The sequence below is a fragment of the Lytechinus pictus genome, chromosome 1, assembly GCF_037042905.1.
Source record: "Lytechinus pictus isolate F3 Inbred chromosome 1, Lp3.0, whole genome shotgun sequence".
NCBI classification, from domain to species: domain Eukaryota; kingdom Metazoa; phylum Echinodermata; class Echinoidea; order Temnopleuroida; family Toxopneustidae; genus Lytechinus; species Lytechinus pictus.
In genome coordinates, this window is record NC_087245.1 from 41,933,112 (window position 1) to 42,005,200 (window position 72,089).

General features: G+C 36.2%; 1 protein-coding gene and 2 long non-coding RNA genes across 3 annotated transcripts; 1 reads left to right on the plus strand and 2 right to left on the minus strand.

Moving 5' to 3' along the window:
- Positions 1 to 28,478: 28,478 nt before the first annotated feature.
- Positions 28,479 to 43,801, minus strand: LOC135154993 (uncharacterized). Its single transcript, XR_010294349.1, has 3 exons — positions 42,984 to 43,801; positions 35,210 to 35,349; positions 28,479 to 34,133 (listed from the first exon to the last, which is right to left on the minus strand). It is a non-coding gene; the product is annotated as an uncharacterized LOC135154993 (long non-coding RNA).
- Positions 37,070 to 37,212, plus strand: LOC135155720 (uncharacterized). Its single transcript, XR_010294908.1, has 2 exons — positions 37,070 to 37,106; positions 37,140 to 37,212. It is a non-coding gene; the product is annotated as an uncharacterized LOC135155720 (long non-coding RNA).
- A 6,948-nt stretch (positions 43,802 to 50,749) lies between the features above and the next one.
- LOC129267414 (dihydrolipoyllysine-residue acetyltransferase component of pyruvate dehydrogenase complex, mitochondrial-like) lies at positions 50,750 to 62,883 on the minus strand. The gene is made up of 11 exons (XM_064104736.1): positions 62,873 to 62,883; positions 61,566 to 61,645; positions 60,320 to 60,402; positions 58,733 to 58,873; positions 57,378 to 57,491; positions 56,835 to 57,035; positions 55,518 to 55,655; positions 54,734 to 54,819; positions 52,953 to 53,090; positions 51,430 to 51,511; positions 50,750 to 50,863 (listed from the first exon to the last, which is right to left on the minus strand). The coding sequence occupies exons 1-11, from the start codon at positions 62,881 to 62,883 to the stop codon at positions 50,750 to 50,752; spliced, it is 1,188 nt and encodes a 395-aa protein (XP_063960806.1).
- Positions 62,884 to 72,089: the final 9,206 nt, after the last annotated feature.

The window sequence follows — 72,089 nt, forward strand, 5'->3', positions numbered from 1 at the left end:
TCACATGACACTCCGTTTTGTTGACGATCAGCCATGCATTAAGTCTTTTGTTAACCATGCGATAGCTTCTGTGGGTAACCGGTGAAAACACGTTTAATTAATGAAATTATGGAAATACAAGCATTGTTTCGAGGGAACATAACTTTTTTACTTCTTGACCATTTTTGTGATTAAGGTATCAAATAAAAGAGCAGATATTGAACTTTTTAGGCATGTGATTTTCTTTTTGAAATTCAGATACCCCCCGCCAAATGAGTTTTTTGGTATCCTTTCTTCAAATTGTTTTTGCTCACTCATGCGTGAATGAGGAATAATCTAAGTAATATCAGATGAAAGAGGAGATTCTAAGCTTTACAACGGTAGGTCATTTGTCTATTGTATTTGTGATTAAGTTATGATAAATCATCGCTAAATCTCGGTTTCGTTTTTTCTGGGACGCACTGTACATGCAGAGCTCTGCACCTCCTTAGGCTTTACTATCTGATAATAGCATAACGTTGTTTACATGAACATTTCATATTGAAAGTATATGATAATTGCACATGGAAACAAACACTCTTTATTATTAAGTTCTTTGTTTTAATAAGTAATGCATCTAAACATATTTTGCCCTTTTATACCGATTCTATTTGTGTATATTTGTATACCCCGACTAGTGAGGAGAGCTTCACAACAGAAACTTGTTTTTCTTTTAGTCATCCTCAGGCACTAGTCGGTGGTAATTTCTCCCTCTTGTACATATTCTTGCTGTCTTTTGCCTGTAAATAAAATAAATAAATAAAAATAAACCATGATGGCCTTCCCTACACTTCTTGCTTTGTTGATATAATGACTCTTTTTCATGAGCAGTTAACCCCGGGCAGTTAACCCACTCATACACTGCAAAAAATATGGGGTAAATTTGTTGTTGGTCAAATATCTTTAAAACATAATTGGGGATAAGTTGACCAATAATTTGATGATATATTGTATTTGTTTACGTTTCCAACTGTTGGGGTTATGAATACCGTGGAGTGGTAATTTTTTTGCAGTGTATTGTGCAATACAATAATGAGTCAGTTCTACATGGATCCCACTGCTTGAATGCTTCATTATTTCCATCCAAGTCTTGCCCTCTTCTTTACTTTGTAGAAGAGTCTTCGCGTTTCTTGCCAGTATACATAGTCCATGCTATCAAGCTCCTGGATTGTCAAGTGATCAGCACAATATGTCACACCCCGTTAGCTTCGAATATTTAGTCCTTGTAGCACACCACTCGGTGTCTTGGTGGTGAATATGAATACTTGCTTGGATCACGAGATCTCTGGACATGGTGTTAATAAGAGTACAAATGAGCATTTACCCATACGAGCGACATTCATAAAGTCATGATAAAGGCTTAAAGTGTATATAAACATCTTTCTCAGATACAGGAATCGTGATTAGACGTTCTTGCTGAATCCACTTGCTGCTTCAGGATGAAGCATCCATTTTCTGTTCTTTCTTCTTTGATAAATCTCCTAAGGATGGCTACCATCTCCAAATATTGTAGCTATAGTTTATAAGCAATCATATGCAAACAATGATATCAATTTCCTGATATTTATGGCAAAACAGAAATTCCTCAGTGAGACAATGAACAAACAAGTAGACTTTAACAGATTGAGGCATATAATACATAATTTGTTGACCGGATTGACAATGATCCAGGCTGCAACAATTAGCATGTTGGGAGCCCTTACTATCATGCGCTATAAATACATAGGAATAGTATTATTGAAGGCAAAAGATATTTACTCTTAGTATTCACCACTGATCGTGATGATGATGATGATGATGATGATGATTCTACAAGTCCTGGGACCCAGTCCTGACCCAGGCATGGCTAGATAACATTGTTTAGTCGAGAAGGTGTAGCCAAACTACTGATATTCTCACCAGATCTTACCTGCCATAAGTTTGCTTTTCCTGGCCTCCCTTCTTTATACGGTGAAATTACAAGAAAGTCTTTGTTGTTCCAATCCATATAAGAAAGGGTTGTCAACTTTAACAACCTACACACCAATTCAAATACTGTGCTTTGTTCTTGCTAATCCCATCATCAGACTAACAACACGGCTTTAGGAAGAGAAGAACATATTTCCAGTATGTTTCCTTGAATAAAATTTATATTAGGATAAATTTGCATCCTTAGTGATAGCAGCATATTAATTTGAACAAATGAAATGTTTTCACTGCAGTCAATGTGAGAAAAATCAAAATTTCTTGAAATTTTCCATATAAGGATACTTATTTGCATAATATGCAAATGAGGCAGATTTGCTAGCTCTTTTTAAAATAAAAACATTAAACTTATCAATTCATCATGAACTTTTGTTCAAATTACTTGCTTTGGACATTTTAATTTGTAATCTTTGGATTATTTTCCTTATTTTCTATTTTTAATGGCTAATTTGCATGATATGCAGATTAATTTTCAGGCATTGGGATGAATTATCATGCTTAGTGATAGTAGCATATATGTCAACATTTCAACACTAATGAAATATTTTCAAGCAGCCTATATGAGAAAAATCACAATATCTTGACATTTTTTCCATATATGGATGCTTATTTGCATAATATGCAATTGGGGTATTTTTTTTTGCACTTTTGATTAAAGACATTGGATTCAGTTTAGTTTCAGTCCTCTTTCACTTTACTTTTCTCTTTTCTCATTTTCTCTATCTTTCCTCTCTACTTTACTTTCTGTTCTTCTTCTCCACTCTCTGTTTCCCTTCCCTTTGTTTAAACTATCAATTTCATTCTCTTCTTCCTACTTTACATGTTTTTTCTCTTTGTCACCTTTCTTTTCTCCCCCACCCCAATCCCCCTTCTCTCTCCTTTTGTCTTTCCTTTCTCGTCTTCTTTCTTTCTATTTCTCCCCTTCCAATTCTCTCTTATCTCCATTTACCTTCCTATTTTTTCCCTCTCCCCTCCCCTTTCTCCCTTCTTCCTTTATCTTTTTCCTTCTCCCTTTCTCTCTCTCCCTTATTGCCCTTAAACAAATAATATGCTTAGATTAAAATCCCAATGATATTTATCATACCACGACCCAGACGTAGACTGTTTTGGTCGGAGGAAGCCCAGTCGGAGTAGTGCTCATCTGAACAGAGTTACTCCGACCTTCCTCCGACAAAGATACACCTAACCGTTTCAAGGAGTAGGGCTTATCTTGGTCGAAGGAAGGTCGGAGTAACTCTGTCCAGACGGACACTACTCCGACATTTCATCCGACCAAAACAGCGTACGTGTACGTCTGGATTATGATAAGATAAATGTCTCTAATTGGAATTTTAATCCATGTATAATAAAAATTTCAAGTTTCTAGGCCCGTCTTGTAGATAAGTTTTTAAAATGATGAGTATTATATCAGAAGTAAAATTAACAAATTTGTTGGCTTACTTTTGGCAACAAATGTGATGAAAAACATTTGCTGAGAAATAATGAGATTAGTTTGATAATATCAAGGCAACTTTAAATGGGAAGAATAATTCGATTCGATTTTTTTGTTACTTATGCATATTATGGCTAACCAAATATGACAATGATTGCGTGAGACATTCCTATAACTGTTCCAAGTTGACTTTTTGGTATGTCGATGTCTTTTACTATATGGTTAACAAGAACAGCGAACGATGTGATGGTTCCAACTTCAACAAATTGAATCATCCAAGCACCAAGAAGAATTAGAAGTTTGCTTGCCATTATCTCTATCTATAGATATCTCTCTTGCTTGTCAAAATAATGTCGAGGTAGAGAATTGTTCTTTTTGACTGAAGGAGACAAGTGTTGTTTCATATTCGAAAACCCCCAAAAATCTCACTTATAACAATTTTAACATTACGCACGAATATATCACGTTATCGCACGTACACAGGCGTAAATCAGCACGATTTTTTTTTTGTTCAGGGGGTGGGGGTGATAATTGTTTCACCCCCCCCCCTTCAATAGAACGACGTCACGACTTACGCCAATGCGCACGCATGTGTTATTGTTATCTTCAGCAGATTTTGATTGTTTTTTTTTTCAATCAAGGAAACACGTAAAAGTCCGGGTAGTTTTATTTATTTGTTTTATTTATTTTATTTGCAGGCAAACGTCATGAAGAATATGTACAAGATGACGAAATTACAACCCACTAGTCCCTGGGGATGACTAAAAGAAAAACTAGTTTCTGTTACGAAGCTTACAAATATACATAAATAAAGTCAGTATAAAATGGCAATGTTTAGATGCATTACTTACAATTTATTAAAACAAAGAACTTAAAGATAAAGAGTGTTTGTTTCCATGTGCAATTATAATATCCAGTCAATTTGAAATATTTATGCATTTAAATAAACAACGTTAAGCTATTATCTTTAACTCCATCGTTTGCGTAAAGATTGTAAGGAATAATTTGATCTGGTAGATCATTCCGGTCACCGTTGTCACAGCCATGCAAACAATATGTTTGGATATGGAAGGTTCAGTTTAAACATATTAAAAGGTTTATTTTAGAAGGTTCTTAGTAATCACCTTCGTATTGACACATTCTGCATGGATTTCTGTCTAATGATGTTAATAATAATGGTGATTTTGATAATAATAATGATGATGATGATGATAATAATGATAATAACAATAAAAGAATGATAATGATAACAATGATAATAGTCATGATAATAATAATAATATGTCCATTATATAGCGCAATTAATATGTGCATGTACCCAACTGCACTTTTGATACTTGGTATGATACACCGTCTGTAGCGGAGCCGCAATATTATTAGGCGCTAAAGCGTTCAGGGAATAATTCAATTCAATTCAATTCAAATAAACATTTATTTTCTTTCATTTTATTACACTTTTCGTAAACATTAATATTCATACAAATTCATACACTGAAAAATCAATATATCCGACTCATTCCCATCCACCTCACCTGGGTCGAGTGCAGCACAATGTTGATAGATTTCTTGCCGAAGGAATGTACGCCATGGCTGGGATAATAATAAAAATAGTGATAAAAATAATAATGATGATAATAATAATAATAATAATTATATTAATGATAATACCTGTTACAGCCCCTTTTCCAGATGAGACGTGTGGTGTAGCGCTTCTCAGCTGATGGTCCACGAGAATTGGCCAACAATATATCATTAAGAATATATTTGTCTAATTGAAATGAAATTTAATTTGGATTTGAAGTCCACAGCATGTTGATAATAATAATAATGAAAGGCATTTAAATAGCGCCATCTATCTAGAAATATTATATTCCGAGGCGCGTTGTTATTATTACCCCGGCTTTAGCTGGAGCTGCCTTCCAGCGCTCATGCATTCAAGGAATTAATCCTGCCGGGTACCCATTCACCTCACCTGGGTTGAGTGCAGCACCATGTGGATAGATTTCTTGCTGAATGAAATTACGCCATGACTAGGATTCGCACCCACGACCCTCTGTTTCCAAGTCAGAAGACTTATCCACTGGGCCACAACGCTCCACTTGATAATCATCAGTGTCATAATATCTCTGATGGGGCAATTTCTTTCCCTTCGGGTAAAGCCGCACCACCCCGATGGCTTTGCAATTGCTTTACATTTTCATTAATTTCTCGTGTATTAAACCAAGCAACAGAATAACAAAATGACTACACACAAAACATCAACAGATCCATGAATTAAAAAAAGCTTTTTTCAGAGAGCCAGTTATATTCCAGATATTTTCCTTCATTAAAGAAATAACAATTAAAAGAAAATCATTACAAAACTATAAAAAAAAAACTAAAGAAAAACAGTCTTACTTATAATTGTACGGGGGAAGGGGGGGGGTTATGCTCAGAATCATCCAAGTACCAAGAAGTATTATTAGTTTTCTTGCTTTTTTTGTAACGATGCACTTTCTTTTTCGCCTTCCAAATACCCAATAGACTCTTGTGTCTTTTATTGGTTGAAGGTAACAACTGGTGGTTTGTGTTCAAATGCATAAAGAAAGCGAAAATGTTCAGCAGGCGTATGAAATACGATTATACGCGAATATATAATCTCAACAGATTTTTACATTTTCCCTCAAATTTTGAACGAACGCGTAAAACCGGGTAGCTTCAGCTCGTTAACGTGAGCTTACGTTTGAATGCTTCGGTCACAAAAGTTCATACGAACGCTGCATTCTTGTGAATTCTAGAGATCATGTCCTTAGATGGGGCGTAGATTAGATACGACCTTCTTACGAATCGTAGTACGAACGCCATTTCAATTCGCAAGAAGACTTTACTGCACTCTAAGGTAATTCGTAGAAGATTTTACGACTTCGGTGGTATATCATTCTGTGGGGTTATAAGAAAACGTTGTCGTGTCTTGTCTGAAATCATGTAATTGTTAAAAGTTTGATATCCGGTACTATATTTAGTACGTTACCCCCCCCCCCCCCCCCGACAAAAAAAAAGAAAAGATAAAAAAGATGATGAATATAATAAGCCATACAAATAGGTTACAGACCCACTGTTAGATATTACGATAACAAAAAATATTTTGTAGGAGTCATTCTCATAGGAGAATGCGAATACACTTAGGATGTAGGGAGAAACAAAATAAATTGATCCAAATGTTTGTTGTTTTTTTGCAAGAAATACTTGGCACGTTAGTTTCATTATGATTATTTTACAAATTTACATTGATTTCATGGTATCGCAACCTTGTGACAAATGCTTTCATAAATGTGCTGGTAAATCAGTTCTATGAATGTCCTTTTTTAAGGCCTTCACCAATTTCAGCAAAACCACTAGCGATTCACATCCTTGGTCTATATTACTTACTATATTGTGACTATATTGTTGATTATTTTTGTATATAAATGTTGACGACGGGGGGGGGGGGGCGATTTCGGACCATGGATCCCCCCCATTAGAAAGGTTTTACGACCAATAAAAAAGAGGGATAAGAGAGAATAGGAAAGTGAAAAGAGTAAAATTATATCATTTTCTAAATATAACGTCAGAATCTATCATAAAAATCGAAATTTATATTACAAATGCCCAAATTTTTGCACGCGAGCTTCGCTCTCTCGCAGCTCTTTAAAAAATTGTTGGTTTCATACGCCATATCTTACCCTCCAAACTTATTGACTCGTTACACCACTCTCTATGATATAAGATGAGATGAGAGAGAATAGAGAGAGAGAGAGAGAGGGGGATTCGAGAGAGACTGGATCTGAACCTAATGCTTCGCGACCGCATTCCTAGAAATGGGATAGGTAGAGATAGATGTGTTTGTCTTCAAGAAACTTCTCGTTTAAAATGAACAAGAAATATGAGTAAAATTCTTTTAATTCATCTGCAATCGATTTAAGATTTGATATTAATATTTGTGGCTGTTGCCAAACATAACATAGTCACACAAAGTAGATAAATCGATCAATTAATCAAACAATCAATCAGCAATCAACCAATCAATGCATTATTAGATAAAATCTTTAAGTTAGTTGGACCAATTTTAATGGGTCAAATACTTATTGATTTGAAGCACAGTGTCTGATGGGCATTTACGACGTGGTAATGGGTCGTGTACATCTTTATTTGGGATGAAATGCTTGCTATTGTCTGACAGTTTGGTTTAGGATAGAGTGCGTGCAGGATGTGATCTTAGTCGAATTCCGTTCACATTCTTTCTACATTATATCGAGAAGACTAGTGGGAAATTGCAATAAACTTTATTTTTTTATTGGAAGTTGTACAGGTCCCAACTCAATCACAAGCCTGGCAATTAATTGCGATATTTGCGCTTGATCGCTGGGCTCCGTCTTACACAGAGTTAAGATGGATCATATCAACCACAGCGATGGAAAGCCAGCAATGTCAACATCTAAACTGCATATTTGTTCAAAATGTTTACTACATGATTATGATGTAGACTCATACATTCATTGTTTTCGTGATAATTTAGTTGCTTCTCCTTGTTTAATAAGGACATTGTGCAAATTTCAGATAGAAAGAATTATGGCATTGATGGATTTCCATAGACTTGGGGTTGATCACATGAATCGCAACTCTATGTAAGATGGGACCCTGGTCTGTTTCTCGCAACAAGAACTAAAATGCAATTTTTACAATAAATTCATCGATTGTAAATTAGAAACAAAAATTAGAAATGATTGCAAATACTTTCTTGCAACGCTCCCTATTAAAAGTGAGTTTATTAAATATATATCCAAATTTTGCACTATCACTAAGGAAACAATTCGGCCTAGATAATTTGAAATAAAGTAACCTTTCCCATAATTTGACTGAAATTGTTTGTAACTTCAAACTCTGTTTCTTAATCACAGCCTTGTTTACACTATACACATTCAAATTCACATGACCAACGGGTATACATGTAGAGTACAATTATTGAAGAAACCTCGCGAATTGCTTTCATCATCTCTTCCTTGCGATAACGTCCACACTTATCTGTTTGTTGCATTCTGGCGTATTTTAACGATTTGAGGAGGGCACGTGACCGCCATGACAGCCAATCAGATGGCAAGAATTGTCTAAGACTAGCAGATACGACCATTGACCTGTTGATATGAAATTACGATGTATTTGATTTGGCAGTGTGCATGAGTTAAGAGACCCATAAGGTTTCAACAAGTGATATCGGTTGTGTCCTATATCACTTTCTCTCAGCATACTCAGTGCCTTACCTGAACTATTCATATCACAATTATGTTCGACCCGACAATGCTAATGAACTTATCAGGTGGCTGTGCATGGTCTTGAATATTACTTATTTCCACGTTCTCACTAATACGCGTTAACGTGCAGCGGAAATCATCATCGAGCAGCTCAATCTTCCTACATACATGACATATACTACCAGCATCTTTAGGTCGGAGTAGCGCAAAATGTTTGGAGTCGAGGGAATTTCGCAGAAGTGTGAACACGTGCTCTTTAAAACGACAAGCCTCATTCTGACATCTCAAATGGGATGGGGCAGGCTAACTTGAAACACAATAAATGCAAAACATAACATTTTCCTTTTCCATCGATTGAACGAACCCAAGTTGGTGGAATGTTTTCGACTGCAAGCACGGGAACGCGAAGCGGCGCCTGCGAGGAGATCGTCTTCTGTAGTTGAAGAAGACAATCCTCGCTGTCATCTTCAATACGTACGGTACCCAAACTCGAAGTAGACTACATGTTATGAGGGAGTAATGAAGGATTATATTTACACCTGCTTCTACTTATTCCGTGCTTAAATGCAGCGCATGTTATAACTGTCAAAGTCAATTTCTCTTTCCATCCGAAGACGGTGCATGTGCGATGGAAGGGGAGTAGCCTGTATCAGATCGAACACAATAAGATGTTGAGAGTCAGAAGAAGGTTTAAGCACTGGAGCATTGGGGGAGGAATGGGGGGGGGGGGGCGCGAAGGGGGAATCTGTCTTCCTGAAAGTGCCCCGAAAAAGGGAAAACAAGGGAGAAGGGAAAGGAAAGAAACCGAAATGAAATTCAGTGAAATATGTCATTTTCTGATTTTCTAATTTGATCACAAAATTGGTAAATTGCCGATCGCTTCTTCTTCCGTTGAATACAAGTCCTCTTTGTAGAATATAGTCGTACTTACAGCCACTTCGTCCATTTATGTTGTTTGATCTTACGTACATGCCACAAGTTATAATCCTTATTCGTCTTCAACTAGTTCGTTAACTTTTAGGTCTATTTTCCATTAAAGGTGAATCCAACCCAAATAAAAACTTGTTTTTATAAGGAAAAGAAAAATCAGACAAGTTGATAGGTGAAAGTTTGAACAATATTGGACAAACAACAAGAAGGTTATGAATTGTTAAAAGTTGCAAATAATGATAATCACTGTACCCATGGAGACTTCAAATTGGCCTCATATGGGATGTCATAGTGATGTAAGGCAAGGACTACTCTTCCATGTACTCCAATACATATTATGGCTAAAATGTCATTTTTCCCAAAAGTTTTATTTCAAATTATATTTTTCTTTCATGAGGATATAAAAACAATATACCACCTGGGTTATATTTAGATTACTGCCCCAGGGGAATGAATACTTAGGAGAAAACCACAAATCCCTGATAATAAAGTACATGGCCTATGGGAAAGTTGTCCTTGCCCCTTGTCATAATTTACTTACCAGTTGCCAATTTTGAAATCTACATAGTATTAGTGATCTCAAGTTTAAAGCAGCTATAACTTTTTTATCGCTTGTCCGATTTCTTTCAAACTTTCACCATTCTGTTTAATTTATTTTTCTGCTTCCCAACACAACATTTTATGGCCAAGGCTGGATTCCCCTTTAAGCCCTTTACCATTTTGTCCAGTAAATTTCCAGTAAGGCTATACCCATATCCACTTGGTCTCGCATTTCCTGGTCTATATTATGGTAGGATGAACTGTGTATGAATCAAATTTTTATTTGGCCAAAAAGTTAGTAAACAGTTATGAACTATTGGCAGTAGACTAAATGGGAATTGGACTAAGTGGAAGTTAGACCAAGTGAAGTGTAGACCAAACGACCAAAATGAATTTAACCAATGTGGTATTAGACTTTTTCTTTTTAGAAATAAACCAATAGATTGTAAGCCAAGAGAATATAAGCCATCAGATCGATTTTCTTCTGAAAAGGTCGAAATTTCGTTCGCTTAGAAGTTTTCCCACATAATAATGCCATGTTTCGCGCATCAAGACATTGGGGGTGGACGCGCGCGCGTGTGTGTGTTTGTGTGGGTTGGATGATTGTGTGTTCAAGAATGAAGTGTGTGTGCGTGTGTGGGACGTACGGGTTAGGGTGTGGGGGTGTGTGTGTGTGGATAAGGATGGGAGGGAGGGTGTGGCTGCGCGTGTGTAACCTTTTTAAGGGCTTTCAAAGAATAAGTGACAAAAATAATCAACTTTAAAACAATAATACAGTAATACCATACAAAAAAACCTTCCATAATTATTATTCAACATTAAACAGAACAGAGTGATAAATATAGAACTATACAGGAAACGATTTTTTTGTAGGCTTTCAAACAGCCGATGTTCGAGAGATGATGTTGATGGAATAAACCATTACAACGGTGTAAAAAAAGGCAAATCAACCCCCGTTTAATGGATATTTCTATCAACAACTTGGTCTGTAGTAAGATGGTTAGGCATTAATGGAAATTGATGATAACCGGAATATCAAATGTAGGAAAATCGATTGGAGCTTTTTACAAGTACATGTAGGTTCGTATTTATTTGAACTAAATGCTCCTTCGGGATGATGTATTTTTTTACGAATAAAAACTGCTTGGGCGAAAATAGCAACATCGTTTGGCTTTTTTAATACAAAACTGTGATAGATTTTTACATAATATACAGAAAATAATATCAGTTTTCTTCCCCTTTTCGTTTCTTCCTCCGTTTTTTTTCATAGTCGTTAAAATTTTGGTGGGTCCATGCACCCAAGCCCCACCCTCCCCGCTATACGCCAGTGATTGGTATGTTTTAAAATAAATACCTCTGAAACGACGACAACCACAACTGATACTACTGACTAAGATTTATTTATTTCGTTTTATTTAGGATAGCGCCATTATTGTGAGTTCTTTTCTATACTACTTTACTACTACTTACTACTACTACTATTACTACTATAACTACTACTACTACTACTACTACTACTAATACTACTATTACTACTACTACTACTACTACTACTACTACTACTACTACTACTATTACTATTACTACTACTACTACTACTATTACTACTACTACTACTACTATTACTACTACTACTACTACTACTACTTCTACTACTACTACTACTACTACTACTACTACTACTTCTACTATTACTACTACTACTACTACTACTACTACTACTACTATTACTACTACTACTATTACTACTACTACTACTTCTACTATTACTACTACTACTACTACTACTACTACTACTACTACTACTACTACTACTACTACTATTACTACTACTACTACTATTACTACTACTACTACTACTACTACTACTACTACTACTACTACTACTACTACTACTACTTCTACTATTACTACTACTACTATTACTACTACTACTACTACTACTACTACTACTACTACTACTACTACTACTATTACTACTACTACTACTACTATTACTACTACTACTATTACTACTACTATTACTACTACTACTATTACTACTACTACTACTACTACTACTACTACTACTACTACTACTACTACTACTATTACTACTACTATTACTACTACTACTACTACTATTACTACTACTACTACTACTACTACTATTTCTACTACTATTACTACTACTACTACTATACTACTACTACCACCAATACTTCTACTACTTATACTACTACTACTACCACTACTATACTAATACTACAAAAACTGAGGATTCTGCTGCCTTTTGAACCACATTCTTCTTCTTATAACATTGCTTTAGATATTGTGCTGTCAGCACGTCTTATACTTAGCATCATGTATTATAATCAATATGAGATCATAAATGCACACCGAAGTTGATTGAATCTAAGATGACCTGTACACAGCAAATTATTATCAATGGATGTTTGTTTAAATAGCTATTCTTAACGCATTTATTAATTACTATTTTATATTTTGTACAGCATCATATTCACAACAAGCAAAATTGATAATAATAGAATAGAGGGAAGAGGTAATGGAAAGAATGATTAGAAACATTGGCCCCTGTTTAATTTCTCATTATCCGGTACGACGAGTAAAACATTGGAATCCAATATAGATATGGACGACTTAGACTCACGAAGAAAACAAGTGCTGTTCTCGTTATTTTTGTCACTTTTCAAACTAAACCACTTTTGCCGGCCACGCAAATGATTCGATTTTATGGGTCAAGAAATTAAAAGATTAGAATTGATTTGTAGGTAGACGAATCAAAACAACAGGTGGGATTAAGATGCGTACATTACTATTGATAGAAAAGGTAGAAAGTAGAAGGAATGGCGAAAACGAAAGTACGATAAAAAAAATCGACACTTCATTGATTGGATGAAAAGGAAGCACTACTAACATACATTTAATATTTGACTCGACTGGTGAGGAATCTCATTCCAAAAGACATTTAAATAAAACATTTCGTGGGGGATCAGCCTAATAAAATTCAAAAGGATTGCATGATAGACCTAATGCATGTGACGTCATAATCTCACAGCGCCCTCCATCAGAGGCCGCATACATTCGTAATTCCGAAGCTTCGTTATTCCGAAGGTTCGGATATTCCGAAGGTTCGTATTTCCGAAGGTTCGTATTTCCGAAGGTTCGTAATTCCGAAGGATCGTTAGTCCGAAAACGAAATGAGGTCCGTAATTTCAAAGGTTCGTTAGTCCGAAAACGAAGTGAGGTTCGTAATTCCGAAGGTTCGTAAATCCGAAAAAGAAATGAGGTTCGTAATTCCGAAGGTTCGTTAGTCCGAAAACTAAATGATTAACGAACCTTATTTCGTTTTCGGACTTACGAACCTTCGGAACAAGGAACCTTATTTCGTTTTCGGATTAACGAACCTTCGGAACAACGAACCTTATTTTGTTTTCGGATTAACGAACCTTCGGAACATCGAACCCTTTTACGTTTTCGGATTAACGAACATCGAGGTATATGCAATTTACGTGTTTCGGAATTACGTGTTTCGGAATTACGAACCTTCGGAATAAAGAACCTTCGGAATTACGAACCTTCGGAATTACGAAGTGTAACCGGCCCTATAGGAATAGGCCTACGCGTAAACGAAGTAGTCAGATGATGCGGCGGCTGCAGATCACTAATGCACACAAGGCAAATACCTATGATGGCGGCTCTATGACGACAGTACATACATGTAAGGTCTATATCAATTAAAAATGTGTTAAATTTACAAAGACGCTCGATGGAGTTTATGTGAATTTTATTCAAGTTTTGGTATTTGATTTCCATGATAACTGAACAGTTTCTGCGAGGTATAAATTGGCTCCTGATAATGATCAATAATAAAGCATCTAATCGAAATATGAACCTACCAGGGCCTGTAGGGCCCGCCAAAAGTTTAACTGCAGTATATTCAGAACACAAAAATATGTAAAATTATCGGATCTTATAAGTTGTTGCTGTTGTTTTAATTTCCGTAAGATTAAAAATATACAGTTTTACAAATAAAAATGTACAGTATATAAAAGCAAGATAAAATTACGGCTCGTGACCCATATTCAGCTGCAACTATAATTGTTGCTGCTGTTCTTCCATGGGGCCAGTAAAACATAAGATCGTTATTCTTTATTGACTTTGATATATATTTTTATTTCATGATAAAGGTGATGATGGCGATGATGATGACGACAAGTGTAATTATGTGAGTTGTTGTCAACGTCCTCATTTAAAACTTTTACAATGATTTTCATTATTATTACTTTTATTATTATTATTATTGTATATGATAATATATCTTATTTTTATTGTCATTATTATCATTAACACCGATTACATTATTGTCCAAACAGAAATAAATATTGAGGGTTATCATACCTCAAGTTATTTACTTATTTAATGTTTCTCAGTGGCGTATCGTGGGTCATGGTATGGTGAGGGGGGGGGGCACCAGCAATTATTTTGAGTCGCTTAGTGGGTGCGCTAAGGTATGCTGACCTAATAGAGACCTTTCAAAGACTGTGCCACTAAACGGATATGTATCTCAATTATTAAATAATGCGAGCGCGAAGCGTGAGCTGAAAATGTTCGTGATTCAGAGTAAAAGGGACATAATAAGTGCTTGAATAATCCACGTTTCAGGCCAAAAAATTAACAGATTTCGCGATGTCATTAGGCTTACTAGATCAATAAACATATAAGATTTTAATTTCATAACAAAATTGTCCCTTTTTTCGAAATGGAATATATAAACAAGTTTCATCTCGTGCTTAGGAAGAGAAAGTCATCATTTTTATATGATGACAAAATGTCCTAAGAATGTCCCGGTCCTATGTCAAAGCTCAAAGTAATAATAATGAAAAATATCAGCTCTTTATTAAGTGCGATCCATATCCTATCCACCCCACAATTTTCCTACAAAGTGCTTGAAATATAAAGCTTATATAGATTGATCCTTTTTAAGATCGGAATATTGGATTTCTTTTCTATTTTCATGATAAAAATGTATCTAGAATGCCCAGATTCTAGGTCTTAATCTGAAACACGCGCACGCATGTCTATTGAGATACGCAGCTTGTTCTTTATTTAAATCATTATCCAGTTTCAGATCAGGATAACAACAATTTTCTGCTCGTGTTTTGCGCTCGCATTCATAATGTAGGAAAAGCCCCAATTACTCATCCTTTTCATGATTTACAAAACATGAACCGAGTGTCCCGTTTTAAGGTCTAAATTTCTATTTTTTCCGCTTTAAGACATCACTAAGAACATTCTTTAACCAAATTATGCGAGCGCAAGCTGAAAATTATTGAAATTCAGACTTGAAGAGGGGCATTCTAAGGCTTGCTTTTAAGATTCACGAAAACCATACCGACGTATTTCACTGACGAAATGATGCAAGTGCGAAGCGCGAGCTGAAAATTTTTGATATTCAGACAAAAAATTAGGCTTTTTAAGGACTGTTTTAGGAATTCATAAAGAGCAGATATAATTATCTCGCCAATCCACAAATGCGAACGTAGGCGGATTGTTAATGTTTTATATTCAGATCTTAAAACAATAATAACTCAAAGTGCGAGGAATTGTATTTGGTGTATATTGACTTGAAAACGGGATGTTTTACAGTACAACAGGATTATGTTTCATAAAGTTATAGTACAATTCTGATGTAATGTGATATAATATATATAATACAATATTATATTCAATAATTTTTCCCCCCCATTACGTTTCTCTTTTTTTCCCTTTTTTTTTTTTGGGGGGGGGGCAGCCGATGGGGGGCACGTGCCCACATGTCTCCCGTGGTTACGCAGCTGATGTTCCTTAAGCTATAATTTTTTTTCTCATATAATTCCTGATACCGTTCTACACTGCTGAGACATACCTTTCCAAATTACGGGCACAAGTTTAACCAAGTTTGATTAAATCCGCGATCATGAGTGAACGAACTCTGGAAGGTGTTGGTTTCAATAAGACCCAATCTATCCGCCGATAACGAATGTACATAATATGAGTTGAGCGAGAGGGCATTCTACGCTACGGGGCGGTCACGGACAAGCCCCCTGGGAGTTGGCCAGTATGCATGTCGATGGAATCCCCTCGCACACATATCATCATCATCAGTGGTGGTAATGGGTACAAAAAAAAAGTTCGGTCAGGAGAAGCGCAAGAGGCACAGCCAGGGATGGGATGGGTGTTGAGAAGGGGGTCAAGTTTAGTACAAGAAAGAACGGTAGAAGAGTCGTGAATTAAATATGGACCATCATGCGTTCAGGCAAATGTGTCTCTGACCGTTTTCCAATATTTTAAGTATACACCGTGGCATGGCTTCCAGAGGGAGTATATAGATAAGAGGAAGGGGCTTAGGGCCACACTCCCCCTACCTACCGAATGTTTCACTACCAAAACAAAAGAGAAAAGGGAAAGAAAGGGAAAGAGTAAAATACTATACATGTATTAATTTCCGAATGTATTGTCAAAATCTATTTTCAAACAATATATTTTTGTGATTAAAGAGGTCAAAAATTTTGTTCGTTGTTATTAGAAATGTGGATCCATCCGTTATTATCTGATGCCCTCAATATTTGCGACTCTTTGCGTCAGATTCCAGTAGCTATACGTTCTTATATGGACATAGATATAACATACATGTATAGATATAAACTTAATTTATATATCTCTATACGTATTTTGCAGTTTCGTCATTGTTAGGATTTTCGTAAATGAATGAACGTAGCATTGTTATGCCCCCACAAACAAGAAGTCAAACAGTGATAAACAAGTGATAAATGATATTCATTTTATCTTCTCCTTGTTCAGCCCCTTCAAATAAAAACCTCCTGGAAGCATGATAAATATTTATCTGCATACTACACCTCTAGCGCGACTCCCCAAAGCGGCCTAACGAGGCACGCGGGCTGCTATCTCCTTGACGTCAATGTCGTCCCTGGCAACGGTTGCTATGTGCGTTGCTAGGTGCGGACCGGTTTCCATTTCTATCTCATTTAAGAATGGTATACAGCATCATCTCTCTACCCATCTCGCCAGGCTTTCGAGGAATGATGACAGATGATGATGAAATGATAATTGGATGGATGGGGGAATAAATGAATGGAGGGAGGGAGGGGTGACCATGACCGGCAAAGAGCGAACGGATGAATGCGAAGATGAAAACCTCATGGAAAATAATGATGAATACATTAAATGAATGAATATTAGGAATGAAAGAATTAATGAAAGTAGTTAATGAGAGAATGAATAAAGACAAAATATGAGTAAAATGACAGTAAAAAGACAGGATGTTTACATACTGTATGGTTATTAATAAATATTGATTATGATACCTGATGGTCTGATGGTCTGACAATGATCTTATTACCGTTCGGTCCATCCAGTGATATGGGTCTGAATATCATATTCTTCCTCAGATGGTTTCGTTTACGTATTATTTTGTACTTTGCAAATAGAAATCTAGTTTATTAAAGGTCAAGTCCACCTCAGAAAAATGTTGATTTGAATAAAAAGAGAAAAATTCAACAAGCACAATGCTGAAAATTTCATAAAAATCGGATGTAAAATAAGAAAGTTATGACATTTCAAAGTTTTGCTTATTTTTAACAAAATAGTTATATGAACGAGCCAGTTACATCCAAATGAGAGAGTCGATGATGTCACTCACTCACTATTTCTTTTGTTTTTTATTGTTTGAATTATACAATATTTCAATTTTTACGAATTTGATGATTAGGACCTCCTTGCCTGAAGCACAAAATGTTAAAATAATGGAATTCCACGTGTTCAGGGAGGAATGAAACTTCATTTCACATGACAATGACGAGAAAATCAAAATATTTCATATTTCATATAATAAAATACAAAAGAAATAGTGAGTGAGTGATGTCATCAGTTCCCTCATTTGCATACTGACCGAGATGTGCATATAACTGTTTTGTGAAATGAAGCGAAACTTTAAAATGTCATAACTTTCTTATTTTACATCCGATTTTGATGAAATTTTCCGTGTTTTGCTTGTTGAATTTTTCTCTTTTTATTCAAATCAAGTTTTTGTTGGGGTGGACTTGTCCTTTAACAGCTAATATAGTCATACAAACTAAGTTGTGTAAAGCATAACTAAAAATAGACAAAGGTAGTAAATATGGCAAGGCGTTTAAGAGACGTCATCATTAAATTTTGTCGAATTGCTAAAAGAAAATCAACACTATCACATTTTTATGATTTATGGCAATTCCCAAATGTTTGCTGATAAAGTGCCAAGTTTTAAATTATCTCATTATCAGCATGACAACCCTACATCTGATAAAATTTCTGAAAGTACTCATTTGTCTTTTTCATCGACTTTGGGGTACATAAATTCAGGAAATCATAAACATTTCCTCGTTTTATAGCAACAATGGCAAGAGCTTATAGTTCGAAAACTCAATCGAGTATATGGAATTTTCAAGTCATCTTACTTTCTCACTATTGACATCCCTACATGTGGTGAGATTATGTGGATACCAAATTATTCTTTTACTTTTGGACCTTTTACACTTTTAGGAAATAGCAAAAATTGTTACTTTTTAGCAGATATTGTAAGGATTTAGCTCACACATTGATCTCTCTGACTAAATATCCCTACATACCATGTATATGGAACGACTATTCATTGCAGATTCAGGCGGGGGCGCACATTCCCTCCATCATAATCATAAACATAATGTCATATTTTACCCAGGGTAGCCACTTTAGTTCCAAAAACTGTTCTCCCAGCGGGCCCTGCTTATGTTATTATTACCCCTACTATAGAATACGGCTCATGGGCGGAAATCCCCGGGGGGACGTGTCTCCCCTACCCAAAGTAGTAGGAGGACACAATATCAAATGTCCCCCTACTATTTTTGGACTTTTATGATGGAGAAAAATACATCGCTTCACAATATAAATAATACATGTATTTTGGACTAGATGACCTTACATATGTATTTTGGACTAGATGACCTTACATTTAGGGTGAAAATCTTCCCTTTTTTCGCTTGCTTGGTGATAACCTTTTTTTTTTGCTTGTCGAATTTCCAAGGCCCTTGTACCCCCTACATTTGGGAACAGATTTCCGCCCATGGCACGGCTACCTTTATAGGGCGCTCGAGCATTCGAGGAATTTCTTCCTACCGGGTACCCATTCACCTCACCTGGGTTGAATGCAGCAAAATGTGGGTAAATTTCTTGCTGAAGGAAAACACGCCATGGCTTGGAATCGTCATTCAGATTGAAAGAAGAATCTTGACCACTAGACCACGACGCCCCCATACAGTTTGAGGATTGCCCACATATTTAAGAAAATTTTGCTACTCTTTTGTACCCGTTATATTTCAAAATCCTGCATCAGCCACTTTTAATGATGATTCAAACGTATCCATCGTGATAATTTGGGCCAAATTTCAGGAAATCGAGAAAAATGTCACTTTTTTGCCAAAATTCAAAGGGTTATTTCACAAATTTTGATTGCAATACATCAATTTGATCTCCTGCTTATCATTCACCCGTGCTTTTAATATACCCTTATCCCTGCAGAGCTTTTTTATTGGGCAAAGTATTTGGTCTTCATTGCCCTTTCATCTAACATAATTATATAGACAAAGAAATTATAAAAAGCATTATTAATACCAACGTATTTGTTATTCAGAAAAAAGAGAAATAATACGCACAGGGGGCGTGTGCCCCCATCCCTTCCCCCAAACTAAAGGAGTCAATCCTAGGGGCAGGCGTGATCGTATCCCAATGAAAATATGGGGGTAACCGTGTATCGATATGCCCCCATAACTTTGACAATTTCAACAACAACAAATTCATGCAATGCAATGCGTAAATGGAATAAAGCACTAAAGCATAAAATACTATTATTATTATTTTTATTATTTTATTCGGCATTTCAACAAAAACAGTTTACAATCAATTTACAAGAGAATATACAATTACAAGTGAAAAGGGATGTTTACAGAACAAGTCCAGGTTGCCTGGAAAAGGAAAAAGTTAAATAAGTTACTGTAGCCCGCAGGCTTTCCTCCCCGACCTGGACTTGTATGTTAACACCCCAAGAATAAAAACATATAGGCCTATATAGATTATTATATTAATACAAACAATAATTCATATAGAAAAAGCATATTGAAATTGGTATGTATAAGAACAATCAAATATAGTGTGATTAGAAACGTAATTACAGGACAACTTAAAGAAGGTGTGGTAAATTGGTATTTAGATATACACAAAATTTTGGACATGATTTCACCCCCATGTGAAGCATGAATCGACACCTCTGTACACCTTTTTTTTGCTTGTCACATTTATCTATAAAAGTTGTCGGTCAAAGGTGTTGATATTATTGAGTGGTTCTATCAGTCAATGCTTTAACCACTGCAGTCACACTTACGAACCAGATACCACACTGACCGATGATGCCACACGAAATGACGTGTATTAAACTCGATCGTCTTTACCGGTGTGACGGCGGCATTCGCCTGCATTGCCCAAAGCAGTGGTCATCTGTCATTAATTTTGTCCATCCATTACCATCAAAGAGGAGATTCATTCTGTCATTAAGATGCCCGCCGCCCCTGATATAGCTTCCATAAATTCCCCTTTTCTATCTAAGATTGGTATAATTACTGAAGATATTTTCCCATTATAGCGGTGTATAATATCCACTCCTTCAAAACAATGTCAGACATTTCTCCCCTTTTTCTGTTTTTAAGGATTAAAACTAAGTTGGCGTCGGGGTGAAACGGTCCATTTAAAAGTTCCTTTAAAAACGCTTGACGAAGTTGCGGGACAAGGTCGAGGACGACGAATGACCATCGCAAAGCGCCGCGGCAGCTGCCCGCAGACTGAACGGGGGTGACACTCAAAAGAAAGAAAGCCAAGAGAGCAGGTGTGATGCTACTGCTATCCGATGAAGATAGAACGGTTACGAGACGGTGATTGACTGGGATATGAGCCCTGGGTCCCGTCTTACCATGCATGTCTTACAAAGACTTGCGGTTGATCCGATCAACCACAACCATGAAAAGCCAACAACACCAATATCTAAATCCATGTGTGTTCAAAATGTTTTTTTGAATGTATATTTCATACGTTCGTCGTTGTCTAGCTATTCAGTGTGCTCCTCTACGTCCTCCATGCATGTTTACAAAAAGAAATTGTGCAAAATTCCTGTAGGGCAAAATTGTGGCATTTATTGATTTCTATATTCAGGTTGGTCAGATCAATTTTATAAAGCAGGGCCCCTGGTAAATCAGATTATTTGAATGACAACAGTAGGATATGCATCGAGGGTCCGTTGTCTTGATTTGGGATATCTTTTCAGCATTTATGGGCAATGGATGTGACCCTTGCCCCTACCATCCCCCCTTCCCGTCTAACAACCGCTACAAAATGTATCCCTTTTACTTCAAAAATATATAATAAAAGGGAAACTTCCAATCATTACAGGATGAATGTTCAAAATTTGAATAGAAACAGTAAAGGCACGTGACAAGGTCGAGTATATAGATAACAGCAGAAATAAAACTGATTGAAATAATCTACGGTATTATTATGGTTAACCATGATGTCCCACTCCTATAAAAATTCTCTGTTCTAAATTTTGAGCAAAGACATATTTGGAAAATATGGTATCGAACTTAACCCCCCCCCCCAAAAAAAAAAAATAATAATAATAATAATAAATAATAACAATATCATTGATGACACAAAATAATACAATAGGAAGGATGTCTAGCTACACACAAGCACGGCACTATACCTTTCAATGTCGAAATAAAAAAAAACATTTGCCATTTTTCTTTTGGGGTGTTACTTTGTATAAAAAATGGTTCTCGTCAAATGTTAATTTTCCTCACTGAATATATGACAAGCAAAGAAAAAAGGTTGTCACTTCCCAAACCGGCATTATTTATCTTTTTCTTTAGAACTAATTTTCTGAGGAGTTTTGGGGTTCGGCCATGGAGTGCACTGAATTATTATCCACCAATATGACAATATTCCCTTTTTAATGAAAAATTGAGAATTTGTATTGTAAATGCACATAAATATGCACTGCTGGAGTGTATATACAGTAAAATGACCCCTATAGCATATGGAGAGTGATAACCGTATTTTATGTGGAAAAGAAACTGCAAAATAAGTATATGGAATTAAAATAAGATTTTTTTTTGGCATATATCATATTAACCAATATCTAACAATGTCCAATACTGCACTCTTTTTATTCAGCTATAAATGTAGTTCCTTGTTAAAATTAATGTAATGAAAATGTTCATGGGAATACTTACATGTAGGCCAGCAGCATCTAGTCATAATAAAAATTGTATCGAAACTGACATTTTGACGTTTAATTCAGCTCGGAAACGCTAAGTCATTTTTATGGGAATACTTACGTCTTGAAGGCTTTTTTAAAATCGCAATCCTCAAACGCTGGAGGGATAAAAGAATGCTGTTAGTATAAATCGCATGGAGTTTTTTCCGCCGACGATATTGGAGTATAGTACTCTTAGCATTTAGAAGATGATGAGAAATATAATGTATGAAAGAAGTCGCATTTACAACAAATCATGATAAGAAACAATAAAATGTGTTTTATTTTGAGGGAATGAACGTTTCAAAGGATATGCAGCGGTCACAATCGCCTTGAATTATAGCAAACATCTGCTGCAGTTCTGAATCTGTCCCAGATTTCTTTTCCAAAATGCATTCATTTAAATCAAGAAGTCTCATCCATAAACGCCCTTTTAAAATGATAGATGTAGTCGCTGCTCTTTTTTACCACATTCGGCATGCAACAAATAACTTGCCATGACCCCCCCCCCCCAAAAAAAAGAGAAAGCAATTTAATGAAAATTCTCGCAATCGCTGCTTTCATAAACAAATCACTCTCGATTGCTTCTGCTATGGCTAAAACGAATAGTGCTCCTGTTTTTCTCTTATAATGAAGATAAAAATAGTATATCATTACAGGAAAAATAATGAAGACAAAATAATAGGAAAAAAAGAAAAGAAGAATTTATTATGTATGGTAAAAATAGACAGTTATGACTGGGCATGTTTTGCCGATTTAGCTGGAAAATATGTTCGTAATTGATGAAGATTTTGTCGGCTAGCAACACAGTCAATTATGATTTTTTTCAGTAACGATATCGTATCCCTTTAGGCGTCATCATTAAAATTCGAAATTTGATTCTGATACGTGGTACACATCTCTCAATGTGAAAGATTTAGAAATTTGCTCATTTTAAGAGGTTTGAAACGTAGTTTAATATTTTCATGCATTAATGACAACTTCTCGGAAACCCTTTGTGGAGATCACGGGCGGATCCATGATTTTCCAAGAGGAGGGGGGGGGGGGGCACATTTTTCTGAGGAAAAATTTGACAAGCAAATAAAAAAAGGTCTTCACTTCCAAAGGGGGAGCACTCTTCTGTTTTAACGGCATTCTTACATTACAATTTTTAATTGTGCCTCTCAAAAGGGGCACAGCCGATCCGTGCCCCACGTGGATCCGCCAATGGTGGAGATGAATTCAGCAATGTTCTTTTTTATAATAATAATAATAATACATGTGACTTACAAACCTCAAAATTCCATTTTGTATAGAGCGCTCAAGGCGCATATAAGAAATTACGACAGAATAAGATGTCAGAATACTATCGCTTCCAGCAACCCTTTTCTCTCTCTTTATATAAACCCACACACCAACAGACAGTGGCGTAACTAGGGGGGGGCATGGGGGTACGTCCCCCCCCCCCCACCCACCACGAATCGGCTGGCAAAAAAAATGGGGAAAAAGAGAAAAAGAAGGCTGGAGAGAAACGTAATGGGAATGAATAAATTATTGTTCATTATATTGTTCTATCATAATTACGTTATGTTATATTACATAAAAAACTTTTTTTTTCATTTATGAAACATAATTTGCTCAGGGCCAATGCCCTCATTGTTCTTGATGCTCGCATTGTCTGTTTTACGAGATATATAATCTTGTTGTGCTAAAACCTCCCGTTTTTAAGTCAATATACACCAAATATATTTCCTCGCACTTCGAATTATTGTTTATGTAGTGACATATGCTTCTTTTTCATGACTACTTAAAGTGATTGCCCGTCCGTGCTTACGTTTGCATTAGTGGATTGGTGAGATGCGTCTGCTCTTCATGATTTCCTAAAATCAGTCTTTAAACTGTCCCGTTTTCTGATTTGAATATTAAAAAAATTCAGCTTGCGCTTCGCACTCGCATCATTCGGTTAGTAAAATACGTATGGTCTTCGTGAATTGCTAAAAACAAACCTTAGAATGCCCTTCTTCAGGTCTGAAATTCCTAAATTTTCAGCTCTCGCAATATTTGATTAGTGAGACGCTAATGATAACCATGATTTCAATGACTACAAGTGCTTCATGGGTTTAGATGTAATTCTAACAAAATCAGCATGCGCTTGGCACTCGCATTAAATGACTATGGTGAGATATGTGTACTCTTAATTGATTCCTTAGAAAATAGTCCGTAAAATATCCCTGTTGGGGGTCAATATATACACAAATTTCAGCTCGTGCTTCTCGCTCGCATCATTGGGTTAGTGAAATATGTATGGTCTTCGTGAATTCCTACAAACAAGCCTTAAAATATCCCTCTTCAGGTCTGAATTTCCAAAATTTTCAGCTTGCGCTTCGCGCTCGCATTATTTGATTAGTGAGATGCGTATGTTAATCATGATTACAATGACTGCAAGTGCTTCATGTGTTTAGATGTAATTCTAACAAAATCAGCAAGCGCGTGGCACTCGCATTAGATGACTATGATTAGATATGTATACTCTTAATGGATTCCTAAAATTTAGTCCTTAAAATGTCCTGTTTGGGGTCAATATATACAAAATTTTCAGCTAGCGCTTCGCGTTCGCATATTTGTTTAGCGATACAGGTAAGCATCATGATTACAAAATTGCTTTTAATGTCCCTTTTTAGGTCTGAATATAAAAAAATTCAGCTCGCGCTTCGCGCTCGCATTATGGGATCAGTGAGATACATATCCGTTTAATGGCACTGTCCTTAAAATGTCTCTATTAGGTCAGTATACCTGACTACTGCGCGCTCAGTAAGTGACTTAAAATTTTGGCTGGTGCATCCCCCCCCCCCCAATACCGTGACCCACGGTACGCCACTGCCAACAGACATAAATATATACACTCTAATTAATTCCAAGGATTTAAAATAATCCAGATCGTTAAAGCCTCCTCGTGGTTTTTTTTTTACACAGACCAACAAAAAATCCAATATGATAAAAACAACGAAATGTCACGTTCCCTCTCAGAAATAATACATCCATTAGTCGTCCTAAATACGATTCCCATTGCCTCAAAGGCCACACAAAACCATATTCCACACTCTTCAAATCATTTTAAATCATGAAGGGAAATTCCCTTCGTCGTGAAACAGCTGTGCTTCAATCCATTAAGATGAATGTTGTTAAAGGACAAGTCCACCCCAACAAAAAGTTGATTTGAATAAAAAGAGAAAAATCCAACAAGCATAACACTGAAAATATCATCAAAATCGGAAGTAAAATAAGAAAGTTAGGACATTTTAAAGTTTCGCTTAATTTCATAAAACAGTTATGCACATCTTGGCTGGTATGCAAATAAGGAGACTATGACGTCATCCACTCACTATTTCTTTTGCATTTTATTATATGAAATATGGAATATTCTAATTTTCTCCTCATTGTCAAGTGATAACCAATTTTAATTCCTCCCTAAACATGTGGAATTAGCATTGTGTAATAATATATGGTTCAGTCAAGTTGGTCCATATTGTCAAATCTATAAAAAATGAAATATTGTATAATTGAAACAGTAAAAAACAAAAGAAATAGTGAGTGATGGACATCATCGACTGACTCACCCAGTTGTGCGTATCACTGTTTTGTGAAAAATAAGCGAAACTTTAAAATTTCATAACTTTCTTATTTTACATCCGATTTTGATGAAATTTTCAGCACTATGCTTAATTTGATTTTTCTCTATTTATTCAAGGTAGAATTTTCCTGGGGTGGACTTGACCTTTAAGTAAGCACGGGGATACTTCTCAGGGGCCGCGGAATCTTTTTTTTATTGGGGTCAACAACTTCACATGGTGTTGGTTTTTAACGAATAAAATGCCAAATCAGAAGAAAAATTATGATTTAATCGTTTATGTCACAAAAACAGGGGAAACTGAAATCAAACAAGTTTAAACTATGCATGTATCATTAGAGCCTCAACTTCGAGTTCAATTTATCAACAACAAAAAAAAAACATCTCACAAACAAGAATTATTGATCAGATCATACAAAATAAATATCAGTTTCCAAGAAAATATTGTGTTACAATTGGACTCTCATCCCATCTAAAATAAAAACGCACCGGGCACATATGCCTTTGTATGCTGTAAACTTTCTTCTTCTTTTTTTTTTGAGGGGGAGGGGTAAATAGAAATAAATCTAGAATTATGGTCATTTTTAATGAAAATGTTTTCCCAATTTAAGGGCTAATGACGGTGGGAATCAGACTGTGGTGACATTTAAGAATAATTAAATACATTTATGTTTTTACTCTCCAGCATTTCATTTCTACTTTTAATATAAACCTTTTAAATTATATTCTCAACACACTTTGCATTCGTTATCAGCGGGATAATGGAGACATCTGGGGCCCGTTTCACAAAAAGTTACAAACACCGCAGCAGCTTTGCCGTTATGGCAACTGCCATAAAGTTACAATACATAGATAAAATGGGCCCGAGCTCTCAACAAACGATGGTATTTAATTTTGCACTGTAGCTGCAGATGGAGTGGGGCCTGTGGGCTATATGGACCCCAGAATTTTCATGACCAAAATTAAGAAAAAAAAGGGGGAAAGGGAAAGCGGGTGATGTATTATTTTCTGAAAATCTTTCAGAAAATTAGACCTTGGTTTTGAAATGGTCGCATTTTTGTTCGTTGGCTTTGTTTCCTCACTGCCTTTTTAGAAAATAATGTTTCCCATATACCCATACGCCATGTCTGTTCCCCCCAAAATTGGCGCATTAAGCTACTGATGTCTTTGTCTCTCTTGTCACAGCATTCTCCAAAATTGTCTTACGACTTCAACTCTGTATTAAAGGTTTTGCTGTAGTGTAAACTGATCCGATGACACAAGTCATTACGCCACTTAGGATTGGGTGGTCTGTTTACATTGTGCTATAGGATGCAGAACCGTTTCAGAAACACAAACATGACAGATAGTAAACACACTGCACGTCGTTCACATCACAGGTTGTGTTTATATACAGTTGCCATAGCAACAGCGATGTCAGGAAACATGCTATTGGATATGACCTTATTGTGTACTTTTCGAGAGGACGATGATCGTCGTGACATTTTCATTGTTTGAACACATCTATTAAAAAAAAGAAATGGGTTATAGGGGGTGATACAGCGGTTAGAATAACAATGCGATAATTACTATTCCGCTGTTATTGCAGTTTCATGAATTTCATGAATAACAAAATGATGGGGCTATATGAGTCGGAGATTAATGACTGCTATTACAATGATTACAGTTTTGAATTCTCGTTTCATTTTTCATCAGCTGATTGTTGCCATCATAAAGTTTTCAATCGTTTCATTTTTCGTCAGCTGATCGTCGGTAATTAATCACTTTCTCGGATAACTCATCACAATATAATTATCAATATAAATATACATTCAAATGGGCAGCGTGTAAAAAAAAGGAATTTCAGGTGTTGCATCTGTTTCGAGTGTTTTATGTTGGCTAAACATGTAAAATGAACGCCCAATGTATTCATGCAGATTATCCTAAGTTGCAGAATAACCGATCAATTGGTATGCCCAATAAAATTTGAAAAAGGGTGCCTACATCTCAAATTCATTCTAACGGATAACACAAGAAGGTCACATTATGACGAATCCACGTCACAAACAAGAGCTTTTCTCCATTTGAACTACATGCATATGACACCAACACACACGCACCTCCCACCCACACACACACACCCAAATGAATAAGTGACACGCCCATATTCATGACATATTCATAGGGACATCATAGATTTGCCAATTTCTGTTTCAATGATCGCAACTTCAAAATGTACTGAAAAACATGGATTTTAATGCACTCACTCAACTCTCAGTGTCCCTGTACAAAAAGATGCATGCTATACAGAAATACTCCATTTCAGACACGTATTGAAAACAGCATGATGGCTTTTAAAATGTGTCAGTTGGTAAAGATTTATTTCGTTGACTTCCATTAACCTCAATTTTCATGATCATCATGATTTACTTTCTACTCTTTTACCAGAGCATTAAAAGCATCCTCATGCGATATGTGGAAGTGGAATCCCAACCAAGTCTTCAAGACTATTCATAATTCATAATACTCAAAACACACATGTATACATATAATAATTAATAAAAACTCTGAATTCAATTTCAAAAACTCCCTATCTATCTCCATTCAATTGTGATTACCCTCAATCTCTAATAACAATAATCGGGTTATTATAATGCAAATAGACATACATTGTATGTATCTAATCGCTTATAGAATTATAATCACCCAAGTCATCAGATTCAATAAGTCATTCCCTTGGGAGTATCCCAGCTAGTCGCCGTTGAGCAGCACAAACTGGACAAGCTCCGACTTTCAAATCCTACCAGGTACCCATTTAACACCTGGGTGGAGAGAGGCAAAGTGCCTTGCAAAAGGATGCTTGGCCAGGGTGGGATTCAAACCCATGACCCTCTGATTGCAAGGTGAGAGCCAGAACCACTACACCAGGCCTCTTCCAGTCACAAGATCCCGTTCACAACTTTCAAAGTTTCGTAAGACTTCACAGAAAGATATAATGAAATAAGATTTGATGTCAAATTTTCATCAGAGCAAGGAGAATGTTACTTCTCTCGACAAATAGGTAATGCATATATATGCACTTCCCCTGCACAATAAGTACCAAGGGATAACTATGATATAATATATCTCTAAAAAAAACCCAAGAAGCATTCTACCTTTTTCATGGGATGGTGGTGCTATCTAATGTACCAAGAATGATTAAAAAGCACCAAAACCTTTACAAAAGTAAATCAACAAATGTATCCTCATGACTATCCAGTACTACTATCCACCCTGTTATTATTTTTCTTCATCATAAAAACAAATATACAGATAAATACCAATATTGCTAAGAGTAAATCTGCTTGAGTAATGAATTATATAATTGTACCAGATTTTATTATTCTAAAAAATTATTCTAGAAATCTTTCCCTGTAGTTATTGCATGGTCTTTAAAAAATGTCAAAATCAATGAAAAAAATTGTTAGAAAGCCCATGCAATTCTTGATTCGCTGAAAAATAAAATTGGCAATAAACTTCATGAACTTTTATCGGGAGCAAACTTTTAAGAACATGACCATAAAGAGCTTTGGAAAATTCCTGACAGATGCATGGTGAGTTTTTGAGCAATAGATGGCGGCAAATATCAATCTGCAGTGGTGTGGGGAGATAACTCTACCACCTTTGCACAGCTTTCGTACATATGAAATTTAGTTTTAGTAATAATTCTGGGGAGGTATTCTGAAAGTAACCTTATCTTCATTTTTGTAAATTTCAGAATAATTTTTGAAGGTGTTCTTGTAAATGGTTGAAGTGCACAAGATTGGGCCCATGGACCCACAGTGACAACCCCTGTTATTCACAAAGGTGAATTTCATTGCTCATAATATTCTCATTTTGGATATGATATGTCCATGATACCTGCACAAACACAAATCAATATGTACTCAATATTGCATAAGTTTCTCCATAATCATCACTTCATATGAAGCCCAATAAATGAAATACAGAATGAATACAATAAATGAAATGAAGAATACAGGCAATATAAAGCAATTCTGTGCATGCATATCAATATAAAGTAAATCAACCTTCTAAACCCAATTAAGTCTGCATAAATTGACCTTCCAAGGATCAAATAATCATCCAAAGTTCAAACGATTACTCAGACCAGTTGCATGTGTTATTCGCTCTTTCGTAGACGAATATCATCGAAGTTGAATTTATATATCTTTAATCCAAAGAGATTTTAATCAGACATTCTCCCACCTGTAAAGGCAAAATAAATATTACCTCAGGGAAATATATGTATGGGTCACACGATAACCTCGAACTGCAAAATAATGATTTTTTTTTCACACACAAAAAAATTGTTGGTACATGCAGGTAAATACATTCATCATTTATTCTTAGCACACTAGACCACATGCACTAGTGTAGGTATACACACAAATGTATGTTTCCCTTTGTTTTAATAAAAAGGCAGAATGCTACTTGGGTTTGAAAAAAGTACAATGACTGAGAAATAGAAGGGTACTAGATGGCATTTTGAATAGTGTTATCATTTTCAGTGCTGAGAATATACCAGGTGAGTGTTTCATAAAGCTGTTCTAAGTTAAAAGTGACTATAATAACGACTGATGAACATTTCTTACGCGCTAACCCATCGCCAATGAATATACCATTTACCACAAGAAAGGATCACCAGTCGTTCTTAGTCGGTTTTACTTTACGAACAGCTTTATCAAACACCCACCAGGTGAGTGTTTCATAAAGCTGTTCTTAAGTTGGAAGCGACTATAACAAGGACTGGTGAACCTTTCTTATCCGCTAAACCATCTCCAATGAACAATTAATGGTGAATATCATTTACCACAGGAAGGGATCACCAGACGTTCTTCAAGTCACTCTTAACTTACGAACAGCTCTATGAAAGAGCCCCCAGCTCGATACTGCAATAATGGGGCAAGTACATTCCATAAAACTTGTCAGCAATCCAAGGAGCCTCCTGTTGTTAGCTACAGAAATCAAGCCATTTGATTGGATAGACACACTTTGCAATTGACAAATTGTTTACATATGGCACCAATGTTAAATCTGATGGATCTTTTTCCTGTAAATTTCCTTCAAACAATAATACACACCAATGAGGGCAATAGTAAGAATTATGCACACACGAGGTTCATTTGGAAAAGTGCAATCACACCTATGGCTCGGCGTTTGGACAGTTTGTTTCAAAGGTAACAAACATGTGTAATTATTCTGATGCCCAAGCAAAAATACTGTGTATTATTTGTTTTATAAGAGAGTGATTTGGATCCTTGTTATATGATAAACCATCATTATCTCATAGACGTCAGTGCAGAGATTTAGTTTTCGGGGGAGATGCAACAATAAGTGCCCCCCCCCCCCAAAAAAAAGGATAATCCTCTGTGCTGACATTCATGCCTTGTCTCAAAACCAAGACCAGCCAATAGCACTAGTCATTGGTACCAGTCAATAGCAAAAATATAAATGACTGTATGAGATAGATTTCAGCCAATCATTTGATTAGGATTCATATCACAAATAATGATAAAATTATACAGGCATAATATATTCCCCTATGAAAAAAAATCTGAAAAATAGCCAAGGGTCGCTAAGTCACCGCTGAAGTCCGAGGCACCGCGGTCGGGGTTACAAGCTCTTGCATAGTAAAGAAATTGAAAGTGACTTTTCAAGGTGAGTCTGCATGATAGTTTTATCATTTTATCAGCAGTAAAAAAAAAAAACAGTATGATAATTTTTAGGCACAGGATTTCATGTTTAAAAGAAAAAATGAAAAAAAAAGGGGATAAAAAATCTGGAAAAAAAATTGGAGTCCGATTTTAAACGGGAGAATATCACGCCTGCTCAAAAAGATTTCCATTGCAAAGTCAAAGAATCAAATGGGGGAAATTAACACATTAAAGGGTTCACAAGTCTCTCTTTTCAAATGGTCTGGAAGCTCTCTACTTATATAATATGTCAGATAAAACTGAGTTTTATAGACTGAATGACCTGAATTTAAAAAGAAAGGGATTACGCTAGGACTAAAACGGGGAACAAAACCCTGTCCTATTATTTTAAGCACAAGTTGGGTAATAATGATGGACTTTCCAAATTACTCAAAGCCCAATGTAACATTATGTGTAATAAGGACAAATAAGTGCAAATTACCCATGTGCAGTCACTGCAGTCCTAAAAAAATACACAATTTGATCATATTTAGTGAGTGCGTAGTATTATAAATCCTAGGTGGAAGATTTAAGAATTAGTGAATTCGAACCAATCTGTTTTGTGTGGTCTCAGTTGGCAAGTAAGGCGTATTAAAGGGGGATTGACATCTGTTTTCATGGGTAATTTGACACCATTCGGATATAAATCACACATGGTCCAAACCATGGATGATAGAGATTTATAAATGAGCAGATGTTATGTAAGATGTTATGTAACGCCACTGTAAAATGCCTTTACGTTAAAGCCATTATCGCACTTTACCTGGCCTGACGGTTGCCCAACGGTTGTGAAAAAAAAATTAAATCAGGCTTGGTTGAAGAATTTCTTGCTTTCCCCGAAAAATGCCTCTGTCAGAGGTGTTTCATATGCTTTTTGCAAAGTCTGCAGTCAGCAAATAGTAATGAATTCCCCATGAAAACTGATGCCCCTTTAATCTAAAAGTAAAAAAAATTGTAGAGAAGGTGGAAGAAACACAAGAATAATCATTTATTGTGAGTTTTCAAATTCATTTCATGATATTTCAGAAATGATATCATGAAATGAAGGTCCTTTGCAAAAGATTGCTATTCAAACGCCCTAAAATATTTAACAAATAGGAGCTGCAACAGCCGGCTATTTTGTTGTGGTCCGATACATGCTCATCTGTGCCTTGTGCAAGACATGTGATTCTCAGAATAATTGGGTTTTACTCGTTATTATTTGGTTGATTCCAATGCTTTCTAGCACACACCACAGACTGAATTCAATCAGTATCATAATAACAAATCTGCAATAACAGTTTTAAACTAATGAAATGCTTTTTCGAACTGACTGGGTGATAAGAGAACTTGTTATAGAATTGTGCATTTGTTATTACAACAATTCTTTATGAAACCAGACCCAGTTATTTCATAAACACTTTGAAAGGGTTTCCACCATTTTTCAAAATTCACAACTAGTGGCCTGTAAAACAAAGCTTAGCAATGATCGTAGAACAATTTCTATGATTGATTCCATTGACTAAAATGTACAATCAATCGTGAAATCAAACGGGTTATTTATCGCTAACCTTTGTGTTACGGGACCCAGGACTAAGATGTATCTTTAAACCGTGAAGACTGACCAAGCTCTAGCTATCCCAGCATGCACCTCCATTTATTGCTTTGGAATCTGAGGAATTATCTGACCTTCTCCAAATCTAGGAGTTTAAGGTACCTTGTCAAAAATCTGTGTCACGTCTCTTACCAGGAAGACCCGCTACAAATGCACCATGTTTCTTTTCATAACAGCTTTCCTGTTTTCTTCATTGTTATGGCTATGATGAACTATGAGAAAGGCCGCTTGCGGAATTCCCACGTGAAAGGCTCTTTGACAAGGTACCAAATACCTAGTTCTCACTGTCACGCTTTGCGTCACAATTTAAACCGTGGTCTTAATCGTGGATAACCACAATGACCATATCAAGATCACATCAATTCAGTTGTGGCAATTGACAGCAGAAAACTTTTGAACGGTTTAAACTTTTTGGCGAACAGCTACAAAAAACCAACTGTGGCGTTCTTAACGGATCGCGCGACAGTGGGAATGAGGTATAAGCCTCCTTGATGAAGGTAGAAAAAGTTCCTTCTGAAACGCCCTTCTATTTCTCATTCAATGTTGTGATTGATTATAAACTAGAGAAGCATGGATTCTGGCTGCTCCATATATCTCTTGAATTGCTGTAGCCATTGAGCGCCCACTGCACCGTCCACCACTCTGTGATCACATACAAGGGTTACTGTCAGAATGGAAGCTGGACGGTATCTGCAAAGGTTCAAAAGAGAAATTAAAGAAATGGTTAAAGGACAAGTCCACCCCCAACAAAAAGTTGATTTGAATAAAAAGAGAAAAATCCAACAAGCATAACACAAAATTTCATCAAAATCGGATGCAAAATAAAAAAGTTATGATATTTTTAATATAGTTTCGCTTAATTTCACAAAGCAGTTGTATGCACAACCTGGTCGGTATGCAAATGGGGAGACCTATGTCGTCATCCACTCACTATTTCTTTTGTATTTCTTTATATGAAATATTCTAATTTTCTCCTCATCATCAAGGGAAACAACGAATAATTCCTCCCTGAACAAGTGGAATTAGCATTGTTTAATACTAAATGGTTCAGTCAAGTTGGTTCTTATTGTCAAATCTATAAAAAACTGAAATATTGTACAATTCAAACAATAAAAAACAAAAGAAACTGTGAGTGATGGACATCATCGACTGACCCATTTGTATGTCACTGAGTTGTGCACATCACTGTTTTTTTAAAAATAAGAGAAACTTCAAAATGCCATATTTTTTTTATTTTACATCCGATTGTGATGAAATTTTCAGCGTTATGTTTGTTTGATTTTTCTATATTTATTCAAATCAACATTTTCTGGGGTTGCTTTGACCTTTAATTGACAAAGCTTGGAGATTGAAGAATTGAGTTTTACTTTAGGCAATGCCATTTACTTTTTAGCAAACATATTATTAAGAGACACCCTTTTTATAATCACTATGAAACAGTTACCTCCAATACTCAACATCATAACAAAAATAGACTAAGCTGTGTTCAAGACGAGTAAATTTTTTTTAAACATCAATACAAATTTCTATCCATGTTATGTTTCAAGTAATAAATATTGTTACAATATAAATTCATGGCTTCACAAATCAGTGGAATGGCAAGAATTGAGAAATGAGCATCAAATTTTTTCTAGAATTTTAATGGATTTTAATAGTTTTTTTCAATAATCTAAAATGAGGCAAATATCATACTTAGCAGAAATAATGTATGTTTAAGGTAGACTAAACCAAACAGAACCAAAATAAAATACAAATGTAAGGCTCACCCTTCTTCAGCATCTTCATCAGGTACAAATCTGTCTTGGACCGCTCCTACTCCCAGATGGCAGGCCTGTGGGGAAGGGATGATACCAGCCACGCCCCTTACTCCAAACTCACTGAAATTTGAGATGCTGAAAGTTCCATTCTATTGGGGGATGAATAAAAGAAAAGAGAGAAAAAATGTAACTCACTTTGATTGTTCCTCTTTGTTTGCAAAGATTTCTGTGTCTATTAAGATTTATTAATCTGAACATTTCTTTTGATTTTCTTGATAACATTCATTCTCTATTCCCCGCCCCATTGGCGCGTTCTCTCCACCTTCTAATCTGCCCATTCTGTCTATCCATCCAAATAATTTTTACTCCTCTTCTTCTTCTACTACATGTACCAATAGATCAATTTGTCTCTCTCTCCCTTTCTCTCCTTTTTCCATTTCTCATCTACTCATTCTGCTCCTCAGTATCTATCTATTATTCTAATTTTTCCCCACTCTTTCAAGTAATCTGTCTCGCTTCCTCTCTTTCTCCTTTTCACCTAATTATTTTGCTCCTTTACTATCTACACTGTATCGTTTCAATTTTCTTTCACTCTTTCCACATTAATCTGTCTTTTCTCCTCCATCTTTCTCTCTCTGTTTCTTGTCTACTCAATCTGCTCATTACTACATATCTATCAGTCTAACTTTCTGCCTCTCTTCCTATTACATGTACCAACAGATCAATCTGTATAATATATCTTCTTCTTTTCTCTCTCTCTTTCTCCGCTCCTCACTATTTTTGGTCTACTCATTCCGCTCCCTACTATCCACCATTACACTTCCTCTCTTCCAAGTACATGCACCAACAGATCAATCTGTCTTTTTTGCATCATCCCTCTCTGGAGCGCACTACATTACTAATTCATGTCGAATTTTCCAGCTCGTCAGCCAATTTAAGCAGCCCGCCAATTCCAGCGTCACCCCGGGGGGTCGGAGATCGTGCCACTCTAATCAGCCTAACCCCCTTGATGATCACCCGTGCCGGGTGGAAGGCTCATTAATTCACACCTTGAGCTACCACTGATTTGACCAATTTGGCACCCGAGTATTGGATGAGACATAAACTACAGCCCTCCTGCGATAGCACATTAAATTATTCTCAAGATCAATTTATTTGTCGTCTCCACTGCAACATGCAATGCTCTTGACAGTCACATATTTTTGTCATGCATTTCAACAGGAGTGCCCAATCTAATTTTCACCTCTCCGAGAGATTTTAATGAGAAATTAGGGAAACCGTTTTCAATTACACACTTGCATTGAGGCAATGAATGTTCATGCATCAGGGGGGGTATTTATTATCAGCAGGTTTTATGTTTTAAACAGTACTGTTATTATATGAACTTTACAGTACATGTACCGGTAGTTGTTTAACACTCTAATGTTCAAAATCTCAAACAACAAAGTTTAATTTTTCATATTCAATCCTCAATGAATTAAACATTGGTTGTTTTAACATCTAAAAAATACTGTAAAGTTCATATATCAAAAAGTGTTGCATAAAAGTTTTAAACGTTATATTTACTGTGTAAAATGGACTTGGCAGCTTTCTTTTACATGTATGTTCAGAAATTCAATCTATATTATTTTTTTAAACCTTGGAATTTATGCAAAATCAATACCTGTACATAATTGCAGGATTAAGGAACAAAATCTGGCAATGTTTGCCTAAATATCTAGGATAATATCTCTTTACGAATTCTGGCAAATTCTGAGATAGTTTAAGGCCAGGACTACTCTCCCTCATCCCCAACCCCCTAAAAAATGTTTGCAAGGCCTTTAAACTTATTGTTATAAGACAAAATAAAGAAAGGATACATGTAGTCTGCATACATTCGTAATTCCGAAGCTTCGTAATTCCGAAGGTTCAGATATTCCGAAGGTTCGTATTTCCGAAGGTTCGTATTTCCGAAGGTTCGTAATTCCGAAGGTTCGTAAGTCCGAAAACGAAATGAGGTTCGTAATTCCGAAGGTTCGTTAGTCCGAAAACAAAGTGAGGTTCGTAATTCCGAAGGTTCGTTAGTCCGAAAACCAAATGAGGTTCGTAATTCCGAAGGTTCGTTAGTCCGAAAACGTAATGATTAACGAACCTTATTTCTTTTACGGACTAACGAACCTTCGGAACAACGAACCTTGTTTCGTTTTCGGATTAAAGAACCTTCGGAACAACGAACCGTATTTCGTTTTCGGACTAACGAACCTTCGGAACATCGAACCTTATTTCGTTTTCGGATTATCGAACCTTCGGAATAACGCCACAAATGTTCGGATTAACGAACCCTTTTACGTTTTCGGATTAACGAACATCGAGGTATAGGCAATTCACGTGTTTCGGAATTACGAAGTGTACCCATGTAGTCGTATATAGTAAAAATATCAGAAATTAGATGAAAAAATTAATGTACCTGCAAGAATCAGAGACTATTTATAATATTAGCTCAACTTTGCATTTTGAATTATATCTAGGTAACAACTAGTCAGCATTCAAGTTGTATGATTTCCTGAAAGTTCTTGATAAGGATTTTATATCAAACAAGAAAAAAATCATTTCAAAATTATATCGGTTACATATACATGTACAACAACAATGTCTATACTCTGTCCCTGTATCTATTCAATATTATCTCATACTCTTATATTTCAAAGATTACGCTACAATTACTGTACATCAAAGTATATACATGTACAGACTACAATGAACTACTACTTGTAGGTACATTTCAATTTTGAAATACATGTAAATAATAGAATATGAAAACAGTATGTAAATATATTCAGGAGGAACTCTATACATTCATGTATGACCGGGGGGGGGGGGGGGGGCAGTCAAATATATTGCGGTACACATGAGTGACAAAAAAAAAAGTGTTTAAAGGGGTGTTTTTTCAGTTTTGGACTTGGGCCGCACGTGCACTCATTAAAGGTATCAAAAATACAGATTTTCCAAAAAGGGTGGTTTTGAAAAACTGGTCAATGGTCAATCGCGGGGTCATTGTATGTTTTCTTTCCAAAGTTTTTTTTAAAGACTAGCCAAAAGTGTTTAGGGTATGTTTTTTCCCCAAGCTAATTCCCCGGGGCTTTTTCCTCCTCATTTCTGAAAAGTGTTCAGGTTCTTCCCGATTGTAAGCAATGACCCTGGGAACGGGCCTGGGAAATGGGAAAACTTGTTTAGGGGTCATATTCTGGGGAAAACTTGTGAGGGGTCACATTCTGGCGACAACTTGTTAAGGGGCCAAAATGTGTAAATGAAGCGCGCAAAAAACTGTTTTACGGGGGTTATTTTGCACAGAGAGAAAAACTTGTTTAGGGGGTGTTTGGGAATAATTGGGTCACCCATGTGTAAAGCAATATATTTGACTGCCCCCCCCCCCCCGGGACATAAGACCCCTATCAATACACCATGATTACATGTGCATCTTTTTACACCAGCTATTAATCACTTCCACCACCATGGCCAACAAACGAAAAACGTAAAAGGTATACCCCACTAGTTTCTACAGTTGGCCTGTTTGCAAAGACTACGGAAGGCATGAAAAATGACTCTGGTTAGTGTGCAATCGAAAAGGTGATGAAACCTAATAACAAACTCCTGACACCATGTGCTAAAATTCACCTTGTAATAAATACCTCGGCTGCCAAAAACCTTCACCCAACTCTTAATGAATGCATCTTTGGAGCGGCAAAGAAACACTTGAATGCAAAATTGACGAATCAATAATGTCTGAAATATGCAATTTTCCACCCGACTGCAAGGCGGAGAGCAATTATTGTGCAAAAAAATTCATGAAAAATTGATGACCCTCATCATAGGCTTGTCATGCAAATGTAATCAATTATACATAGGGAGTAATGGAAACTGGCAAGTCCGTATAACTTACTCCTGACACATTACAGCGCCGGCTCCCATGCAATTCAAATGAGGTGCATTTTTTATGCACTTGTCAATTTAATATGCATAATGGTTCTCAAGGGGGGACCAGAGAGCTATTGATGTAGTATAAGTACTTGCTTTCTGCTGTATAATCTTCCCCAATGCAATGCCGATGTCATTTCATTTTCATTCCATGCTTTTCATTTGCATCTCATGGTTTGTGTAAATTTGCTTTATTTTTTTTGTGGAAACAAGAAGTGGGATCTATTTTTCATCGCTTTAAAGACGGACAAGTGAGAGACTCATACAACTAGCTGACATCGACCAAGGAGATTTAAACAGATTTGCATTGTCAAAATTGAAAGGATGTGTACTGTCAAAGTTCAATCCCTAAATACATTTTCCTAAAAATGTCTTTGATATGGTCCTTCTTATTCGTTTTTTTTTTTTAATCAGGGATTTAAATATTAATTCTGTCATAACACATATTGTACATTGTAATCATTCCCCTGATATTTTTATTACATTTCAATTTGAAATGTAATAAATTTTTCAAATCAGTTACCATAGTTTTGTAATATTGAGAAGAGAAAATAAATCTGTTCTCTGTTTCAATAACAGTAAGTCCAGATAAACAGATTCATTTTCTCTTCATTATTTGGATTTCTTCCTGGATGAATCAAAACATGCATCAGTTTCTTTGTAATATTCTTTCTCTATCAATCTGTCTCTCACTCTCCCTTTCTCTCCTTATATGTATCTTTCTTTCTTTCACTCTACATTTAGGTCTATTTAGGCCAGTATCTATTTTCTACACTCTCTGTCTCTCTCCATCCCTCTTTCTCTCTATCTATCTCTTAATAATAATAATAATAATAATAATAGGCATTTATATAGCGCCATCTATCTACAAATATTCTATTCCGAGGCGCGTTGTTATTGTTATAATAGATCCCTCTTCAACTTTTATCCTGCATGCTCTCTCTCTCTCTTTCTCAATATAAAATGAACATGTACGTATCCAATGAGTAGATAAAATTTATCCTTAACTATATATGCATTTTTTCATTTTTAATCTGCAACATCTAGTTCTTTTCATAAATGTATTTTCTCCTTCTTGCCTTCTCATCTAACGATCAATTAGCATTCCATCCACAAAAATGACAGGACATGAAAGGTCTGGAGGAGTATGACTGCAACCCAATTATCCACTTTAATTGATCAATTTTACACTAATCTTCTGCCCTAATTCCCATACAGAAACACAGTTTTCGCCTACACAGTTCTCCCTTCTCTTTTATCTGCCTAAAAAAGATGGTTGATCTAATTTCCAATTCCATGTGTAAATAATGGAATGCCGAAGAGACCATATTAAAATATCTTTGAACATAAGATGCACAAGTCTCTGCAAGTCTGATGGATCGTTCAATAAAACCATACAAAAATAATATTACTTAAATTCACAAAAAATTGAAATAATAGCCTCTCCTTTGCAATTACTCCACTCTCTGTCTCTTTTAATGTGCAATTTGCACATAATTCAAAACATAAGTGTTCCCTTAGAACACCCGTTAAAATATTCATATGTGTTTTAATCATCGAAGATGATGATTTTTGTATATCTGAGTGAGAAGGCCACAAAACAAAACGTCTTGATTCTAGTAGTAGTAGTAGAAGTAGTAGTATTAGAAGTAGTAGTAGTAGTAGTAGTAGTAGTAGTAGTAGTAGTAGTAGTAGTAGTAGTAGTAGTAGTAGTAGTAGTAGTAGAAGTAGTAGTATTAGAAGTAGTAGTAGTAGTAGTAGTAGGCCTAAGTAGTAGTAGTAGTAGTAGTAGTAGTAGTAGTAGTAGTAGTAGTAGTAGTAGTAGTATTAGAAGTAGTTGTAGTAGTAGTAGTAGTAGTAGTAGTAGTAGTAGTAGTAGTAGTAGTAGTAGTAGTAGTATTAGAAGTAGTAGTAGTAGTATTAGAAGTAGTAGTACTAGTAGTATTAGTAGTAATAGTATTAGAAGTAGTAGTAGTAGTAGTAGTAGTAGTAGTAGTAGTAGTAGTAGTAGTAGTAGTAGTAGTATTAGAAGTAGTAGTAGTAGTAGTAGTAGTAGTAGTAGTAGTATTAGAAGTAGTAGTAGTAGTAGTAGTAGTAGTAGTAGTAGTAGTAGTAGGAGTAGTAGCAGTAGTAGTAGTATCAGCAGTAGTAGTAGTAGTAGTAGTAGTAGTAGTAGTAGTAGTAGTAGTAGTAGTAGTAGTAGTAGTAGTAGTAGTAGTAATAGTAGTAGTTGTAGTAGTAGTATTAGTATTAGAAGTAGTAGTAGTAGAAGTAGTAGTAGTAGTAGTAGTAGAAGTAGTAGTAGTATAGTATTTATTCAATCAAGAAAAACTGGCAAAACAGTCCAAAGACTGAAAAATCCAGTGTGCAGTATAAACAAAGGCAAAGTACAATATTCAAAATGACGAAATAATAGGTAAAATAGTATGTCACATCGATTATCATATTACACAAAAAAGATATACCAGGAAAAAAAACAATAAAAAGTATTTCAAAAAGTAAAATGTTGATCAGAGAAGCATGTTCAGTACAAACGTCAAAAAGCGTGGTGCTGTAATTCGAACAGAACGTAACCAGGGCACCTAGTGCTCATTACATGTGCATATAGAATCCTAGAGATCTCTTCTCAACTCACTGTTTATCTAAAGTTATGCAGCGTGTATACAGTGTAAGATACGATATGGGGATGAAGGATAAATGAAAAAAGTTAACTCCCCTCTTTTCACAATTTACCAACTTTTCCAATAAAACAGTTTTAAAACAATATTTAAGTGTTTTCTGTCTACAAAATCAATGAACTAAATTTTAAATTGATAATGTAATCAAATAGTTCCTCATACTTGAAAAGGAAGTAAATAATTCAAACTATAACAAAACAAAATATGATGATGTGCACCAACTGTAAATTGAAATTTATATTTTTGGCATTAAAACTATACAGTGATTTGTAAAAAGTGACTTTAGTAAAACAATGGCTTTATGGATACTTACAACGTATGCAATGAAGAAGATGATGATTTCACACCTCACTTATTCTTTTGTATTTTATCATACAAAATTATATTCAAATTGTGTCAGTGGCGTAATGAGTCAAAAATGTTGAAGGGGTGCGATATGGTGTATCACATAAAATTAATAAGAATTTGCCAGCGAGCAAAAATTTCGACATTTTTATTTTAAAAATCCAAGTTTGTGATAGATTTTGACATAATATTCATAAAAAAATACATTTCACCCTTGTCCCTTTCCTTTTCTTTCCTTTCCTTTTCTCTTTTTTTTCCTTAGTCGTGAAAAAGCCATCCCCCTTCATCTGTACGCCCATGAATTTTGTCCTCCAGGAATATATAAATAGGATGACTACAGTACTGATGCCATATGTGTGATAATCATAGCTGAAACTTGTTACAAGTTATACTTGCTTTGCACACACAAATGAAAATATGAAATAACTATGATTTCAAGTAACAGAATAAGAAAAGGGAGAGAGGGAACATGGCATCATAAGCCCTGCTAATGCAAACATGTAGTCAACTTCAAAATTGACTAACTCTTTTATTTTTCATCAGATTTTGATGAAACTTTCAGCATTTTGCTATTTTTACTCTTTTAGGTTTACTCTTTTTACATAAAAGACATTTTTCAGCCTGGAGTACTCTTTTCATGCATGCTCACACGTTTGACAGGTACTCCAGCAAAATCTTTTTTTTTTTTAAGTTTAATATTTTGGGATAAGGGGAGAGAATATTATCCACACAAAACATCACAGAAGGCATACACATCCAAATAAACAACCAAACTTTCTCACATTACTGTACACTTGTTTTATCACCTGAAGCAGGGCTCGACACTAGCGCCGGTCCGACGGTCCCAGACCGGTAAAAATCACTGTCGGGCCGGTAGATTTTCAGAAATAGCAAGATTTACTGGTCCGACAAGACCAGTAAGAAAATATCATTGTCGGGCCGGTAATTTTTCCAAAAATAGCAAGATTTATGGGTCCGACATAAACAGTAATAAAAACCATTGTTGGGCCAGTAACTTTTCCAGAAATGGTCAAATTCACTAGTCCAACATAAACATAAAAAATATTCCATGACTCAAATTGCGAACCATTTTCCTCCCGTTAAATTTGGTCATTCACACACAGAATACACACAGAATGAATCGCATGCAATTTTTACTAGGGTAACATACAGTGTACATATGGCTAGCCAGCCACACAGCCCACATGGTGAATTTTCTACTGGCTGCACGAACGAAGCTTGGCGAAGCTTGGCAAACCTCTGGCAGAAATCTCTCACAGAACGGTCAAAATTCACATTTCACACTAATGAAAAGCTCTTATAATGTCCATATTTCCAAAAAATTGGGGTAACTGTCATTTGTAAGCAGTAAAAGGAGAAATTTTCACTTCTGTTTTAGTTCAAAGAGATCGGGTTTCGAGTGATATCGTCTGAATACATGATAGCCCCACATATGCATTTGTGTGTGTGTTGATACACTTGGTTTCTTTCGTAGCTATATCTTAATTGAGCCAAAAAGAAACTGATAATTTATTTATGATAGTTTTAGCTTTCTTCCTCTGTTTTCTTTCTATCTTTCTTTCCTTCTTTCTTTTCAATCTTTCTTTAATTTTTTTTGTTACTGTCTTTCTTTTTTAATTATTCTTTGTCTTTCGTTCTTTCATTCTTTCTGTCCTTTTAACATTTTTCTCTATTTCTTTTTCTCTTTCTTTTTTGATTTCTTTAATTCTTTCTTTTATTCTTGAGTCCATCCATCCTATATTTATCTCTTCTTTCTTTCTTCCTTTCCTTCTTTTTACCCTTTCTTTCCTTCATTCTTTGTTTCTTTCTTCATTCCATCCATCCTTTCTTTACCATTTCTTGTTTTTTATTTCTTCCTTCTTTCAGCCCTTTCTCTCTTTCTTTCATTCATTCCTTCCTTTCTGTTCTTTCTTTTTTCCCTTCATTCCATCTATCCTTTTACATTTTTTTTTTTTTACTGCTTGCTTCCTTTCCTTTCTTCTTTCGTTCTTTTTTCCCCTCATTCCTTCCTTTCTTTGTCTTTCAGTCTTTTTTTTTTCTTACTTTCATCTATTTTACATTTTCTTTCTTTTTTCTATTGCTTGCTTGCTTCCTTCCTTCTTTCCTTCTATCTATCATTTTACCTTTCTTTATTTCTTCCTTCTTTCAATACTTTCTTTCTTTTTTCCTTCTTTCCATCTCTCCTTTTACCCTTTCTTTCTTTTTTATTGCTTCTTTCTGTCTTGTTCTTTCTTTCTATATTGCTTGCTTCATTTCTTTCCTTCTTTCTTTCTTTCCTTCATTCCTTTATTTCTTCTTTTTCTTTTGTTCTTTCTTTCTTATTTTTGTTCTTTCTTTCCTTCCTTCCTTTCCCTCTTCAGTTCTTTCTTTTTTTCCTTCCTTCACATTTATCCTTTCTTTACCCTTTTTCTTCCTTTCTTTCTTTCTTTCTTTCTATCTTTTTTCCTTCTTTCCATCTTTCCTTATACCCTTTCTTTCTTATTTTATTGCTTCTTTCCTTTTTCATTACTTTCTGTCTTGTTTTTTCTTTCTTTCCTTTTTTTCTTTTGTTCTTTCTTTCTTTCTTTCTTTTTTCCTTCCTTCACATCTATCCTTTCTTTACCTTTTATTTGTTCTTCCTTCCTTTCTTTTATTATTTCTTCCTTTGTTTCTTTTTGTCTTGCTTTCTTTTTGTCTTTCATTCCTTCATTTTTTTTTTGGGGGGGGGTAACAAGAAAGGACAGCAAAATAAACTCACGCCTTTTTTTAATGTTTTCTTTATTTTGGGGACCAGTAGATTTTAGGTTCGGACCAGTAAAAAATGGAAAAACTGGGTATCTACTGGTCCGACATGAATAGGTTGGACCAGTACAAAAAAAGGGTTAGTGTGGAGCCCTGCCTGAAGTTTAAACTTATTTCAATAAAGTCATTAGTGCTATAATTCAAATAATGTAAAATGTTGTCTTTCTTTAAGTTTGGTATTTTTTTAAATGTATAATGCAGCAACAACAAACAAACCCACCAATTGCATAAATAATAATAAGGCAATAAATTGCAAAAAAAAAGATATAACGAACCATAATGCCACATGAATCAGAAGAAGAACCAATTTCTCTTAAATTTAAGTATTTTAAAATCATTTTGATTCTAATACGATCAAAGACTCATGTATCTGAAGGGAAATACCCTTCAACAAGCGCAATCACCCAAATTTCAGTCTGATCAGAGTACCAAGCCCTTGAAAGTGTCAAAATCAAAATCCATATTTCATTGTTCGAAATAAACATGAAATACTCCGAAATTCTGCTTTGCCCAATTGATCGTGGGCCCGGCAGCCGCTGTGCAGCGCCAGATCGACGAGGCTATATCCCTTTAATTGTTGAATGCCAAACAGGGTAGCAGCAACTCCCATCTTTTAACGTCTTTTGGTCTGACGCGGCCGGGGTTTGAACCCCGACCTCCCGGTTGTGAGACGGACGCTCAGTTGGGTCACAGCGGGTTGGGTCACAGAGTCACAGATTATCTCAGCAAAAGAAATCTACATGTATGTAAGTAGATCAAAGTCAGTTCATATCCAAAGTTCACATCTTTATTACTTCTTATCATATCCTTCTATGAATAATTTGCACAATCAATCATAGAGGGCAGTATTCTGATAATCAAACCTAGGTTTAGCTCCAGACTAAACAAGAAATTTAGTTCTATTATTAATAACTTCTTCAACATTCGTTTTAAAGACAGGGCCCCCCCCCCCCCACCCACCAAAAAAAAAGTATATTCTCATATTCTTCTCATCTCACAAACACAATCAATCTTTGGACAACATTTTGCCAAAGGATCAGAATAGTTTTTACATAGTGATTGAGTAGACAACTAACACTGCATAACATTTAGTTAGCCTAGTGTTAAATAAACCATGACTGTGAGAATACATCACAGTGTGATTTAAGGAAATTTGTCATGAACATATCGCATCACATGTGACCTGCCACCCCAAAACCAACAATAAGCCGACCAAAATGAATACTGAGATTTTTAATTGAGCTTGAAAATTCATTTCCTAAGCTTTAAAATGATATATAATTTGTTAAAATTGACCAACAATAACCATTACAAGTACTTGATTGAATGCAGAGGAAATTCAGCAAGAGCTAAAAAAATAAGGAGAAAACAAGGTTTGAAGTTTGGGGTTCACTCAAGCATGAGAATACTTCCTAGCAGTCCAAAAAAGTAGTGTCCAAGAAACTCTTGTATCTTTTCTTTTAGTCAACTTCACGACTTCAAATTCTCACAGTATGAAGAAGAAGAATTGCTCTTTCAGATAAGACATTTTTTAAATTTTTGGTTTTTGGAGACTAAATTATTATTTTGGCTATTTACAGAGAACCTTACCAGGTGGGTGTTTCATAAAGCTGTTTGTAAGTTGAGAGAGACTTTAGGAATGACTGGTGATCCTTTATCAGGGGTGTGAGTGGTCAAAAATAAAAAGATCTGAAAAAAGCTGAAGAGTGTTGAAAAAGTCTGAAATAGAAAGAGCCCCCATACTTTTTGTACAGAGGAAGGCCAAAAATAAGCTGAAATTAAGCTGGAAAAAAAAAAAAAATCTGACATCAGATAAAAATTCTGAACTCTCACACCCCTGCTTTATTTTGGACAATGGTATATTCATTGGCGATGGTTTAAAGGGGAATCCAACCCAAATAAAAACTTGTTTTTATAAGGAAAAGAAAAATCAGACAAGTTGACAGGTGAAAGTTTGAACAATATTGGACAAACAACAAGAAAGTTAAGAATTTTTAAAAGTTGTAAATATTGGTAATCACTATATCCATGGAGACTTGAAATTGGCCGCATATGGGATGTCATAGTGATGTAAGGCAAGGACTACTCTTCCATGTACTCCAATACATATTATGGCTAAAATGTCATTTTTCCCAAATGTTTTATTTCAAATTGTATTTTTCTTTCACGAGGACATAAAACAATATACTACCTGGGCTATATTTAGATTACTGCCCCAGGGGAATGGGTACTTAGGAGAAAACCACAAATCCCTGATAATAAAGTACATGGCCTATTGGAAAGTTGTCCTTACCCCTTGTCATAATTTACTTACTCATTTGCCAATTTGAATCTACATAGTATTAGTGATCTCAATTTTAAAGCAGCTATAACTTTCTTATTGCTTGTCCGATTTCTTTCAAGCTTTCACCATTCTGTTTAATTTATTTTTCTCCTTCCCAACACAACATTTTATGGCCAAGGCTGGATTCCCCTTTAAGCACGTAAGAAAGGTTCACCAGTCATTCTTAGAGTCGCTCTTAACTTAACTTATCAACAGCTCTTAACTTATCAACAACTTATCAAAAGCTTTATGAAACGGCTGGCGATTTATTGGTGGTTTTTGGGTGGTAGGTCACATACAAGGTATGCTTTGTCATTATCACATCCATAGTTGGAAAGACATGTTATGTCATCATAGCATCAGGATCTGAATTCAATTTAAAGGAGAATGAAACCTTTGGAACAAGACTGCTTGTGTGAAAAAAGAAAAATCAAAGAAAAAGATCAACGAAAGTTTGAGAAAAATCGGACAAATAATGAGAAAGTTATGAGCATTTTAATATTGCGATCACTAATGCTATGGAGATCCTCACATTGGCAATGCGACAAAGATGTGTGATGTCACTTGTGAACAACTCTCCCCATTACTTTAGTATACATTTCACTTTGTATCACATCTATCAGTAGATCATGTGTTCTTTCTATAGGAGGGTATGTAATACAGATTTTTTTAAAGTACATCATGGATAAAGAGTTTCTATCACCATAAGAAAAAGGAAAAAGATACATTTTGGGGGTATTTTATAGTCCATCAAAGGGAAAGTTGTTCACACGTGACATCACACATCCTTGTCGCATTGCCAATGGGAGGATCTCCATAGTATTAGTGATTGCAATATTCAAATGCTCATAACTTTCTCATTATTTGTCCGATTTTTCTCAAACTTTCTTTGCTCTTATTCTTTGAATTTTCTGTTTCGACACAAGCCTATTTGTTCAAAAGATTTTATTCCCCTTTAAGGTGCATATAGACTTCAAATTCTACATTTTATATTTACAATACTGGATACAGTCATGCATAAAGAAATTTTGCTTCTTTTCATTTTGAGTCGCATAATGTGACATTATACAGATATTGACTGATGTGGTGTGTAATATAAACATATTTTGGACTTTTCGGATTTATATTTTCCTTAGGGGTTATATTTTCCTGAAGCGCACAGCATTGAGGGAAAATATGATCACGAGGGAAAATATAAATCTTTTAGGCGGTGCAAGGATTGTTTTTTTACACACCCCATCAGTCATTATCTGTTATATTAGAAAGCCTTGAATGATGAAGATAGATCTAAAGTTAGGTCTACGATGCATGCAGTAGATCAAGACTTGTTTATGATTTTTACAGTGACTGATTGAACAGGTATGAGTAACATTAGTCTAACGTAAGGTACAGTGAATGACCCTTTTCTAATAAATATCAAGTTTGTTTAGGCCAAGATCTAAGTTAGAGTCCGTCCAGGTCCCAAGGCAGAGCCATGATCAGGTGCAGATTCTGATCTTACTTTAGGATGAGATAAAAACATGACTAGAGTCTCTCTAGATCTAGATCTGTTAGTCCATGTCAGACTAGATTGCGGCTGTACAGTTGGTAGTGGTCCTGATCTTTCTGTTGTCGAACCATGTCCAGGACCAAATCTAACTAATGTTTCTGATTAACTTACCTTGTCGTTAGCAGGATTCAATGTCAGATTTCTCTAACTTATAAATTTAGACTCTAGCCTAGGCCTAGATCTAGATGATACATGTGGATTTAACATGTTAAAAAGTTAGACCTAGGCCTAGCCCTAGAGGTCTAGATCTAACTTAGATCTAACTTACGTTAGGCCTAACGTTAGATCTAGATCTACTTACCCAATTTTATCATCCACAAACTGATCTTATTCCTCATTGCTCATCAGACATCACCATAAATCTTCGACGTTAGACCAAATCCAGAACCAAAAGATTAAAAACTAATGTTCAGGCTCTAGGCCTAACGTTAAGTTTAAGGCTAAGCTAAGCCTAAGTTAAGCTTCAGTCCCTATCTGCTATAGTGCTAATCTAAGTTACGTTGGCTCCACTCACAAATACACTACATATCCAGAAATTGTTAAAGAAATCCCAAGAACCTCAAAAACAACGGTTCTTCCTGTATACACAAATCTAGGCTCCGTTTTTAGTAACTGAAAAAGGCCTAACGTTAAACCTAAATCGTAGTAGTAGCCTAGGCTCCTAGTCCTACTTCGTCGTCGTCGGATTCACTTAAATTCCGCGGTCCACCCGAGTGTCGATTGATTGCAAATGATCGCTACTTTAGTCCCACATATGCCATTTCCATTTAATTGATAACATCTAATTCACAAGAGGGCACAATACACGTAGAAAAATATTTTCATGGACCGGCTGGTCAATATATTCATCGAAGTTGGACCGGCTGGGAAAATACACTGATTTCGATCATATCACGTGACGTGCTATGAACCAATCGCGCTTGGCTATCTGTCTTGGCTATCTAATATAATTGGATGTTTCTCACCTTACTATAACTGACTGGAATTCGAAAGAATACTCAACTTTTCACTTATGAGACTTTCTTTTTTTTTTTTCCTTTATCAGAGTAATGGGTCATTAACATGTATAGTAGGTAACACAGTGTTTTTTTCTGCCATATCCGCATATATGATACCACTATTTACATTCATACATCTCAACACTCACACTCATACAGGTACATGCACATACATGTCCAAACATACTCACAGAAGGCAGGTTAAGTTTGATAAACTAGTTACCCACGCACCCCAGCCTGAGATATCTCATGCACTGCCTCAAATAACAGACCATCATGCCAATTAAAGAGGGGCTGTTCAAAGTCACATTTCTGTCTACAGCACTTCTGTATATTAATTTTGATCTCAAAGCCAGCGGGACATGTATTATTGATAATACTGATAAACGTACAAAGGAAAAAAAAAACATAGGGCTGGGGATATTTTTTAGAGTTGGGTGGGTTACGCCAATATAACTATTTTATTTCTGGCCTCTGCCAAATGATCTGTTTCTTTTAACTCTATACATCAAGTCAATCATTAAGTGGATGTGTGACTCAATTGGTGTGATTTTCATGGCAAGTGCCATTTTGGGATGAACAGTTGAACCAATCCCAATTGCTAGTAGGCAAAAGGTTGAAATCAAAGATGTGCATATTCCAAATATATTTACAGAGTAAAAATTCATAACTGATGTTCTATTTCTTTCTTTCTTTTCTTGGTCACATGTGGGCAAATAAGGGCAAAGCTATGGGCCCTAACAGAAACTTGCCCAGAAATATTTTTGTAGAAATGAGATGATACATGGTCCGAGTGAATAACAAATCAATTTGGCCACATGTAGATGATGGAACTCTAATAGAATGTAAAACCCCACTTTTGCAGCAAACCCCCCCCCCCCCCGGAATCTACATGTACACTTAATTTTTACATCTCCAAGTAATATACACTACGTCACTAACCTGTGTTTGCATTTTGCCATCTTGCGCTTGAGCCGTCACATAGTCGACTTCCTGTCTTATTGCTTCTAAACCCTGTTCAAGAATGCAAGCAATGGGTGAGATAAAGTGGATTAAGACTCAAGAATATATTACAGTCAAAAGTCTTCAGTAACATTATATGCAGAGGCAAACAAAAGAGGTGTGGCCCTATAATTAGCCCAGTTTTCTGTTAATTAGACACTGTTGTTAACTGTTTCCACTCATACTTCGCACCAATGCACAATCGGTGACACCCAAACTTTGCATTTCACACTCAAACAAATCCATTGTATTCATCTTTACCATAATAATACAATATATGTCTAAAATTAGGCATTATTTACCAAATTTCTGATCATTATTCTCCAAATTTCTGATCATTATTCTCCATTCTGACTATATATCATATAGTCAGAATGCTTGTAAAATTCTCTACAACTTTTCAGTGAAACATTTCCCATCAAAATGTTGCAGTGAAAAGTTAAAGCGAGTTGAATTGAGCAAGTACATGATACGTCCCATCTAGGACGGGCGTATAAAAAAAAACTTTTGCCTGAGTACAGTCTCTAGCAGCAGCAGGCGGCATTTTAGATATGTGTCTTTAATATTTTTGTACTTACCTTAGTATTTGCTGCATTGATGATGGGAGTTATTGTTCCATAGTCAGAAGTCACTGCAATATTTACATCCACGTTGTGGTATCTGAGGCAAAGAAAAACAGAATATTGCAGTGTACGAACGATTGAAATCATTTTCAGACCATCACTTGGAATAATTTCTGCAACACTACTATCGTTAAGTTACCTGGATCCTGTTTCATAAAGACTTGTTATAGTAACAAATGTAAACTTTCTATAAGTGTGGAAGAGCCGTGGTGTAGTGGTTCTGACTCTCGCCTTGTAAACAGAGGGTCGTGTATTCGAATCCCACCGCGGTCTGGCGTCCTTTGGCAAGGCGTTAATCCACACTTTGCCACTCTCGACCCAGGTGCTAAATGGGTACCCGGTAGGATGCGAAAGATATCGTATGTTTGATTTTGCCAGCGCCATAATGAGGCTGCGATGAATGCAAGGAATGCTCCCCAGGGAGTGGAAATTGTGCACTTTCCGTGCGTGATTGAAATGAATCCAATGACTGGGGTTATAATATGCTGTAACGCGCTTTGAGCCATTCTGTTAAAAGCGCTTTATAAAAATTGGATATTATTATTATTATAACAAGTTTACCATCAGCCAATCAAATTGAATGATTTCAGTAGCTTTTAACTGTTATTGCAAATTTAAAATCATAAAAAGTTTTAGAAGACAGGGCCCAGCACTAGCGACCACCTGTGTCTACAAATACTATACATTTGGTTTCTCAGATGATCTTGGTAGGTTTGCATGGTGGAGTTTATAACGTGGAGTAGGTTTACGGTTCACCATGTGTAATATGAAGAAGGGAAGGAAGTACAGGTAGAAAGATTGAAACGGAAAGACGAGATAGGATGAAAAGAGAAAATTAGAAGTATTCTTTTCTTGAAAGTGAGTGAAGTCCTGAGAAGGACTGTAAACCACTCTTCACTTCAACCTGCTACCACTCAAACCATCGCTACTCAAGCCATATTCAGCTCATCTCATCTGGTTTACAGTCCTTTTCGACTAATTGACTGATTGACTGATAATAATTGTGAAGCGCTTTGAGCAGTTGTAGATTGAAAAAGCGCTACATAAATGCCAATTATTATTATCATTATTATTGCCATGGTACATGTAGATACCATCAGATGGTAAAGATTCCGTAACATTAACTTTTATGCAACTGGGCCCAGAACTTAATAGAGATGTTCAATGGTAAACTCCTCAAACTTGCAACTTTTGAATTTTGACCTTGCCCCACATTTCAAGGCACTGCACCTCCATGTGAACCATAATCATATCGTGTAGGGTATCATTTTAAAGAGAATTAAATGGTCTTTTGATTGATATCAAATATGCATTGTGTACAACTGGGGGTTGGGAAAAATCAATGGCCAAACTCAGATTTCCAAACTTTTTTTTGAGGAGTTTAGGTAAAAGAACAGTGGTGGTGGTGGTGGTAGTTGTAGTTGATGTGGTTGTTGTGTTGGTGGTGGCAGTGGTGTGGTGGTGGTGGTAGTACTCACTGCCTGATCTTGTCACCAAACCAAGCTGAGTTGGCATCAGGGATCTTCTGACAAGACAACGCAGCAGCCTTGATGACAAATTCATTGAGAGTTATAGGGCTCTCCTCACTAACCATCCTATTCAGACTGCCTTGTAACCTGTCACATAAATATAAAGATAAACAGTTTACTCGGGACCCTGTTCCATCTTAAACACTAATCGTCGCCTTCCCGCACAAAGGCCGTTAGTGCGCACTGGGCATCGCCTTCCCGCGAAAGGGCCGTTAGCGCGGACTGCGCGTCGCCTTCCCGCACAAAGGCCGTTAGCGCGCACTGTTCACTGCACGATAACAGCCCTTCCGCGGGATGGTGACGTGCAGTGCGCGCTCACGGCCTTTGTACGGGAAGGCAATGCGCAGTACGCGCTAACGGCCTTTGTGCGGGAAGGCGACGACTTATAATCAACAATTAATGCAACAATTTTTACGATCAATTTCCTCGTCCAATCTTTACATAGATAGATATATTCATGAAAAGAGCACACATATACAGTGGTGCTAAATAGTTAGTTAACCCCCACCAGAAAATGCACTCCTTCATGCTGAGTGTTGAATGGAGACAACAACACTACAATGTTTGGTGAGCCAAGAGAAACAAACTTCATTGAAAGTAATATCTTGGGCCTATCTTACAAAGAGTTGCGATTGATCCGATAAATCGCAACTATGGAGACAAATCGCAACTATGGAAAGCCAGCAAAGTCAACATATAAAATGCATGTTTGCTAAAAAAATTCTAGATATGAATGTATATCTATAAATTCATTGATTTCTTGACAATTTGGTGTGTTCTCCTTAGTATACAAAGGACATTTTACAAATTTCCTGTATAAAAAATTATGACACTGATGGATTTCCATAGAGTTACGATTGATTGGATCAATCATAACTCTTTATAAGACGGGGCCCTTATCACTTGACTTCACAATCAACTATCTAAAAGATGGCAGAACCTGAACCGTTTCACTGTATGTTTATCTCCTAGTGGGGTTCACTAACTGTGAAGCACCACTGTGCATGTAGGTTGGTAATGCATCTGGTGGTAAGGGATTCTAGCTCATCCCCTCAAATCTCTTTCTCACGCACGTATCACTGCCTATCCCTATATAAAGTACACACAGTCTGTGATCTCACACTGATCACAGACGTTCTCACGCATAGCTGGTCTTTGAAGTTGGCCTCTCTGCAAACTGAGTGACACTGTTAACAAGCCATCGACACACTCATTCAAGAAGACCATAGACAGAACCATCTAATCATCCCTGTAACCTCTCTATTCAATGTGTTTATGCCCAATGGGGCCCTGAATTGTTATATATATATATATATATATATATATATCCAGATCAAAAAATAAAAAATAGAAATGATTAATTCATATACTATGAAGCGTTGGAGCATTGTGGCCAAGTGGATTAGTCTTCGGACTTTGAAACAGAGGGTCGTGGGTTTGAATCCCAGCCATGGCGTAATTTCCTTCGGCAAGAAATTTATCCACATTGTGCTGCACTCGACCCAGCTGAGGTGAATGGGTACCCGGTAGGATTTATTCCTTGAATGCTTTAGCGCCAATATGGCCGCTCAGCTACAGCCGGGGTAATAATAATATACCAAGTATATTTCAGCGCCTTGAGCACATAATCAATGTGGATTTGGCGCTTTAGAAATACTCTATATTATTATTATTATTACTACATCATTTTACTGAGTGGCCTAGATTTAAGCAACTTTCTATCCACTTACCTGAGTACTGAGCCTACATCTATGTCAGCCATGAGATAGTAATGGGGTATTGTCTGTTTAGAATACACTGCAGCGTTGGCTTGCTCCTGAAGAGAAATGGGAGAGACAAAATAAATTCTCATTCTACGAGTTCAAATCACAGTTACACTCTACAAATACCAAGCACCACTTTTCAAAGGAGGTGCCTTATCATAACTATAGAAAGCCAGCCAAGCTATAATTCGTCATGAAACAAACTGTCCGAGTACATCGCTCTAAATAGATTAAGATACATGCATGCATACATCATGGATTTACCCACACAGAATACCCCTTATTATTGCTGATACACAGTGTATAGCTATTAAATGACTAAATATAGGATCATTGGTTCTCCATAGCTGATACTAAACTGAATTTATTACAAACTCACATCAATAGTAATTACCAATACTAGAAAAATGTTAAATCAATGATACATGTAACTACCATCTTTTAGAAAAATAAAATGCTCAACAGCCATACATATGCAAGGTTTACCTGTAAAATGACCACTTATATAATTATACAGGTTAACACTATACCATTACTGCAAGTTTTCTGCAATGGGATCAGTGTTTCCATTGTAGGAAGAATTGCAATCAATGCAGATCAAACACAACTTTATTCTCAACCCATCAACTGCATGCATTTGGGACTTGCACTATTTTTGTATTCTCGTCGCATTTGTGAACTCTACAATAGCATGGACCACTTGATACAAGACCATGTGAAAGAAGAATAACTGAAGGGAGAAATACATTACCATTCTGAGAGCGTCTACTGGTATATCCGTGAAACCAGCCCCTGGGACTGCAGCTGACATGGGTACTGCAGCTCCTGGTACGTAAGATTCTATGTCTGCCTTCACGATACGCCCCCCTGGACCAGTCCCTTGAAGACTCTAGAGTGAGAATGAAAAGGTACATATCTATTTATTTCATTACACCACAGTGGTTTGTATCATGTATGCAATTTCATTTAATGGAGAAAAAAAATAATATAATAATGATCATTACAATTTTTCATTTGTACTGCAAAGGTACCCTAGGCACAAATCAAATATAATTCAACAAGAACAATGGTCAGAGTAAAAACAAATATAAGAAATCAAAGCTACATATGCATAACATAATACAGATCGATTATTGAGGTGGGCCTGCATAATAATCAGCCTTAAGATATATGCACAAAATCAATTCATTATTAGGACAAATTAGATGAAACTATATTGAGTTGACAGAAATATTAAGATATCAAAAATAGCTCTCAAAAAAATGTCTTGAAAGGAAAGTAAAATATTATCATACAGCTTGTTAATCAAAGTGAGCCCACTGACTACTGAATTATGAGATGATAACAGGCTTTATACAGTGATCTTGTTATATATTTTATTTGCGATATAAAGATTGAGTGGACTTGAATTTATGTCATCAAGAATTGCCATTTGTTAAGAACACAAAATGATTTCTTGATCTCTCTGTCAAAAAGTAGGATAAAATGATAAAATGGCTAATCATCTGTAGGTCAAGATACCCTGGCTAAACGGTCAACGTAGGTAGCTTCATAAAGCTGTTCGCAAGTTACGAGCAACTTCAGGAATGACTGGTGATTGTGGAGCAATGCGGCCAAGTGGATTAGTCTCTGGACTTTGAAACAGAGGGCCATGTGGGTATGGATCCCAGCCATGGCATAATTTCCATTGGCATTAAATTGATCCACAATGTGTGGCACTCAACCCAGGTGAGGTAAATGCGTATCAGCGGGAAGTAATTCTTCAAAAAGCTGTTAGCACCGGAATCGGTTGCCAAGCTTAGCCGGGGTAATATAAGAGCACCTTGAGAACCTAAAATGTGGATATGTGCGCTATACACATTTCCTACACTATTATCATCCTATTTTATAGTACGTATCACACAACAGATTTTCATTTACTGCTGATTAAGTTTAAAGAAAGTATAATCAGTTGTCGTAAAGTCGGTCAAAAACTATGAACAGCTTTATGGAACACCCACCAGTTGTGACGGCCCATTTAATAAAATGAAAATAAAAATAAAAATGTTGGTAAGAATGTGATACTCACATTTAGATTGATTCCTCGTTCTGCTGCTAGTTTTCTTGCCAAGGGGCTTGCAAACACCCTCCCCTGAGTGGTGCCAGCTGCAGGGGGAGCCATGGGAACCGGAGGAGGCCTTGGTGGTGTTGCCGGTGCAGCAGCCGGTGCTGGGGCGGAGCTTGGTGATGGGCGTGGAGGGGGTGGTGGAGGAGCAGCAGCTTGAGCTGGCTGTAAATGAAAGAAAAAAAGGGCCCCATAACACGAAGGTTAGTGATTAATTGCTAAATAAATTGGCCTATCAAGACCATTGTAGCATGTGATTTTCGCTCTGTAGAATGACTAGTACCTATCAGCATTGTTCTTTCAAATTAGCGATTAGTTGCTAATCTTTCAGTAATGGAGCTCGTTGCGTGTACAAATGATCATAATTAGACCAAATAATTCCAGAAAAATCATGTGTAATCCATCAGGTGTCCATTTCATAACAAGGCATAAGCGATGTTGTGTCTCGCCCACTTGTGAAAGTAACTATATCGTGATTTGAAACCTTCCCCTATCTATTATACTTACTGGACTTTCTTTGATAGGAGCTGGCGGACCCGGAGGTGTTTCAATCACTCCTGGATCTTCAAAGTCCTTGAAAGCTTCTATTCCGGATTCCTCCTCGGCAATGATACACAGCAACTGAAAAAAGAAAATAGATAAAAATTATATTGAATATAGTAAGATAATTAATAAGGTTATAAAGATAGAACAATGATAAAGATAATGAAGACATGTGAACTTTGGATTAAAACAGACATAAACTTGCTTAAAAATGTCTTTATCTGATAGGTTTACAGGAGCCAAGCTGGAAATAATGTCATTTATGTACATCTTTTAACAATCACTTTATTATACTAAAGGGAAATTCTACCCTTAAATGTTGCTCGGGGAACTGTCGATCAAAGCTTTAAGATTGATTGCATGATTGGGTTTCACAATTGATTACACATTGCGGTCAACTCAATCAATTGTTTAAAAAGAATTTTACAATCATTAGAAAGCTTTATGTTAAGGAGCACTGGGCCCGTCTTAGAAAGAGATTTGGCTGATCCGATCAACAACTATGGAAAGCCAGCAACCACAAAATTTGTCTATTCAACATTTTTTCAAAATACATGTATGATGTATATTTTCAATAATAATACATGTGATTTATAAAACACCAAATCCACTCTGTAGAGTGCTCAAAGAGCATAAAGAAATTAAGAAGTAAAAAGAGAGGTTTTGAGAACAGTTTTGAAAGACTCAACAGAGATACAAATTTTGATGTCTTCAGGAAGACATATGAAACTGAATATATTCCTGCATGCATCAGTGACTTGACAGTTCACGGCGCTACTCTTTCTTTTCGAAGGACATCGTGCAATATCCTGTCTGAAAAATCATGACATCGATGGATTTCCGCAGTAGCATGATTGGATCACTTGAAACACTCTCTGTAAAGGCGACCGCACACCTTACGATTGGTCTGCGACTCAATTTTGGAATAAAACGTAGTAGAATTTAATGCTAATATTGAGACTTGGAATATCTTACTGTGTAATGTTCGAAATCATCGTACGAATACCTATGTTCAAATCTGTGACCATGCTATCATCCTTCTTAGAATAAAAGCAAATTTGATATCTAGTCGTAATGACGTCATAGCAGTCGTACGATTGGCTACGATTTGAAACTAATTTGGCCTTTACTCCAAAATAAAGCCTTGCAATCTTTCAAAATGGTTATATTAGTATTCTTTCAATTCATTTCAACCTCAAATAAAATATGTTCCATTTACATATTCTGAAAATGACCAAAATGCGATTTGTTCCGAAATCGGATAGCGAGCAGTCGTAAGGTGTGCGGTGCCCTTTAGACGAGGACCTGGGGACCCTTACCCTTCCAACAGGTACATCCTTGGAACCTTCTTCCACAAAGATCTTTGCCAGGTAACCCTCTTCCGAAGACTCAAAGCCCATGGTTGCCTTGTCTGTCTCAATCTCACACAACAGATCCCCGTCATTCAGCTGATCTCCAACCTGATAGCAAAGAATGGTTGGGGGAACAATTGACGACAGAAATTGAAATAACCCCTTCAAATAAAGTGATTGAAGTTCTCCTCAGCAAGAAGTAGTGTTGAAAGTACTGTCAGCTCACTGATCTTATTTCGTGACGAAAGGTTATGAGTATTTCATCATGACTTGTGTCATATCCCCCCCCCCCCACTTCTCTCTGTCACTTTCTTACCATACACGCAATCATACCCACACTTAAACTTCACTAGCCCATTTTATACAAACAATTCTACACAATCTCTTAATAAAACGTCAATTTTAAAAAATGCATTGATTGAATCATATTTGCAATTGAATCAATATTAGCTGTACATGTAATACCAACAAGGTTTTACTGGGCAATATGTAAAAAAATCTGAAAAACAGAATTTGCACCCATCTTGTTTTTGAGCAATTTTCTGATCTGGCATGCACTAACAAAAATGTTGACCTTATACGCATACCAAAGAATAACAAAATCTGGTCTCAAAAGTTGTGCAAGACCAAAAAGAAACAAAGTAATGAATTGCCATATTGCTGGCTTCTCACATTGCCGACATATGTGTGAAGAGTTGAGGGAGTCTAATGACAAAAGGAAGCGTCTCTGTGGAACAGGTTTCTTCGTTAATGAGGAAAATATGTGTCATTGTGTATTAGGAAATGTGTAGAGTTACAAATTTACTTGCTTTTGAAATGTCTATATTTAAGTAGTTGGGGGCTGTGTGACTCCAATTCCTTTGGCATCATGAAATGCATTAAAAATATCCCAATCTAGATAAGTCAATGTTGAAAAAAACAAAACATTAAACTTCCTATTGTCAGAAGACAGCAGCAATATGTCCCTCCCCTTGGCGGTATTAGGTTTAAAGGGAAAGCTACCCTTGGTCATAAAATGTTGCGTGAGAGAGGGAAAACATAACAAAACAGAATAGTTGTAATTGAACAAGCGATTAGAATGTTACGGCTGTTTACAAATTGAGAACACTAACACTGTGTAAAATTCACATTGGCAACTGGGTATTAATACAAATGGTAGAGGCAAATTTCTTATAGGCCTTGTACTAAATACCAGGGATTTGTGGTTTTTCCCTGGGGGTGTAATCAAAATATAACCAAGGAAGCATATATTGTTTTATGTCCTCAAGAACGAAAGATATAATTTGGAGTAAACTTTTTGAAAAATGACATTTTAAACATTTTAAGTATTGGAGTAAATGGAAAAGTAGTCCTTGCCTTGTATCACTATGATATCATCAGGTCTCTTTGGGTATAAAGATTACCATTATTTACAACTTTAAACATTCATAACTTTCTTATTTGTCTGATATTGTTCAAACTTTCACCAATTGGTTTGTCTGATTTTTCTATTTCTAAAAAAAAAAAAAATTTATTTGGGTTGGATTACCCTGTAACTTCTATTCAATTTCATACCTGTTTCTCCCATCTAACTACAGTGCCAACTTCCATGGTTGGAGACAGAGCAGGAAGAGTAATCTTGTAATGGGCAGGTAAATCTGTGAACAGAAAAAAAATTAAATAAAAATGTTATCAATAAAGCTGGTTTCCTCTGAATAAAGGAATTCAAATACATGAAAGATGAAATTACATGTAGTATACAAGGTGTGAATTCATTTCTCCTTTTACATAACAATACCTCACAACAAAATCATTTTACCTTTAACATAACAAGTGGTTATTTGTATTCACGTTTTCGTTTTTAAGGTTCATCAAGTCTAATCTCAAAAAAATTTGATGTAGGTTATGACCTCTGACCTCATCCCCCCCCCCCCCTGAAATAATCAGTCCATTGTCACTTCCTTTTGTAAACAAGGCAAAAGCGATTTTGTGTCTCGCTAACTTATGAAAATAACCAGAAATATCGTGATTTGCGAGGGCACGCAACAGAATTGTATCGAAACTTCATTGTGAAATGACTGGGATGGAATAACACTTGTCATAAGAGCCTCGCACGTAAACTTTAATGTTGAACTGAAAATGACCTTTGACCTTACCATGTGACCTCCCACTGCAGCAAAACATGCAGGTCGCCTAAGTACATCTACCATCCAAGTTTTGTTGAAAAGTGACTTACGGTTGCGGAGTTAGGTGTCATAAGGGAGTCTTGCATGTAAACTTTAACATTGACCTGAAAATGACCTTTGACCTAACCATGTGACCTCTGACTGCAGCATCACATGCAGGTCCCCCAAGTCCATCTACCATCCAAGTTTGGTTGAAAGTGACTTACGGTTGCGGAGTTAGGTGTCATAAGAGAGTCTTGCATGTAAACTTTAACGTTGACCTGAAAATGACCTTTGATCTTACCATTTGACCTCCCACTGCAGCATAACATGCAGGTCGCTCAAGTCCATCTACCATCCAAGTTTGGTTGAAAAGTGACTTACTGTTGCGGTGTTAGGTGTCATAAGAGAGTCTTGCATGTAAACTTTAACGTTGACCTGAAAATGACCTTTGACCTTACCATGTGACCTCCGACTGGAGCATAACATGCAGGTCCCCCAAGTCCATCTACCATCCAAGTTTGGTTGAAAAGCGACTTACGGTTGTGGAGTTATGTGTCATTAGGTTTGTGACGGATGGACGACGGACGACATTTGGATCCCTAAGTCTCGCCTTCACCTCTGGTGGGCGAGACAACAAAAACATAAATATGTACCTTCTGATGAGTATAACCTGCATGGCTTCTGTAACTGATAGATGAGCCTGGGCTTCAACAGGGTGGAACTTCTCAAACATCTGGGGGAAAAAAATCACAAAGAGAATCGTCATTTCATGCATATCCGATGGCAATAAACCAATTGTTCTATAAATGCAGTCAAGGTAGTGTAATACATATAGTAAAAATATTAACTTGATTACTTGTCCTTTAAGGTGTCGCAATTACAAATATCAAATTAAAACATTAATTTGTTACCTATTTTATTAGAGTAATCACCCTCTAGATCTAAACCAGTCTATTCACTCAAATGAATGAATGAAAACAGTATTCCCGGAAGTTCAACCATCTTGAATTCTTGCAATGCAGAAGTGGATTGCCATGAAGCCCCAATCTCTCCGGTAAAAGAAATGTGCTTTATCTATTTTTTCTGCATTTTTTTTACAAAACCATATTATATAGATAGTTAAGATTAGAATGAGATACTGTTTTATAAATAAATCATGCGATATTAAATCGCATTTTCCTGATGAATTTGACAATGCATTTTGGCAAGAGTGTGATTTCATGATGCGCGGTACGCTGTGTGTGAGCCTACATGTATGTGTTGCTATGGTGAATTTTAGTATAATAATATGTGTGTGGAGCTGAGTTGTCTTCAGTTAAAATTGGAAATTAGTAATTTTGATCACAAAAGTGATATTTTTAATGATCTTTATTAAAAGTGTGTGCTATGTACAGCATTGGCATCCCATAGTCCTACCTGTAGATTCCCCACAGGCAGGATGGTTGCAGTGAACAAGTGATCTATACATTTACATCCTCGTAGTTTTGAAATGTTTTTTAATGTATACAAATGTTCATAATGAGTGATATAATCATATTTTTTTAGTAAGATTTAAGAAATGGCTTTGGAAATTGCATGAATATTGAAAGTAGTACAAGGGCTGGTAGTGAAATTATTTTGTCATCGGCAGACACTGAAAAGTTGTCATCAAATTCTAAATTAAACAAATGAATACTAGTGTCTAATTTGCATATATTTGCAAGAATGATGAAAAGAATGAGATTAATTCCATATTATGTGTGTCAAATAGTTAGATTATCAACCAGTCCAATCTCAAGTTATTACATTTTTGCATATTAATCAGGCAATTTTTCCCATTCATACAAATGAATATTTATCTACCATCAAATTTGCATATTATTATAATTACGCTCACAAGAACAACAGATATGAAATTAAGTTACAAACTTAACATCTGTGTGAAATTTGGTAATTCTTTGCTCATTCAATTTCAACTTACAGGTATGCCATTTTTGCATATTAATTAGCTAGACTTAATAATTTTTTGCCATTTTCCTATGGTCCAAAGGTGAAAATTTTTGTGTGTTTTCCATATTTTGAACTCAATTATATGGAAAACATAAAATATTTGGGACCCAATTTTTCAGGTACTTGTAGGTGATTCTCATGTTAGATGCCCCTAGGAAGACCACTCTACACTTAATCAGGTTTTAAAATAGGAAGTTAAAAAAATGACAAAATTTTTTTTTTGCCATTTTGACCACTCTTTGGCAGAAAATCGCCCTTTTCTGGAAATTTGATCGGCGGATCTCGGCAAACACTGGTCAGATTTTGACCACCTTGGTGTTAATCATTTCCAAAGGCCTTTGCACTGGCCATCTTGATTCATCTGAATTAGATAATTTGAATTTTCAGATTGACATCCCTACAAGAAGAAACCTTAGATTTTGTATACTATACAAAATGAAGACCGGTCTTGTCAATATCAAGATAAATGAGTTTGTCCAACGGAATACAAGACATACAAGGGGGAATAACCAAAAATTCCTCCAGTTCATCACAAGGCCCACCCACGGCTACATCTCAGCCGCCGACTACAGAATAATTGAAGGCACGGCGCATTCAACAAATAACGTTAATTTACGAAAAATTAATACGAGGACTTACAGAATGAAGTCCTCCTACGAAACTTACGAAACGATGTGTAGTCAATTCCTCATAATTTGATGAATATCCCTCAAAATGCGTCATTTAAGCGTTGATTTTTCTTCTCGTTGACAAAATACGAAAGCTACCTTTCTAGCTCTCAAATTTTTCGTCTAATGAGCGAAAGAGGGCGCGCGATTTATCTTCATATCAAAGACACTACAATTGAAAGACTAGACACAGAAATTATCTTACACGTAAATCGATGCAAAGCGTTATGCGAAGTCGGCAAAGTGTTCAATCTTTTTACTGTAAAGACTTTGGTGGAACGTTAATTGACAAACGAACGGTAGCACTTGCGGGGCTTTGTTCAAGGTACATAGAATTTTCTATATTTTTTGTTTAATTTGTCATCGTTTTGAATATTTTCCAAAAAGTATTATCGTCAGCAAAAATAATAAAAAAGTACGTCTTTTAAGTTATTGCATTTATTGGGGTCTGACTCTCTATTTTATCAAACAATTATTGGAATTGCGCATACAATGAATCATGAATCTAGTTTTAAAAATACCACCAAGCTGAATTAAGGTTGCGAACTGTATTAGCGCCACCAACGACCTTCGTTTTATTTTCGTGGAAGAGACGTGCGAAGCCACTTTCCAGGCGGAGGTAAGCGATTTTGCTCTTTTTTGTGTCCTTTTTAAATTAAAAAAATATGTTAAAAATTGATAATGGAACGCTTTCTACCAGAAAAAGCCCTGGTGAGTAGCGGAATGGGTTTCGGCTAACATCATTCACGTTATGAAGCGATGTTAACGACAACTCTAAAATCCACTACAAAAACACGTTGGTTGTGCGAGGTTCGTATAGCATATACTAACCTCGCAATAGTGTGAGTGCACAAGGCCAGGGTATTTCAAGATTCCTTCTTTGTAAACACGATAAAGTTAAAGGCCTGGAATAACCTCCCCTCGATTGTAAATTGCCCTCCCTTGAGTCATTTAAATTAAAACTGAAACAACTTTAATAAAGGTCATTCCACACATGTTGCGCTATCTCTCCACTAAAGTTGGCGTGGATGTGTCTCTCAACATTTTGCTGACTCAACAGTTAATTCAGATTCACTCATTCAGAATACAGCAGTTCACTAGTCTATATAGACTTGTCATATATAGTTGTCATAGCCATACTCATCATGCTCATAAATCGTTTAAAGCCAAACAAAGCTCATCTATCTACTTCTACTTCTATATATTGAGGAAAAGAAGAGCAAGGGCAGATGTTTTCATCTGCTTAGTGTCTGGATATCGAACCCCAATCCTAACGAAGTAAGGCCCCTACCACCCATGGGTACATTACCGCCGCCGTGCACAGGATAACCACTGGCACGGCACTTGCAATGTCTTTCGGGCTATATCTTTTAAATTAGCAATATATGTTGTTTAAACTTAGTATAAATATATATGTGTGTGTATGTATATTTCTTTTTTCTCTCTTTTTCTAAAATTTACACTCACTTTTGGCTGTTATTTATCATTTCACATACTCTTTTTTAAGATATTTTATATGTATAAGTTATGTACCTGTTACTTACATCGAAATTGTACATTAAGTTTTATTCTACTGCCCTGCATCGACAGTAATGCGTCATGACCTGGGCCTATCTTAATATCTATTATGTCTTTGTATTTACTTTGTATATGTCTTTCCTTTATTGTGACTTCAATAAAGTGATATCAAATTTAAACAAGTGGAATGCCTCTGGCCGTCTCACCTGCATCACGCGATTCAATATAGCAGCAGTGCTGATTTTGAAAACTACTATAACTCGCACAAGATGTTCAGTGATACTTGGTTACTCTTATTTCCACGTTTTATGAACTAGACCAATACACTTATAGAGATATGATGGCAATTCAACAAATACCCCCAACGTGGCCAAAGTTCTTTGACCTTACATGACCTTTGACCTTGATCATGTGACCTGAAACTCGCACAGGATGTTCAGTGATACTTGATTACTATTATGTCCAAGTTTTATGAACTAGACCAACACACTTTCAAATTTATGGCTGTAATTCAACAAATACCCCAATTTGGCCAAAGTTCATTGACCCTAAATGACCTTTGACCTTGATCATGTGACCTGAAACTTGCACAGGATGTTCAGTAATACTTGATTACTATTATGTCCAAGTTTCATGAATCAGATCCATAAACTTTCAAAGTTATGATGGTAATTCAACAGATACCCCCAATTCGGCCAAAGTTCATTGACCCTAAATGACCTTTGACCTTGGTCATGTGATGTGAAACTCATGCAGGATGTTCAGTGATACTTGATTAACCTTATGTATAAGTTTCATGAACTAGGTCCATATATTTTCTAAGTTATGATGACATTTCAAAAACTTAACCTTAGGTTAAGATTTTGATGTTGATTCCCCCAACATGGTCTAAGTTCATTGACCCTAAATGACCTTTGACCTTGGTCATGTGACATGAAACTCAGGCAGGATGTTCAGTAATACTTGATTAACCTTATGGCCAAGTTTCATGAACTAGGTCCATATACTTTCTAAGTTATGCTGTCATTTCAAAAACTTAACCTCAGGTTAAGATTTGGTGTTGACGCCGCCGCCGCCGTCGGAAAAGCGGCGCCTATAGTCTCACTCTGCTATGCAGGTGAGACAAAAAAAATGGATTTAAGATCAGATATAAGCTTTGGATATGAAACTTACAAAACGATATGAAGCCAATTTCAATTCCTCTCTGCCTTTCTGGTACTTTATATCGATGATTTTCCTTGATGTCAAAGCAGGCATGGCGCCGATTCGCTGGTTCTCTCTATACGCACAGAGAGGGCGCGCGATATTATTTAATAAACTTGCTTGTTTACGTCAGATCAGCTGTACTGCTGGTTGCGTTCTAGGCGCTCCGCATTTTTTTCGCTGTTCAGCGTTATTTTATGATGTAGCGCCATCAGCGATTATACGTGACATGCAACCTGTTGATTTTTGGTACAATTTCCTATTATGCGCCGGTGACTTGAATCTAGACTGTTCGATAGGAAAAATTCGCATTTGATTGTTGTTTGCGTAATTTCCACCGCAGTATTATGATCGGACAGAGTATCTTGGCTGAGATTTGGAGGTAAGCGTTTAAAATCCCTTTTTTAAAATACTTTTTAGCATATTTTAAAATTGCATTCAATATAAGATTTAGGCCTAGGCCTAGATGAATAAATTTAGTGTATTGTGAAGATTTTGGCGTGTGTCACTCCTAGTACCAATGAGGTCCAAACATTACATGTATGGACCTCATAGGCGACATCTGTAGTATTTTGTGTCAGAAATCTTTGTGAAGATGATTATTTGTGTATTATAACACAAGTACGAGCTATCGTACTGTCTATTCATTAAATTTTTGTTTAAGAAAGTTAAAGCATTGTTAGCAATAAAAAAAAATTGAAAGAAATGAAGGGGAACTTACATTTTGACGACTTTTTCCAGATTTTATTGCCAGTTGCTCTTCACTTCTGACTCGCGATCGAAGCTGATATGCAGATCACGTGATACGCGTTCTCGTCAGCTGATCGGTTGGTTATTCTTTTCGCCAGACGTTGATAATTATATATTTCATAATGCTAGCATTCATCGCAAATTTAGGTAAAAGAGATTGAATTTAAACAGCGCAAGCTTTAATTTTCTCAAAAATAACATTTAATTGATTGTACAAGTTTCGCCTTGGAACAAGTAGGATCATTTGGTCCCATGTTTGCGTAACTACGGGGGGGGGGGGGTGGGGGCGGGGTGTCCCTACCACTATACACCCACTAGCCAGCAATTATCGTTTTTTCTCTTTTTTTTAACCAAAATACCTCCCCCCCAAAAAAAAAAAAAAAAAAAAAAAAAAAAAAAATAGGGTTAAAGAGAAAGAGAATTGAGGAACACAATATGCTTTATTTTTTCCTCTTTTACTGTTTAACGAGACTTGTAATCAAATATTAAATGGGGCTTAATTAGAACAGCCTTTTTTAAGTCAATTAATAAAAAATATTCCTCCTCAGGATTTGAGCTTTCATGAAATATGAATCTTTTTCATGACTACCGAAAGCGCTAAAAATGTCCAAATTTTTAATTGGTATATAAAGCTTTAGCTCATGCGTTGCGCCCGTCTTATTTTAATGTTATACAATTTTATGCTTTTAATGAATTTCTAATTCTCAGATCTTGTCGCAATCCGATTGGTAACTATAATGAATGATTATTATGTTTCATGAATTGTTCAAAATGTGTCTCTCTATCAGTTTTGAATATTAAAAAAAATGTCAGCTCATGCTTTTTGCTCGCAATATTTTGATTAGTAAGAATTTCTTCTCTTGTATATGCGAGTTTGAGTAAATAACTAGAGAGAGAGAGGGGGTGGGTCCCTCACCTACTTGTCCTTGCTTATTCCCATTTTTTTTTTATATTATACTCGTGTTCAGAGTGTTTCAAAGTCTTTTCTGATTTTTTTTTACACTTTTTATTGTCTCGGAGCTTCCCTCTATTTCTTTTAACTATGATGTAGCCCTTTTTACTTGTTTCAATTCTTTTATGTCTCATTTCATTGAAAACATAATTATTAAACTGACTGGCCCGTATTCTGAAGTCGGGTTTAACTTAAACTCAGGTTTAAAGTTGTGGTGTAAGTATGGACAGCCAATTGTTACATAATCACTAACAGTAGGGATATCATACTTTCAGCTCATTCAGCTATCAAATCATTCATAATTGTGTAGGAAGTATAGATAAATGATTGTCTTCACCATCGATGAATCAGGAAAGAGCACAATAAACATAAGAAACATACAACTTAATAAAAATTTTGATACTTTTGGCTTCCCATACTTAAACCACAACTTTAAACCTGAGTTTAAGTTAAACCCGACTTCAGAATACGGGCCACTGACTTTATTACAAAATTTTGATATTATTTTGTCTTGTTTGTTTGGCTTTCTTTTTTTCTTCTTATCCTTCTTCTTACTTTTTCCATTTCCTTATTTTCTCTTTTATTTCATTTCATGAGGCATCCGCCAACTTATATACAACAACAACAAACATATTTATTTGGTGGTGTGCCCCTCTAAAAAGGGAGGAAAATAAGAAGGAAAAAAAGAAGAAGGGAAGGGGAAAAAAAAGAAAAAAAAAGAAAGATGATGATGATGAAAATTATCTTGGTGATGATGATGGTGGTGGTGATGGTGGCGGTGATGATGATGATGATGATGATAATGATGGTGGTAGTGGTGATGATGATGAGAATGAAGTTGGTGATGATGGTGATGATGAAGACTAGATGTAATTTTGTTATTTCGTCTTTGAAAAAATTAAGTAGTGCATAGGTGAATTTATTTAAAGTTAATTATGAAAATAGCAGAAAAAATAATTTGAAAAATTGGTATGCGTTCAGGAAAAATCCATCCCCCACCAAAAAAAAATTAAAGGTGAGATTTTTTAAATAATTATTTGTGACGGCGTAGGCCTTTGCGAGCAGCTATATCGGATATAATTATGGTAAAAAGTAAATGAAATGTCAAGAAATACGTGATAATGACTTTTATTGTACATTCAGTATATCAATAGATAACTTCATACTCTCTCCAAAAAGAAAAAAGTGGGTCATTACGGACCATTAAAAATTGGAAATTTTTGCATTTTGTATTACATAGAATATTGAGCAAAACTGCTCATTTATGACGTCACAAATCAAGCATTCGAAATTCTACTAACTCCATTTTTTTTTAATAACACCTTCACCGATGTTTTGAAATTATTTTTCTTTGGCCTATATTTTCACAATCTTTTTATCAAGGTGAAATTCCCCTTTACAAAACAGTATCCGCATGATCAGTGTGTAGCGGTAAATTATTCACCTGATAACTATAGACCTATCTATAATTCATGCAGCTATGTTTAATAATATATTGCTGTGAATAGAATGAATGTCATTAAAAACATAATCTCACTGATCACTAATGCCAGCTCGACGCGCGAACTGAAAAAATATATTTTCTGCCCCGATAATTTGATAACCCTAACCTAACCCAATTTCTAAGTAGTTTTATCATAAACAGGATAACTATAGACAATTAATTGAAAACTTGATATTCTTTTGCGAAAATGAATATGAAGGACAACTTTTTAATAAAGAACACAGTTTTAGAGCGTGATTTATATATACAACCGCTTAATCCTGTCACTGTCGGTATGACATGAAGCAGTTGGAACTTTCTGATTCCATCAGCTTAATAATTTTTGCAACAGGCGCCAGTCCAACAAACAGACAGACATTTGCCCAAACAGACAACATCTCAACCTCTGCTCATTTCTTTTTGCACGGACACATAAAATCTCGACCTACCCATCACTTTTCTCACTATTTTCTCCTCCCTTTTATTTTCCATTAATTTTTCTTTCGTTCACTTTTTTTCTGTCCTCTTTTTCCTTCTATTTTTTTTTCTCGTCTCACCGCTTTTCCTCATCCTCCAGCCCCCGACGCCCTTGCAGATTTGCAAACAATATCAAGTGTACTGTTAGGCAAGGGTGGAAATCTCTCCCCAAAGGTAGCCGGGACCAGGGGCTGGAAAATTTGACAAGAAAAAAACAAACAAACAAAAACAAAAAAGAAGGTTTATCACCCCAAAAAGAAGGTCATCTTGACCAAAAGAAATTTGATAAGCAAACAAGCAAAAATAAAGGGCACCCCAAAAGTAAGATCGTCTCTTCCAAAATACATATTTTATTTCGATTTTGAATGAAAAGACCCAAAATAGTAGGGGGATGACATTTCATAATGTGTCCCCCTACTATTCTAGGTGAGGGGGACATGTCCCCCTGGAATTTGCGCCCCTGTGGGTGGGGGGTGTTGCGCCTCCCTTTCGGAATCATTATGGAAGAGTGTAAATACTCGCTGTGATTTCAATCTCATACCTATAAAAAAAAATAGAACAGCTACGCCTTGAACACAGGCCAAAATGCCTAACGATTTCTCCGCGGCATTAACAACTATCGTAAAGGGCGCTCCATTTATCAATAAAGATGGATGTTAAGCTGTCTATGGCGACAAAATTTGCCGCAGATATTTACGAAGAATTGTGAGAAATGGTCTGAAAATGCAACAAAAGAACCGGTGAGTACCGATTAAACATTATCAATTTATTTAATAGAACATATTTCATGACTACAATGTAACAATTTCTAGATAATATTGCTTAGTTCTAAGCTAGGGCGGCCCAAATGCGCGTGAGTGGAGTCCCAGTTTATTAGCACGGGTAAGTATTGGGGTGTCGCCTAGAGTGGCGTGTGTCATTCTCTCACATTAGTGTGATGAATGAAAACGTCAAAATTCATTATGAAATGACATGCGTAGTGCGAGGTTAGTACAACTAACCTCGCATGCTTGTGTGAGTGGCCCCTACTCAGTACCCAGTTGTTGTGTGTCCGGACAGGTTGTGTGTCCGGACGATCAATTTTAGAAAGTCATTTGGAAAAATTTACAAGCTAAGTTTCATAAATTTTTAGTACAAAGTGTTAGGAAATATTATAGAGAACAAAATAGAAGATGATTACAACTATTGAATTCATATTTTTTGTGTAATCCAAAGACAAAAAAGAAGGCTTCAAAAATATAAAGTGTCTGGACACCCGAACCCCCATCCTACTTGACAAACCTTGGGAGAGCTGAGACCAGAAGCGGATCTAGAGGGGGGGTTGGGGGGGTTGCAACCCCCCCAAAAAAAAAATCCGGGGACCATTTTTTTAAATCTTATCTTTTTTTTTAAACTTGTAATTTTATTTTATTCTATTTCTATGTATTTATTTCATTTATTATTATTATTATTATTATTATTATTTCTTTTTGGGGGAGGGGGGGGGGGTTGGGCGAACAAATGTCACAGAGTCCCTTGCCCCCCCCCCCCCCCCCATCAGCTTTTTTGAGGACACGGGCCACCGCTGAAGTGACAAGCTAGGCCAGCGTTGCCGATTCTCATCCCCAAAATCCCCACATTAAAAAAAAAAAAAAAAATTGGGGGATTGTTGAAGTAGGGGGGGGGTTGAGCTACGCTCCCTCGCTACGCTCCCTCGCATACCACCCCAACCCCCCCCCCCCCTTTATAAAAAGCTGGATCCGCCCCTGGAGACTATTCTAGACCCTACACGGATTTATATGGGTGGTACAACACAAAGAGGATTGGTTCACTAATATTCGATATCTTCCACGAGTACAAACCTTTCTGCTTGATTTATCAATGGAAGCCCTTTGGAAACAATTGGTCTCACACTCCATATCTTTGATGAGCTCGAAAAAGGACGAGCTCGCACAAGACAGCGGAAAATAGAAGCACTCCTCTGCATTTTCAGGAATGGTAAATTCGCTCTAGCTCTCGAAAGGCCGACCGTCGCCTATAACCTTTGACCTTTGGGTCTCGTCGATATATCGGGAATCGGGGGGGGGGGGCACTTCCCTTGAAGAGTGGATACTAAGGGGTCCCGAAAATTCAAAAGCACCCGAAACAAGTATTTTCC

Bases quoted from the DNA above. Each gene is read 5' to 3' on its own strand.
- LOC129267414 (XM_064104736.1), bottom strand. The intron at 57,492-58,732 runs GTAAGGGTCCCC...TTCTTTTTTCAG, and splicing joins AGGATGTACCTGTTGGAAGG to TTGCTGTGTATCATTGCCGA. The intron at 57,036-57,377 runs GTAAGTATAATA...TTTCATTTACAG, and splicing joins CTCCTATCAAAGAAAGTCCA to CCAGCTCAAGCTGCTGCTCC.